The sequence below is a fragment of the Oncorhynchus gorbuscha genome, linkage group LG24 (genome assembly GCF_021184085.1).
Source record: "Oncorhynchus gorbuscha isolate QuinsamMale2020 ecotype Even-year linkage group LG24, OgorEven_v1.0, whole genome shotgun sequence".
NCBI classification, from domain to species: Eukaryota; Metazoa; Chordata; class Actinopteri; order Salmoniformes; family Salmonidae; genus Oncorhynchus; species Oncorhynchus gorbuscha.
This window is the reverse complement of record NC_060196.1, coordinates 15971516-16027918: the sequence shown is the minus strand read 5'-3', so window position 1 is coordinate 16027918 and position 56403 is coordinate 15971516. Positions and strand designations below refer to the sequence as shown.

The 56403-nt window shown below is 43.3% G+C and overlaps 3 protein-coding genes across 9 annotated transcripts in view; 2 read left to right on the top strand and 1 right to left on the bottom strand.

Moving 5' to 3' along the window:
* Positions 1-616, top strand: part of LOC124012851 (CD209 antigen-like protein C) — a 3585-nt gene extending 2969 nt beyond the window's left edge. For both annotated transcript variants that reach the window (XM_046326853.1, XM_046326854.1), the window contains one exon: positions 1-616. This exon is cut by the window's left edge and continues 188 nt beyond it. The gene's annotated coding sequence lies outside the window, so the exon portion shown is untranslated.
* Positions 617-5632: 5016 nt separating this feature from the next.
* Positions 5633-7863, top strand: LOC124012848 (ecto-ADP-ribosyltransferase 4-like). 2 transcript variants are annotated; one of them, XM_046326852.1, is made up of 3 exons: positions 5633-6074; positions 6347-6439; positions 7047-7863. In XM_046326852.1, exons 2-3 carry the CDS (start codon positions 6374-6376, stop codon positions 7803-7805), a joined length of 825 nt encoding a protein of 274 aa, XP_046182808.1. In that variant the 5' UTR covers positions 5633-6074; positions 6347-6373; the 3' UTR covers positions 7806-7863. The 2 variants fall into 2 exon arrangements, with proteins under 2 accessions (XP_046182808.1, XP_046182807.1); XM_046326851.1 differs by having other exon boundaries at positions 5914-6074; positions 7044-7863.
* Positions 7715-39228, bottom strand: LOC124012847 (NLR family CARD domain-containing protein 3-like). 5 transcript variants are annotated; one of them, XM_046326849.1, is made up of 8 exons: positions 38884-39227; positions 18430-18744; positions 18055-18336; positions 17814-17934; positions 17241-17305; positions 13691-13808; positions 10371-10598; positions 7715-9971 (listed from the first exon to the last, which is right to left on the bottom strand). In XM_046326849.1, the coding sequence occupies exons 7-8, from the start codon at positions 10447-10449 to the stop codon at positions 8116-8118; spliced, it is 1935 nt and encodes a 644-aa protein (XP_046182805.1). In that variant the 5' UTR covers positions 10450-10598; positions 13691-13808; positions 17241-17305; positions 17814-17934; positions 18055-18336; positions 18430-18744; positions 38884-39227; the 3' UTR covers positions 7715-8115. The 5 variants fall into 5 exon arrangements, with proteins under 5 accessions (XP_046182805.1, XP_046182806.1, XP_046182802.1 ...); XM_046326850.1 differs by having other exon boundaries at positions 10371-10558; XM_046326846.1 differs by having other exon boundaries at positions 10371-10512.
* Between the last annotated feature and the right edge of the window lie 17175 nt (positions 39229-56403).

Below are 56403 nucleotides of genomic sequence, written 5' to 3'. Positions count from 1 at the left end.
TGCCACACAGGAGAATATCTGAATTCCATTGTAAAAAAAAATGAAGCATCACCTACAAGTTGATGCTGACAAGTCATGGCAGGAAAACAAATGACCCATAACACATGTAAAAAAAAAAAAGTCCCGCTAATTGGCTAACGATTCAAATGAAAGCTAACATTGAATCGACGTCAGACGTTAATTCTTCAAGTCGGCTGTTTTGACATATGTTTCAGATAATCTGAATTCCCTTTTGAATTTGCAAAAGATTGTTTAGATTTTTTTTCCGACACAAAGGTTAATGTCTCCTGCATTTCATTAGTAGCACAAATGGTAGAGAAAATTCAAATGAATCTTGACAAAACATTCCAGTTGACTATGACTAATATGCGCCCTCTACTGACTAGAGAGGCATATAGAAGGTCAAAGTGCAGAACATCACAGTAGCAGGTAGAATTACTTCAGATTGCTTAAAATGATTGTGTTGTAATATGAGAATGCAACTAAATTGGAAGCTGATGCGACTTGTAGGTTCAGTCATAATCTATCCACCCAACAGTGGCTTCCACTGTGAACAAGACAGCTGCTTTACACTGATAATTTCTTTGTCAGATGGAATGATTTTACAAATAAACATTTTTAGAAGCTAAGAGATTAGCCATCTGTTAATTTATTGTATTGTGCAAACTGACAATAGAAGTATTAATCATTTGACCTTTGTTCATATGCTTTTTCCCCCCCAGAAATCTGTGTTGTCATAATAACATGCATTCATAGTCAAGATGTCTAATATAATACGGTCACTTAATCAAATGACATTCTATCAATAACTATTTTTTAAACATTTTATTTCACCTTTATTTAACCAGGTAGGCAAGTTGAGAACAAGTTCTCCTTTACAATTGCGACCTGGTCAAGATGAAGCAAAGCAGTTCGACACATACAACAACAGAGTTACACATGGAGTAAAACAAACATACAGTCAATAATACAGTAGAAAAATAAGTCTATGTACAATGTGAGCAAGTGAGGTGAGATAAGGGAGGTAAAGGCAAAAAAATAAGTTAAAACACTGGAATGGTAGATTTGCAGGGAAGAATGTGCAAAGTAGAGAAATAAATAATGGGGTGCAAAGGAGCAAAATAAATAAATACAGTAGGGAAAGAGGTAGTTGTTTGGGCTAAATTATAGATGGACTATGTACAGGTGCCGTAATCTGTGACCTGCTCTGACAGCTGGTGCTTAAAGCTAGTGAGGGAGACAAGTGTTTCCAGTTTCAGAGATTTTGTAGTTCGTTCCAGTCATTGGCAGCAGAAAACTGGAGAACTAGAGAGATATACCTGCTGGAGCGTGTGCTACAGGTGGGTGCTGCTATGGTGACCAGCAAGCTGAGATAAGGGGGGACTTTACCTAGCAGGGTCTTGTAGATGACCTGGAGCCAGTGGGTTTAGCGACGAGTATGAAGCAAACTATAATGAAGTGAAACAGAGCTTTGTGCTTTAGCAAGGTAAACATGGGACCAATTCAATTCCTCTGGTGACCGTGGGATAGTCTACTCATGCGATTGGAAGAGATTGTGTGCACACTGTACTGTACAGGTGTAGGTGTTGATTCAGGCCAGTGACCTATCCACTGACCATTCTTGACCATTTTCCTTACGGATCCCAGGCTTGAGCCCCTCCATTTGTGTGGCTATTCTGAATAAAATCTACAAATTGTCCAGTATTTTACTCACCTCAATTAAACAAAATACAATTATGTTTATTTACATGGATATTGGGGGAAAGAAACCTCTCTCTCTCATACGTAGAGTGCATGCACACGTTTTTGCACCTCATTTCAATAGGAACTGTGGACTGAATTCATTCTCAGAGCATCAGTGAGACAGGAGATAAAGACCATAGAGCGACACCGTATACATTACACACCAGTTGTCATCATTGAGATACGGAGATCGAAGAGGACGTCTATGCCAATGTGGAGGAGATCCGTGTGAAAGGCCGCGATGATCTGGCTGCTGGTTACAAGACTTTACACCAGAGTCCACAGGCTGGAACAAGTAAGTGTGTTTACAGATTCTTAAACAGACCTTTATTTATTTATTAAGTTTACTTTGCCGGACAAAAACATATGTCTGAGAGGTACTGAGAAATGATGAGTCACATCAGATTAAGCTGAGACCTATTTCCCATCTGTAGTCCCCTGGCAGGTGAACATCTAATCATGGAAATATTCTATGCAAAACAGACAACCAAAATGCATCAGACATTATAAAAAACAGCCATGAGGACACAGGGACATTTTATCAACACAGACGTCAACACATTGCTCTGAGAAAAGGAAACACATTGCTGTTGTATATAAATGGAAATAAATGTGTACTCAAATGAAAGATGTACACACTGCTAATACTAAAGACATGTATACTATTATCACCTGTTAGAAGTATGTATGTGAAACGCTGCAAACGCTGCCATGTTTTATAAATCAATCAGAATCACGTTCAATATCATCATACGTTGTCTTTCTATGTAGTAATGACACATTTCACACAAAACAAATTCATTTTGAATAGTAACCAAATGATTTCCTGGAAATGGTAGAAGAGGACAGAATTGCTGTTTACGGTCTGTCTGTGTCTGTGTGTGGTTGAAGCCCACAGCATCAGTTCCTCTTGGTATCAGACCAGCATTGGTTTATGAGGGAGAAACTGGTCAGCTGGAAAGACTAAGATAGATACGTTGAGACCAAGTCAGGTGTATATTATGTTTGTTTCTCTACACCTGCAGGGCTGAAACCTGGGAATCAGACCTGTCCGCCTTACAGACTGGCATCAGTTTCTCTGGGACTGCTGTGTGTTCTCTTGCTGACCGGTCATAAGACCACATTCTTATCGGAAGACTCAACAGCCTTGGTCTCTCAAATGACTGCTTCGCCTGGTTCACCAACTATTTCTCAGACAGAGTTCAGTGTGTCAAATCAGAGGGCCTGTTGTCCAGACCTCTGGCAGTCTCTATGATGGTGCCACAGGTTTCAATTCTATGGCCGACTCTCTTCTCTGTATATATATCAATGATGTTGCTCTTGCTGCTGGTGATTCTCTGATCCACCTCTATGCAGATGACACCATTCTGTATACTTCTTGCCCTTCTTTGGACACTGTGTTAACTAACCTGCAGACAAGCTTCAATGCCATACAAATCTCCTTCAGTGGCCTCCAACTGCTCTGAAATGCAAGTAAAACTAAATGCATGCTCTTCAACCGATCGCTGCTCACACCTGCCCGCCCGACTAGCATCACTACTCTGGACGGTTCTGACTTAGAATATGTGGACAACTACAAATACCTAGGCAAGCTCTCATTCCAGACTCACATTAAGCATCTCCAATCCAAAATTAAATCTCGAATTGGCTTCCTATTTCGCAACAAAGCATCCTTCACTCATGCTGCCAAACATTCACAGGTGGTAGGGTGTTTGTGTGTGTGTGATCAATTTGTTCTCCGTTCCATCACAGATGACGATGACAAACAATCAACTGTCCAGAAGTCTTTCTCTTCTAACTGCCAACCATACTTCAGAGAAGGAAGAACTAGTTACGAAAACCTGACTAAGGAGAGAGACCAACTGGAGACTTCTGTCAACGTCTTGAATAAAGACAGAGACCAGTTACAGGCCCGTTTTAACACCTTGGCTGAAGGGAAGTACCAGTTGCAAAGGACAAATGGCAGAGCTAGGAAAGAAAGATCTCAGAAGAACTGGGTGAGTATGTACATTGTGCAAATAAGTGTGAATTTGAGTTGATGTGTAAGGGATTTCCTCCTCTTCTTCTTCTGAGGAGAGGCGAAAAGGATCAGAGGACCAATATGCGGCGTGGTAAGTGTCCATGGTTCTTTTAATACGAAAGTGTACACATGAACAACTGAATACAAAAACAATAAACGTGGAATGAACGAAACCCAAAACAGTACCGTGTGGTGAAAAAACACAGACACGGAAACAAACATCCACAAACACACAGTGAAACCCAGGCTACCTAAGTATGATTCTCAATCAGAGACAACTAATGACACCTGCCTCTGATTGAGAACCATACTAGGCCGAAACATAGAAATACCCAAATCATAGAAAAACAAACATAGACTGCCCACCCCAACTCACGCCCTGACCATACTAAATAATGACAAGACAAAGGAAATAAAGGTCAGAACGTGACATGATGTGAAAAAAGTATTATGATATATTGAAGTTATATGACTGTATTGACCAATATTGTAAAGGTTTCCCTCCTCTTCGTCTGAAGAGGAGAGGCGAGAAGGATCGGAGGACCGATATGCGGCGTGGTAAGTGTCCATGGTTCTTTTAATAAGAAATACTCACGTGAACACAACTGAATACAAAAACAATAAACGTGTTCTGGATTGGTCTGACTGAGGCAATGAAGGAAGGCACCTGGAAATGGGTAGACGGAACAACGCCAATTACAACACAGTGAGTAAAATACAAAATGGATCGTTTAGATACTTGGATCTTGTACTAAATGCTGAAGACTTAATATAATCTTCCTCTTAACTTGCTGGTTCGTAGGTTCTGGAGACAAGGACAGCCAGATATTCATCTGGGTAGTGAGGATTGTGTGGTATTTAACAGTTTCAATAATTCAACCTACTTTGGATCTATTCAGTCATGGTGTGACGAGCCCTGCTCACAGACTAATCAATGGGTTTATGTGAGAGCACAGTGAACATGTGATAGAGGAATTTTTAATTCCCTTATGTTTTATTGCCAAAACCAATTAAATTCGCACTCATTTCTAATTCATGATAAGTTGTAAGTTTATCATTTGCATGAATTAGCAAGAGACCAGTCTTAAAAAACAAGTTCAGCATTTATTCTCGATGAGTACTGACCCAAAATACAAAGAACATTACATTTTAAATCTGAAGAAGACATAAAATGACGTCATCAGTTACACCCCCTCTCCCAGTCTTACAATGGCGTAGTATTCGGTCCTAGAGATAGTTTCACTCCCCTCATAAACTACATTCCAACCTGCCTAAAGGATATACTTCTCTCTGCTAATGGAATCCAATCAAAACATTCTTATCTGTTTGAAGTACTATCTTATCTCTGCTTTAAAACTTTCCCAGGAGACACAGACACAATTAATTTCTGCTTACATTTTCAGTAACAGTACAATTAAGAACCCATACTTTTCAAATCATAACATAATAGTATTAGCATGAATGGTTCTAATCATTAAAGTATACATAATTGATCATTCTAAACTATATTTTCCTCTATCAACATGTCATAATGTACGATAACATCCTTTCACGACACAAACATAGAATGTGATGTCCTTTAGAGTTAGCAATAGCTTTAGCCTAGATTCATGATTAAAATCTCATTTGAATAATAACATAATAAATGGACATCAGTACATTTAATTATGGTTTCATAGATTTAAAAGAATGGCAATTAGTAGTGTATTTAAAAAAATATTATAGCTAATGTAGTATCAACGCGTTAAACAGTAATTATGTTAATGTCAGATGTGATAATATTACACACATACACTGAGTGTGCAAAACATTATGAACACCTGCTCTTTCCATGACTTAGTCTGACCTGGTGAATCCACAATCCACATGGATTGTACATGTGTGCAACACTGCCTGGTTTTATTGTACCCAGCATTCTGAAAATGAATGCATTTATTGTTAATTAGCTCCTGCTATTTTTTTTTTGGGGGGGGGGTTGCATATATATATATATACGTATTTGTAAGTCTGTCACCACATAAAACACACCCACGATTTCAAAAGTTATACTAATAAGTTATGGCAAGTACACTATATTTATTTCCGGCCTTTGGGAAACCAACTCACATGGATTGGGAGAGTGTGGGTGATATTGGCCAATTCATGTGTGGGCGTTGAGGGTCAGTGCACGCTGGGTCAAACAGTAGTTGAATCTCAATAGTCTCCTTTCCTTCATCTGAATTCATGTGGGTAAAAAACAGAACTGCTTAACAGGATAGACCTCAAGTGTCAGCTAAAACTATCTGGGACTGGACAAAGAGACAGAGATCCGGTAAGGACACACACTTGCTGGCACACACACACACACACACACACACATAATAATCAGAAAACACAATATTTTTCAATTATCTGTTTTAAAGTTAATTTGAAAGTCAATTGAATTATATACACATTAGTTTGTGTTTCAACTCCACATTAGATGACCAACTTCAGGTTCTAGCAGTTATGACTGACTGACCAAGATTCATCCGTCATGTTGTTTCATTGTAAAGATACCAGTATTCGGAAATTAGTGATTATTTTCCAAACTTCTATCAACAGGTTGTTTTGCTGTCAACCTGCATTATTATGAAATACTTGGCAGGAGTCCTGTTGCTCTTAGCAACAATGTTCACTACAGTCAACAGTGCAAAGGTGGGGGACCCCAGTTTTATTTGATTTATTTAACTAGGCAAGTCAGTTAAGAACAAATTCTTATTGACCTCTTGGCTACCTGTCACCCCAGTTGTACATATTACTTGAATATATTGGTGATACAATTTACAGGAAGCCAGAGCTTTATATTTATATAAGTAGCCATATACAGTATATATGCTAACAGTGAATAGCTGTCCTCAGCAGTGCCAGAATGATTCTAACACTGTATAGCTGTCCTCTGCAGTGAAAGAAGGATTATATCACTGTATAGCTGTCCACAGTAGTGTCAGAATGATTGTAATGCTGTATAGCTGTCCTCTGCAGTGGCAGAAGGATTCTAACACTGTATAGCTGTCCACAGTAGTGTTAGAATGATTGTAATGCTGTATAGCTGTCCTCTGCAGTGGCAGAAGGATTCTAACACTGTATAGCTGTCCACAGTAGTGTCAGAATGATTGTAATGCTGTATAGCTGTCCTCTGCAGTGGCAGAAGGATTCTAACACTGTATAGCTGTCCTCAGTAGTGCCAGAATGCTTCTAACACTGTATAGCTGTCCTCAGTAGTGCCAGAATGATTGTAATGCTGTATAGCTGTCCTCAGCAGTGCCAGTGTCGGTGTGATGAGGAGCGGTTGAACACGGAACTGAGCTCAGTGGACGACCGCTACCCGACGTGCAGGGATGAGATGATGGGGAACATCACCGAAGGTGACCTGCTGACCAGGGAACGCCAGGCCAGCCCTTCTTTTTCCACCGCCTGGTCGCAAGCTGAACGCTGCAATGTGACGGTGGCGAACCTCACCGACCTCCATGTCACGGCGCTGACCCTCTACACAAACACGTACAACCGCACCTTCCCTTTGATCTTTGACGTGGAAGCTAGATCTATGGGCCCCGACGCCAATGTTTACCGCCGGTACTTCCTGTTCAAGTCCCTCCACTTCCTGCTGACCGATGCCCTGCGGCTTCTGATAGGGCGGGAGGAGACGGAGGCAGAGGTGGAGCAGAATGGGAAGGGTTGCCTGCTGGTGTATGCTAACAGCAGGCGCGGGGACAACTTGCGAGGGGAGGTGGGGGATCAGGTGCGCACTGGGCACTTTGTCCTGGCATCCACGCGGCGGTACAGCTCCAGCTTTGACCTGACCATCCGGACGTGCCACGGGCACCTGCTGCCCCGCTCCCACTCACGTCACTGCCGCTCTTCTTCAGGCCTCAATGTGCTGGTTCCACCCTACGAGCTGTTCAGGGTGGTGGCAGTAAAGAAGGTACCTAACAAATGGAGAGAGGATCTGACATGGCACTTCTACCTGGAGTCAATTGGCACTATGACCAACCTCAACTGCGCTATGACTTCTGCCATGTGAACAGCAAGTCAGTTTGTACAAAGCTCTAAGCAAATAAAGTTTGTTTGTTTGAAGAATCGATGAATTGATTGATTTTAAGATTTTTCAGTGGGCACTACTACCCACTACTCAGATCCATAAACATAGATTGCAATCATCACTTTTTCTCTCGACAAAAATCACCTCTCAAACCTACCTTCCTAATGTACCTATACATCTCTCTAACCTTGAAATTCCTCAACATTCTCTGCAGCGGCAATTTAGTAGATGTGGCAGTACAATCTGTGGTGATGTCTCCTTAGTAGACCATTCATACAGCAATGATGTCTTTCTAGTAGACTTGCCAGTGTCTGTCCCCCAGTACGGTCTGCATCCTCCAAAAGCCCCACATGCTCATTCGGCGCATCCAACTCAAACGTTCCATCTCCATAAACACTTCCCTCTCCATCTCCCTGCCTGCCCAAAGCATGTCTGCCAGCTCCCAGCATTGGTCGGGCTCCAGCAGGAACCCCCACCGTGACTCAGAGGTCAAGTAGCGTCGGACCTCCCTGCCCAGCGAGGCGTCCCCTAGCTCCCGCAGACTGCGGAAAAGCGCCAGTGTGGTCTGAGGGTAAGGCTCAGACTTGATCGCCTGCTTAATGTATTCCGCCGTGATCTCTGTGATCACCTTGGAGCCTGTGACCTTTAAACCTTTCCCTAGACATGCTAGATCTAAGAGAGTCTGGTTGGGTGTTGTTGAGAGGCCAAGGAGGAAGCAGAGGAAGAGGTCATAAGATCCGTGCGTGTTCCGTAAAACCCTGTCCACGGAGCATCTGTAGAGGTCTAAAAGGGTTGCTCTCCTGAACGTCCCTTTCAATCGATCAAAGAGTGTAGTAGGTTGGAGTAGTAGGTTTCTCCTTTTATTTGTGTAGGTGAGAAACACGTGCAGGGCAGCTAGGTAGTCTTGAATGCCTGTGTACGCAAAGCGGTACTTTTCCTCCAGGTACATCTCACACCCTGTGTCGAGCGGCCTACACAACCTGTGGAATGTGGAACTTTTAGAGACGTCGATTCCGCATTCCTTCACATCGCTCTCGCTGAATATGAGGCTTCCCCTTTCCTGTTGTACAAAAGCCAGCTTCCCAAGCTTACGAACAACCTCTCTGATTGATTCTGAGTGTTCACCATTTCGATCGTTCTTCAAACCAATCCGAACAAGCAAAAAGTGAGTGTATAGTTGCGTCAGAGTGTCTATCTCGACACACTCTCCCGCCTCAGCGTTTTCTAAAATGGCCGCCAACATCTCACAGCACCACGGTGTTTGGCACAGGACGCAGAGGTTCCGTGATGACTCTAGGGCAATAGCTTTCATGACTAGGGCGATAGCTTTGTGTACAAGACTCTGATCGCCAAACCTCTTTCTAAAGAACTCCCTCTTCTGGGTGTCGTCGAAGCCCCGTATCTCCGTCAAGCACTGTTGTTGGGGGAGGAAGTCGATGGGTATTAAACTGGCAGCCGCAGGCCTGGTGATCACCCAGACGTAGGCGGAGGGAAGAAGCAGCTGACACCAGATGAGGTTCGCTAGGAGGATGGGCAAAGGCATCTCCTTATTGATGTCAGACTCTACTGATATGCTTTCAAAGTCCAGGGGAAGGTTAAATTGGTCCAAACCGTCCAAGATGAAGACCACCTTAGACCGACTCAGATCCAGCCCGGGGTTATCGCTCTCCGATGTCATGGACGAGTGGAAGTGGCTGATGAGGCCACTCAGACTGAAGCTCCGTCCTATCAGCCAATTGAGTTCACTGAAGGGAAAGACAAACAAGAAGTCGACATCCTGATTGGCTCTGTCCTCGGCCCAGTTCAAAACAAACTTCTGGACACTCGCTGTCTTCCCTGAGCCTGCGGGTCCCTTCGTCAGGACAGTTTTTACTTGAGGGCAATCCGGAGATAGCGGTGGTTTGAAGATATCGTCAAGCTTGATGGTTACTTCCTCATTAGCAGTGGGCATGTCTGATGGTGGTCTTACGGGTCGCGTGGCAGCATGCCTGTCGTCGTGCCATTGGACGTTGCCCTCGGTGATGAGGAGTTCAACGTAAGAGTGTGTGAGGGAGTGGCTCCGCACCTCTGGTCCTGCTGGGGTTCCATCACACAATGACGTGTATCTCCCTCTCAGCTCTGATTGGAGCTTCTCTCTGACTCTTCCGACTGCCGGGACACACACACACACACACACACACACACACACACACACACACACACACACACACACACACACACACACACACACACACACACACACACACACACACACACACACACACACACACACACACACACACACACACACACACACACAGTGAGAGATAGAGAGACACAGGGAATTCAGATTAGATTGTTTTGGAATTTTTGCAGGTGTACAATTATATATGCATGCCTACAAGAGAGAAACATTCTGAATGAAACTAAATATATGATTGTATCTAGTGAACTTAGCTCTAAATGTTGTGTGCACAGTGAGATGAGCTACAGAATAAATGTCAATAGGAAGTAGATTCAGTATATAATTCAAGGCATATGAAAATCATGAAGAGATAAATTACTTACACTTGCTCCTCTGAGTAACGGCTGTATGTTCTCCCTCGGTGTGTGGCAAGGTCACCCCCTGTTGGCCAGAATCCTCCATCGCAGTCTGAGCCAGGCTGACGTCACAATCTGTGGGGTTGGACTGGGGTACACTTGTGATTTCCTCCCGGAAGAGATTCACAGCAGGGTTGGGCTCAATTCAGCATGCTCTTGAATACAGGGTGGGAGTCATGTTGTCTGTTAAATGTACTAAAATGAGAACACAATAGTAAGTCGCTCTGGATAAGAGCGTCTGCTAAATGACTTAAATGTAATGTAAATGTAAATGTCAACTTTCAAATGGTACCTCAAAAGATGGTTGGAGGGTCACATCAGAGAATGCTGACCCGAATGGGAACATCAGTTGTTTTAAATGATACTGTCAATCTTCCACAGGAAACAGGGTTGGGCTCAATTCAGAATTGATTTGAGAATGTCTGATAAATTCCAATTAAATTATTGAATTTTAATTGATTTCCAATCCAAGTAGTAAACAGGATATGGAATTGAATTAAAGGAAATAGAATTGAACTCGGTGAAATAAAAATGCCTCTTCTATTCTATATTCTGTCCACAAAAAATAAGCCCACGAAGTGAGAATATTTTGTATTGAGGTCAATGAGGGTGTCGAATTTGGTCAACAAAAATGTAATTGCTAATTTGCTACGTGAGACTTATTTGATTGAACAGAAATGTTGTAATGGTTAGGTTGTTACGAATGCACATAAGTGGACACGTGGCATTTTGGCAACTTTGAAAAAAATGACTTTATCCAAGTTGTGCCTGTTGTCATAGAGATAGATAGAGGACTCATCAATGATATAACCTGTTTCAGCATGGACATTGCCATTGAGGGCTTAAACCACTTTAAAGTAGTCAACTGGGTGAGGATTCCTATGAGATGGAAGCAATCAGCCAATGAAGAAGAAGGAAACAGACTACTTTAAAATAGAGACAGCATTAATGGTGCTGCCCATGCGCTTACAGATGCTATAATGGCACAGATACAAAGATGCTCCCGAGTGGCGCAGCAGTCTAAGGCACTGCATCTCAGTGCAAGAGGAGTTACTACAGGCCCTGGTTTGATTCCAGGCGGTATCACATCTGGCTGTGGTTGGGAGTCCCATAGGGTGGTGCACAATTGGTTCAGCGTCGTCCGGGTTTGGCCGGGATAAGACGTCATTGTTAATAAGAATTTGTTCTTAACTGTCTTTCCTTGTTAAATAAGAGTTAAAATATTTGAATGAGTCCTCTGTCCGTCTCTATGGCCTGTTGTTCACACATGTATCTGCCCTCTCACTGTATAGAATGTTCCCACCTGATGTCACCTCCTTCCACCCGCCTTCCATGTTTGAGGACATCTATTTCCATTGTTGACAAGTGGTCATTTGACAATCTTGTCAATTAATCAAATTCTACACCACTTAGGAATTGATTCAACATATAAATCAATTCCAAAAATCCGAATTGAGCACCAACCCTGATTCGCAGCTAATAGTTCAAACCTGAGATTGAACAGAGGATCAGATAAATGCCATGACCTTGTTTGCACCCTTTTCATTGTTAACCTGACTCTAGGAGGGGGGGGGGGGGGGGTGTCTGGCTAATAAAGACGCTGACAAGTGCCTATCCACCACATATGCGAATTGCCGATAAAGGCAGATTCAGTGGAATGCGACGCAGCCCGTGCAAATAAACTGAAAGTCTCTACCGTAAACACAAGGGGGGGCTTTTCTCAAATGACAGTGGACGAGAATACGCTTGAATGTAATAACAATGAATCTAGCTAGATGTTCAAGATATTTTATACATAAAAGGATACGTAAGCATATCGTGTTTAAATGTTTTCATGGTTTTCTCCTTCAAGAAAACAACAGCTGATTCAAATGAGGTGTGGCAGATGTCAAAACTCTTTAGAGAACTGGTAGGATTCTCTTGTGCATCATCGTCAAAAGGAGGATATCAAGGAGGGGAGGACCATGTTCCGTTTGCCTACTAACGAATTGAGACTCCCTTTGACCACATCGGTTTTCCGGGTCACGGAGGAAAGACTTTTTACCAAATGATAGGTCAAGAGTTTTATTTAATAAAATGTGGTGACGTCACAAACGTCGGGCCTCTGTTAGTTCCTCATGGAATCACGTTTCACAGCAGCCACACCTCTCTACTGCATTGCATACAGTCAAATTAGCCTCAAGGTTGCCTTGTTAAATCTTGTTCATTCTCTAACATTAAATACCATGACTGTTTATGTAACAGTATAATTTTAAACCGTCCCCTATTTAGCGCGCACCGCTAACTAAGCTAGCCGTTTCACATCCGTTACATTTACTCATGACACAACATACTTTGGTGATATCGTTATCAACCTACCGTAGATCCCTTAAAAATAAATGTGAATGCAGGGTGTGCTGTTAGTTTGCTAACACTCTTAAGAGAGACTGGTAGAATAGCTAGCATAGCTAGCCATCGTTAGCATTCACTGGTTGAAATTTAAATAGCTTTTGAGTGTAATGGAGTGGACTATTACATGAATATATGTCATTGGGGTGTCAAATCAAAAACACATATTTTGACCAATGGGTAAAATAGTATGTTAATTGTGTAGATACTCCTCTTAAGAAAACCAATGTTCCAAACCCATGTTTGGAATGAAAATGAATGAAAGCGGTAAAACATCGGGAAAATAGCATTGTCAGCTGAGCTGAATGCTGTGAGAGAATTAGGCTAATTGACAGGCTCACTGTTGACCTCATTATTTTTCTTCTCGAATCTGGAGGACATAAAAATATGCCATGTAGTATTTTCATATTTTATTATACTGTACGTCTTTCATACACAAATTCCTGTTCTTTTTCGAATATTTCTCACAATCAATTTCGCAGAGGACCAACACAAAACCCTGAAAACTTACTGCGAGAAAGCACTACCGCTCTGTCAACAGAGTTCGGTGTTCAAATCCAATTTTTCTTTATATAATGTTAATTATATCTTAGAGAAAGACCCCCACTGAACGACTTAGAACATTAATAATCATATTTGACTTGGTCAAATGTATATTATATCATAAGGAAGTTACATTTCATCACAAAAGCGCGTTTTCATCAATTTAGAGTGGGCGGACGGGAGCTATAATCAGTTATAACTGGAGCTATAATCCAGTGTCGTTATTGCTTGAAATCACACATGGATTGCTTCCGTACCCCACGGGCTTCCGTACCCCACGTCCATGATTTCAGTTCAAAACTTCTTGGAGTTATGCTATAGATCAGGAATTAAATTAAAAGTGTAAAGGTACTCACCACGTTGCCCATGCTGATACAGACTGAAAACGAATGTGTGTTTTTTATAGCTCTAAATCCCGTGGTGTAAACTCGCAATTTGTAAAGGAGGAACCACTGTAGGAAGGTTACTCATTTCCTGTAACGAAACATTGGAGTTGAACAAAGTTCAATATTGCGCAATCTGAATTTCGTGTTATAATACATAACGTTTCTATTTGTATTTATTCCAGGTCCATATTAAATACTCTTCCTGGGATCCAATCACGATTACGCAATTACATACAAAATAAAACAGTACATAGCAACATTATTATACTCTACCACAACATATAAATAATACAAACACAAGAATACAGTAATATTACAATATTAAAATAAACATAAATAACATAAATACACAGAATGATAAATAAGGCTCTCATGTTTTGCTACCAAATAGCATCGACATGGCATATTGACAAATGTTTTAATTTTTACTCACAATAATGTTATAGTAATGGCACATTGGCACAAAAATGCATGACTACAGTCTAAAGCACAGAAAGGTTGTTAGAGAACATATTGGTTGCACATGATTTCAGATACACTTACACAATTTACAGGACACTGTCTCAGAGCGAAACACTGTGCATTATGTACAGTATACAGTATACTGAAGTATAAAAACATTCAACCACCAGATGGGAGAAAAGGATTGGAAGAAAAGGCCAACGTTTTCTCAAAACAAAGCTGGAAATATTATAGGACTTAAATAAAAAGTTAGTAATTCACTGTTTACAGTCATAATTGTTTTTACATTTGAAATGTACAGCTGTCTGGCATGAAAAGTGACAGGACAAAAGGTCACACACTTAAACTCACTAAATAGAGAATCCACCAACCAATTACAGTTGTCTCTCCTATTTGACCCTAGAAGTAGGCTACATTAAAACCAAAATCTGGACTTGTGTTTCTGGAGAAATGTCTCTGGAGAAATCTTTACACTTTCAAACTCATAGAAGCAGCTATGGATTCAAGGAATGACAGTTTACACAGGTATTCTGAAGCAATACATGATTTGTTTCACAGATTTAAATGACAACAAAAACATAAATGGGGAATGGAGTAATCTACCATCATATTTTGAGTTGTGCTAGATTATGTAAAACATTAACATATTTCAAGCATGGGCATTGATGTATTGATGACTGTTAAACATCAGGAAATATACACATTTTATGACTTTAAATTAAATGTATGGGTAAGTCTTTGATTTGACATATTGAAGCTCAGTACAACATGTTGATTTTTGATCTGTTTGAATAAGTCTATAGATGATTTTAAAATAGTGAAAAGTGAATCATATCTTCATATTCAGTCTCAGGAACTACTCTGAAATAGAGAAGTATAACAATGCCTACAGTGTAACAACTCACTATGGTATCAACAGATTTGGTATTTTTGGGTCAGTAACCTGTGCTGGCACAGGTATATACAAAGGCTGCACTAATGTAGGTGGAGCACAACATGCTCTGATAGAAGGAGAGTCTACAGAGTCTGCAGGAGGGAGTGATTGTATTCTTAAGGGAGGATGTGCTTCATAGATAGGGACAACCAATAAATGGTCCATCATAATAAACTAAACAAGCTAATTAAGAGCTACAATTTAGCCCAGACCTACATTTTGTGAATAGCGATAAGAAGAGGAACATGTCACTCAATATCAAATGGAAAATCAAGATCTGCCCCTCAGAAATGTTTCAATACAACATACACGGTGAAAGGAAAACATGTATCTCTGGACCTTTTGTTTCTAAAGAAGCCTAACAGCCATTGCTTCTAAGGAGTAGGTGGTTTTATCTCAAACACCTGCTCTTTTTATATGATGTACACAGCTGCTATCCACTGGCAAGCTAAACAATGACCAGCTATAAAAACGATACAGGGGAGGCACCTACATTTAAACAACAGAACAGACAGTACTGAAAGGAAGCTTTGGCACAGCGGTAGCATAGCAAACACACCAGTGAATTGTACTAAAATATATGTTCCATTTAATTTAACTTATACATTGGGATTTGGGACAAAAGCCATTTAGAAAGACGGATTATCCTGCTATCATTATCCTATTATCATGCGAACAACTCAATGCATAGTTATTGAATTGGTCAGTGTCAGTGGATGTAACAGAGGCCTCTATTTGACAGAAGGTCTGTGAGAATAACCTACAAATGAAGCCTGAAATTATAATATCAGCACAACAGTTCCAGGGGATTTTTCTCCCATAACAACTGTGCCTCTAAAAGGCTGTTAGAATGAAAGTTTTTTAACTTTTATTTTGTTTCAACGTCCTCTTTATGATATACTGTCCTCTACAGAATGTGAGTTATCATTTTGGCCTCCCATTGACTTCCTGTTTTTCTCCTTCATGCTGTATCAACATCCTCGCTGGCAGCCATGCGATGCAACAGGAGTGTATCACAAACTGATGTCAGAGTAGGGTTGTCTCTACGCGACTACAATTCTGGTATATGTGTTCGCTCCTCCTAGGCAGGGAGAAGGAAGTAGGGGAGGGAAGGACATAGAGGGACAGGGAAGAAGGGGTAGAGAGAGGAGAGATAAAAGCTTCTTTATTATAAACTTTGTGCCAGAGGGAGGAAACCGGACACGTCTGATGCTCTCTTGTCTACTCTCATTGTTCTGCAGTAGGGAACTCAACAGTCAACACAACACATCTGGAACCTTTCCTAAAACTAGTGGGAGGAATCACGAAGCCTCGCTTTAAAAGTCCACAGACTTTGCAAATACTGTAAAAGACTATATGAAGATCGAAGGCATTACTAAACAAATCAAATGTCATTTGTCACATCCACCGAATACAACAGGTGTAGTAGACCTTACAGTGAAATGCTTACTTTTATTTTTTATTTCACCTTTATTTAACCAGGTAGGCTAGTTGAGAACAAGTTCTCATTTGCAACTGCGACCTTACTAACAAGCACTTAACCAAAAATGCCGTTTTAAGAAAAACAAGTGTAAAAACATTGATAAGTAAAAAATGTAAGTAACAAATAATTAAAGAGCAGCAGTAAAATAACAATAGCGAGGCTATATACAAGGGGTACCGGTACAGAGTCAACGTGCAGGGGCACTGGTTAGTTGAGGTAATTGAGGTATTATGTACATGTAGGTAGAGTTAAAGAGACTATGCATAGAAAATAAACATAGAGTATCAGCTGTGTAAAAGTGTGTTGGGTTGGTGTGTGGGGGGGGGGTATGCAAATAGTCTGGGTAGCCATTTGATTAGCTGTTCAGAAGTCTCATGGCTTGGGGGTAGAAGCTGTTTAGAAGTCTTTTGGACCTAGAACTGGCACTCCAGTATGTGCTGTGTGGCTTCTCATTGTGCAACCAAACCATATCATATGGGCAAAACTGGTTCCAATGACATCAGGCCTGGTACCAAACTCAGGTGGTCTGTGAAACTCAAGATCACATTAACTCACTGACACAGAGCTAAAGCCTACAGTTGTAGACATGAGGGCTGATAAAGCTGCTGTATTGTCAATCAGCCTGTAGATTTTTTACTAACCTGATTATCTCTGCTAGGATTTATCGATGCATAATTAATGTCAACTTGCACTCTTTCGGATGAATCTGTGAAAACAAATAAAGGAAATATGGGCCGAAGGTGAGATGTGAATAACTGACAGAGGCATACAAACGATCAGCCCCCTGGACAGGTTCTGTAAACACTCAGGACTCATTTGTTACTATGCGTACTGGTCTCTGAGGTGTCAGATAAGCCAAGCTATTCTAGTAATCATTATCTGAGAGAGAGAGAGCGTTGTGTGTGTGTGTGTGTGTGTGTGTGTGTGTGTGTGTGTGTGTGTGTGTGTGTGTGTGTGTGTGTGTGTGTGTGTGTGTGTGTGACTTCTGCTTTTTCAACATTTAGAGAACTTATCTGGGATAATGACACTGTTTGAGAACAGCAGAGGAAGTGTGAAAAATATGACACTTTATTTGACCTGCATCCTGTGTTCAAGTAAACATTTCCCTCCTTTTCCAAAAAACTACCCTTGATTGTTAAAAAAAGAAGAAAAAAAAGAAGGCTAATCATGTTTTGCCTCTGGGGAGTGACCTCACACCTCTAAAAGATAAATACCTGCCTTGTGAGTGTCCATTTCTACTCTTCTTTCGATAGATTGCAATTCCAACCAGCCCTGAGGCAACCAAGACGCATATTACAGCAATAATAAGCACACCCCGAGTCCTCTCGCCACTGTCTGAAATAAAACACAAGGAAATTATTTTTGTAAAATACGTTTTGAATGAGCTCAAGTACACTTCACTTTCACTTGGTAATTGCTATTTTCTGGATGGAATTAATTCAAAATGTCTCTTACCTGCATCATTAGCATGACCATGTTCACTGCAACATTTTGGGACAAGAACGGTCTCATTGCTGACAGGGTTGGAAGCCACACAGCTGTAGGTGGAGTTGTAGTTCTTTCCCTCTACCTCCAAATGGAGAGAGAGATCAGTGATGAGATCAGGACTGCTGGTCTGGTTTAGTATTTCCTCTCCCCTGTACAAGGTCAAGGTCACCTCTTTTTCATTGTCCACAGAACACACCACACTACAGGAGCTGCTGTCACACTCTGTCACCTGAGGTTTGGAAACAACATCTGGAAGAAAAAATACAAATACATTGAAATTGGAACCTATATTAAATGTGTTTGTGATATACAGAACACACACACACACACACACACACTTACTGTATACAGTGAGCTGAATTTTAGTTTTTTTCCCTTCATCTGTATTCTCAACAGTATAAACCCCAGCATCGTCTATCTGAAGGGCTGACAGAGTGAAGTATCTTGTAACATTGTTCAAGTGGAGGCGGTTTTCAAATCTCTTCTCAAGGGTGATTTTGCCTCGTTTACCAGGGTACACATTTGCAATGCTGCCAAGTTCTCCATAAAGTAAATTGCCAGACTTGATCACCCTCTCTTGAAAAGAGAAAGACTGTCCCACGATGCCTTTCACCTGCTGAATCTCAGACTGGACTGATTGCTGGGAAGCACAGAGAACTGTGGAAAGAGAGACTCCATTAACACAAGGACTGCAGTTGCACACTAAATCTCACAATACCTGGATATCATATTGTGATCTGATGTCAGTCTGCACTGAATATGACAATGACACTGAAGATGGCAATGACATTCAATCATTAGTTAATTTTTGCTGCATGTTTGCAATGTAGTCATCTGGAATGACACATCTGACTTGAGTGTCACAGTCCTTTATTTACTTATTTATTTTGTACTTTTCTCCCCAATTTTGTGGTATTCAATTGGTAGTTAGTGTCTTGTCTCATCGCCTCAACTCCCGTACGGACTCAGGAGAGCCGAAGGTCGAGAGCCGTGCGTCCCCTGAAACATGACTCAACCAAGCCACACTGCATCTTGACATAATGCCTGCTTAACCTGGAATCCAGCCACACCAATGTGTCGGAGGAAACACATACACCTGGCGATTGCGGCAGCGTGTATGCACCTGGCCTGCCACAGGAGTCAGTAGAACGCGATGGGACAAGGACAACCCTGTCGGCCAAACCCTAACCTAACCCGGACGACATGGGTCTCCTGGTCCCGGCTGTCTGCGACAGAGCCTGGACTCGAACCAGGATCTTTAGTGGCACAGCTTTGCAACTGCGATGCAGTGCCTTAGACCACTGCACCACTCAGGAGGCCCCCTCCCAGTCCTTCTTAGATATTTACAGGCCTAATGTGATGGTTGGGGTCAGGAAATAATTGTTAGGACTAGTATTTATATATTTTGTCAGAAATGTAGTTCACATGGAAATGCATTCTCTGAGTGAGGGAAGTTCTTCCCCAATTGACTGTTGTTTTTTCGCCAAAACAAAAGTCAAGGACATCACTGAAAAAGCACATGACTTTACAGAGATATTTCATTACCACCTAACATAATTTTCCACTACAGCTTCTTAAACAGCCTAGATTGCATCCTTTGAATTTCAGGGTCAGAGGAACATTGCAGCATGATAGATGACTAATTATAGGCGTTAGCCTACAGTATGTGTTATTTGTTGAAACAAGGTTTTGTGTTGACAATACAGAAACAGGGATCAGGGGCATGATGGTTGTCCTACTAGCAGTAGGAAAGAGGCAGGAATTCTGTACAAATGGACACTGTAGCCTGTAGAAAGTGTCTACAGCTGTAGCCTGTAGAAATGTTTCTGCTAAATTACTCAAATGTAATTATCTAGCTAGAAGTATTGTATATCAATAATCAGCGGTGGAAAAAGTATCCAATTGTCATACTTGAATAAAAGTAAAGTTACTATAATAAAAATGAAAAGTGAAAGTCACCCAGTAAAATACTACTTGAGTAAAAGTGTAAAAGTATTTGGTTTAAAATCTACTTTAGTATCGAAAGTAAATGTAATTGCTAAATTATACTAAGTATCAAACTAAGTATCAAAAGTAAAAGTATAAATCATTTCAAATTCCTTATATTAAACAAACCAGACCACATGATTTTCTTGTTTTTTTTATTTTACGGATAGCCTGTGGCACACTCCAACACTCAGACATCATTTACAAACAAAGCATTTATATTTAGTGAGTTACAGATCAGAGGCAGTACGGATGACCAGTCATGTTCTCTTGATAAGTGTATGATTTTTTTTTTGTCCTGCTAAGCATTCAAAATGTTATGAGTACTTTTGGGTGTCAGGGAAAATGTATGGAGAAAAGAGCATTTTCTTTTCTTTAGGAATGTAGTGGAGTAAAAGTAAAAGCTGTCAAAAATATAATTAGTAAAGTTAAGTACAGATACCCCAAAAACTCCTTAAGTAGTACTTTAAAATATTTTTACTTAAGTACTTCACACCACTGTCAATGATAGCACTTTTTAAATTAGGAAAATAAAAAAATGTGTAACTGCAAAAGATTTGAAGGTTTTAGGTATAGCCACAGGAAGTAGTTTGGGGGTGGGCGGGCTGCGAATCTTTTCGTAGATGGGGGGGTGAGATGTTTTTTTTGCCCGCGCTAGAGATGGCTATATCGGTCCGCTAATACAGGCCCAGTTTTACTCCACTGCTATTGTGAAGGAAAAAAAGCATACTCAGCACCCCTACTTCCCACAGCTATGGTTTTAGGTGTTGAGTAAGGTAGAACAAATGTTTCAGTGTCACATCCTCTGAGGAGACATAGTCTTAATGTAGGTGGCAGGTGGGCTCAATTAGGCCATTAGCTTAATAATCTGGTGCTTGGCTCATAGGCCTAACAGCATGTTATTGGGGTGTAACTACAGACTTTCCACATTGTTTTCACTTTCTCTAAGCAAATGAACACGGTATATGCCTAATATCTTTCTTGTGTTTATGTCTCACCCACACATACCAAAGTCCTGCTCATTTGGAATAAACATACTCCTCAGCGTCGCCATAGTGATTGTAACAGAGGATCGACAACACACAGACAGCGACTTGTGATGAGAAAAACAATTGTAAAAAAAACGTTGGCAACGGTTGAGGGGCAATTTCTGCAGCTGGCTACTGTAACAGTAGAACTCTAATAACAAAGCATTGGCTAACAAGCTAACAGTTGTTTACATGTTTCTATGGAGTTGCTAAGAGTTTCTAGCTACTGGGAAAGGGAGATACCTAGTCAGCTGTACAACTGAATGCATTCAACTGAATTATGTCTTCCACATTTAACCCAACCCCTCTGAATTAGAGAGAGGTGCAACAATGCCTTGCTCAGGGGCAAAATGACAGATTTTTACATTGTCAGCTCAGGGATTCAATCCAGCAACCTTTCGGTTACTGGCCTAACGCTCTAACCACTACGCTACCTGCCTACTGGCTACCTGCCTACTGGCTAACCAAGAGGACAAAGGACAGGATAATAGACAGGAGAACTAGTACCTAAACTTACACAAGCAAGAGAAAACAATTCAGACAGGTAAGTGAGGTAGGCGTCGTTTTCCATAAAAAAACATCTAGCTACATCTAGCCAAGTGCAAACCAGCTGTAACACATACTGCATCCAGCTGTAATAAACTAAGATGTATACATTTACTAACCCCAAACTCAGAAACCTTGCAATCCAATATGCAGAACCTATTGCCAGTGAAGCAGGGAGGAAAACAATCGAAACTAAGAGCACGCAGAGACCCAAAAAGCAGAATTTATACAACAAAAAAAAGAAAAGAAATCAAGGTGGATCTCCTCTTTTTCACTGAACGTCCAAATGCTTGGCATGCAGATATGCGCATGGCTATCAAACATCTTAAAATGCCTGGAAACAAGACCACGAGACAATTGTATGTGGACACAACCGCCGAAATGCAATATTGATGTAGATAATAACAGAACAGTAACGATCCAAGTCTCTGAGGCCAGTCTAGAGCGGTTTGACGAAGAGTTCGACAAAAACCTCTAGTGGACGATGAACTAAACACTGACAAACTGACTCCACTAACAACGCCTACAAATCCCAAAACCTGGGCTTCAAAATAGGAGGCCCACAGTACATCACTCCCTCCCTCACCTGTAGCGGCTGTGTGCACAAAAAAAAAATATATTATTCATAAAACAAATCCAGAACTGCCTCCCCTACTTGAAGTAGAGATGACTTAATTCGGGGAGAGCAAACAAGAATGTGACACTGTTCAGATGCTGATGGAAGAGTTGAGGCATTTCCAGGAGGAGAGCCGTGCTTCAATAGAACAGTTAAGACAGAAGTTAAGACAGAACACTTAACACGACACAGTCCAATGATGCCCTCCAATAGGAGCTGTGTGTGGTAAAGGTGGAGCTGCAGCAGAGAGAGAGAGAGACATCGATTACCTCCGTCAGCAGCAAATGACTACGCCACCAACAGAGCAGCCCCATACGCCTGAGCCCAGTGCATCCTTCAACCCATCTGCATCACGTCCCCACAGTCTCTTAGGGTCCACCCTGACCTGCCACAGCTTACCCTGACCTGCCAACCTCCCAGCCTGCCACATCATACCCTGCCTCGCCAACCTCCCAGCCTGCCACATCATACCCTGCCTCGCCAACCTCCCAGCAGTCTGAACATATTCAGCTGGACACACCTCCAGAGGACAGGATCCAGTTCAACCCAGGATACCTCCCAAAACTGCAGTTCTGATAGACTCTAATGGAAAGTATCTGGAAGATAGGAGACTATTTCCGAGACACCAGACATCTAAATGATGTTGGCCCACTACTGACAGTGCACTTCAACTGCTCTATCAAGTGAAGCAGGAAAAACCTGACATCCTTGTCATACATACTCAGACAAAGGACCTGAGCACAAAAGGACCTGAGCACAAAAGGACCTGAGCACAAAAGGACCTGAGCACAAAAGGAGAAAGAGTGGCTGAGGAAGTGAGAAAGGCGGCACGGACAAACATTATTATATCCATCCTTCTACCAAGGAAAGTTCTCCCATGGCAAATGATCCAAAATGTCAACAAACAAAAAAAAATCACCATGGAGTGCTCCTCACTACCATTTGTCAGCATCTCTCACCATCACACCCTGATATGTGAGCACCTGTACGACCATGTACACCTGGACCATGAGGGAGTCAGAATCTTTGCCCAAGGACCTGAAGGATGCCATGTTAGGCAGAGTTCCACAATTATACCAGCCCAGCAACAGAGTCCCCCCACCCCCACCTCCCCACAATCCAAGTAGAAAGAGAAGGCCAATCGCATCTCAATTGTGCCAGACACAGACATCACCAGCACCTAACAACATGTCCGAGCCAAGCGGCGCTAGACCCAGACCAGCTCTGCCTAGTGGTGCTAGAACCAACACAGCTCAGCCCAGCGGTGCCAGAACCAGCCCAGCTCAACTCAACAGTGACGGACACAGCTCAGCTCAGCCCAACACAACCCATCACAGCGCTGGACTGTACTCTAGGGGTAGGACAAATAGTGACCAACAGGAGGGTACACCAGACCATACATCAGCCTCATTGCCAGTCCACATATGCAGAGGCAGGCTCTGGTAAGAGACTTATAGACCATTCAGCCATCGGAGAGACAACCAGACCCGGGCCCGCCTCAGCACAGCTCAAGCAGACCCGGCCCATCACAGCACAACTCATCCAGACCTGGCCCACCTCAGCACTGCTCTATCAGACCCGGCCAGCCTCAGCACAGCTCAACCAGGCCCATCACAGCAGAGCACAACCAGACCCGGCACACCTCAACTCAGCCCAGCTCTACACATCACCGACCACTACCCTAGGCTCTGTAAAAACTCTGTTGAGGGTTTGTGCACCACAAGATGCAGTCCACACCATGTAGTATTCTCATCATCAGCCCTCAGATGCTGAGTTTGGAGCTTCACCAGCCATGCTGCCCTTCACACCAATTACCCCCCACTACCTCCCTCCAAGGTAAGTTTTGGTTACCCTCCCTATTCCCATCCCAAGCCTAGGAGCAGTCTGCCCCCAATAGCAGCCCCAACTCTGCAACAGGAGCCAAGCCAAGGCCTCTGGTGGTTAGAGCATTGGGCCAGTAACTGAAAGGTTGCTGGATCGAATCCCTGAGCTGACAAGGTAAAAATCTGTTGTTCTGCCCCTGAGCAAGGCAGTTAACCCACTGTTCCCCGGGCGCCGAAGATGTGGATGTCGATTAAGGCAGCCACTCCAGTCCCCTGCAGCAGCTCCACGTCTTCGGCAGGAGCTTTATCCAGGTGGACTGAGCTCTGCCAACACTGCTCTCCCAGTTCCCACCCCAACCCTTGCAGCCAACGACTTGAGAGAGGTCTGTCAATTGCTCAGTCTGCTCTGCTTTCACGTGGTTGGCCAGGGACCTTGGAAAAGTCTCTGGTCACTCAACAAATAGCTGCAGATGACCCTATGCCTGTTAGCTCTGGTGGGAATGAGCTGTATAACCCCTTTGACCCCTATAACCCCTACTATCTCTCATAGGGGGTTTGGGTTAATCCACCTAAATGTGCAAAGTATGATGATAGAATTGACATTTGGGTACAGTACTCATGTCCTGACATTCTGGTTCTCTTGGAAACATGATTAAATGGTTCTGTCTCTGATAAAGACATTGAAGTAAATTATTATCATATATTTAGATGTGACAGATTACAGAAAGAGGAAGGAGAGGGGCCATATATGTACTATCTAATTTCATTGCATCCCAATCTTTAAATATTTCTGTTCCCAAGATATTTGAGTTCCTGGTTGTAGATGTGTCCATAAACAATAGTATATGTATTGATTTTAATCTGACTCAATTGATCTCAAAACTCACATGGCTAAATGTGAAAACCACTTTTAACTCCTCATTGACTTAATTCTTACTAATAACCCCGATGAATATTTGTCTAGTGGAGTATTTGCATATGGTCTCAATGATCATTGTCCCATAGTATGTATTAGAGATACAAAACAGCAAAATACAATTCATCGTTTAATTGAGAAGGAACATTTTAAAAAGTTTTCCCCTCAAGGGTTTCTATTCTGATTTAGCCACAGTCTCCTGCATTCCTGACCCCGAGTTGGCTCTCCAAACTGTATTCTCCAGATGTATTTTTCTGGCAGATAAACACGCCCCTTTTAAACAAAGATAGCTCAGAAGAAAACCAAGCTCATTCCGATGAGAAAGCAGGCCTGGGGCAAAGCAAGGAAAACGGACTCTGTGGTGGACTTAGGGCTGGGCGATTTGGCCAAAATATAATATCACGGTATTTAAAATAAATTGGACGGTACTTTTGGTTTTTGAATAATAAAAGTTATACATTTGCTTTAAGAGTATTGATTGATCCTATGATGGAAACACATATATCCTAAATGATTTCAATGAGGTTTTTCTCCATTCTGATTGCTTTATAATGTTCAATTCAACCAAAACTAATTTCAGTACTTATCATTTCTGCATTTCCTGCACTCAATTGCAGTGGTGGTAAAAGTACCCAATTGTCATACTTTATTTACAGATAGCCAGGGGCACATTCCAACATCTGCACAAACTTCGAATTTGTGTTTCTTGAGTCTGCAAGATCAGAGGCAGTAGGGATGTTCTTTTGATAAGTGCGTGAATTTGACCATTTCCCTGTCCTGCTAAGCATTCAAAATGTAATGAGTACTTTTGAGTGTCATGGAAAATGTATGGAGTAAAAAGCAAAACAAATATATATATTTAGGAATGTAGTGAAGTAAAAGTAGTCAAAAATGGGGGGGCCTCCTGGGTTTTTGACCCAGCAGTGGTCCAAGGCACTGCGTCGCAGTGCTTACCAGAGACCATGGGTTCGAGCCCACAATTGGGCTCCCTGCGGGGTTTGGCCGGCAGGGAGTGCAGCTTGGTTGGGTTGTGTTTCGGAGGACGCATGGCTCTCGACCTTCGCCTCTCCCAAGTCCATACAGGAGTTGTAGAGATGAGAAAAGACAGTAACTACTAACAATTGGATACCACGAAAGTAGTACTTTTTAAAATAATTTTTACTTAATTACTTTAAGCCTCTGTTTACACAGGTGTTCAAAGTGCATATCAGACCGAACACCTAATGCTTCCTACACTCTAAAAAAATTATGCGTTGGATCACTATCACCAGCACTGCTGGGTTAAGTGAAGGACCCAACATGTTGGGTTACTTGATTTACCCCCAAAATGTGGTTTTGACCTAGCAGTGGGTAGCTTTTTACTGTTTTGCTGGATTATTCTTATTCATGTATTTTTGACCCAGCAGTGGGTTATTTCTTACTTTATTGCTAGGTTATTTTGTTTTACCTTCTCTCTATTACATAATCTGTTCATTTGTAAATGTACAAATATTTTTAACAGTAACAATCCATTTTACAACGTTACTACTGTACGCAGTCTGACATTCTTAAAATGACATATGGCCAATCATGACAAATTCTAGATAAAATACTGTAGCGGCTGTCTTGGGTGGAAGAAGGAGAGGACCAAAGCGCAGCGTGGTTAGTGTTCATATTTTTAATAAACAACTGAACACTTCAAAAATACAAAACAACAACTGAAACATGTCTATCTGGTGCAGCCACACAAAGACTGAAAATAACCACCCACAAAACAAAGGAAAACAGGCTACCTAAATATGGTTCTCAATCACAGACAACGATAGACAGCTGCCTCTGATTGAGAACCATATCAGGCCAAACACAGAAATAGAAAATATAGAAAAACTAACAGACTGCCCAACCCAACTCACGCTCTGACCATACTAAATAAAGACAAAACAAAGGAATAAAGGTCAGAACATGACAAATAAAAAATATATTTTTTAAGATATACATTTTAGCTATAAAATGCAGTCATGCAAAAGATAAACAATGATGATGAAAGCCAGGCGATTCTCCCCAGAGTCAGAACAAAGGATTTGGCATCTTGTTTTTTTGGTCACTTGACAGAGATATTCAGCCATATTGGTTCCAGCCTAGAATAGGATAGGATTATAAAACATTGAACTCCTCACACTCTTGCACAAGCCTGTGTGATGGATGCTAATCTGCACTGAGTTGAGTCCATCCACTTTGTGCATGGTTTACAGCAAGGGTGGGAAGAGTACTGAAATATCCTACTCAAGTAGAAGTACTGTTACTTCAATTAAATTTGAGTCACGTAAAAGTAAAACTACTTGTGTAAAAAAAATACTCAAGTAATAGTCAAAAGTAGCTCATTTAAAATGTAGAGTAAAAGTAATTGAGTTACTTTTAAAGCATAAACATTGACCTTGACAATTACCCAATGTTGCTAAGGTTATCTAAATGTTGTTACACATCTTGTTACAGATATTTCCATGCATTAAAATGAAAAAAAGAGGAAATTAATGTACAGTATGAACTAGGTTAATTTATTTAATGATCGGCAAAAAGGAACATCTGTATGTAAAATATATAATTAACATTTGAAAAGAAATTAAACATTTCAAGAAATTAATATCAGTGGTGGAAAGGCTACTGAAATATCTTAAGTAGAAGTACTGTTACTTTAATTACTGACTGAAAAATACTCAAAAGTACAAGTACTTGGAAAAGCTACTCAATTACAGTGACGAGATCATTTATAATTAGTTACTTCCCACCTCTGGTTTACAGTATTACATAGTTTTCAATATTACACATGTAAACTTACGCTACAATATGATTTTTGGGCCTCACAAATGCTTGGACGGGCAGTATTATTTCCAACTCGTTACACTGGTGGTTGGATGAACACTCTTAGGATCATGTCATATTTAGTATCTGGGGGACAAATGCATCACAAGGTTTTCGGGGACAGTCAAAATGGATAAACATTTGAGACACTACTTTCATTTCAATATGTGCACTCAGTACACTGGTGGTTGGAGAAGCACTCTCAGGGCCATGTCGTCTTTAGTATCTGGGAGACAAAGACAATGTTAGCTAACCCATTAAGTGGAGAGTCAAAATGGATACATGTGTGAACAATTGAGACACTCCTTTCATTTTAATATGTAGCTAGCTATAGCTACCTAAAGTAACTGTGTCTGCATCCAGATTGAGACTACCTAGCCAGCTAACTAATATAAACGATTAGGCAAAAAAAATCAGTCACTAAAAGCATGAGTTATATGCTTGCCAACTAGCTACAACCATGTTACATGAACTCCGAGACAGGGAATAGGCCTAGCTTAGTAAAATATATAGCTAGCTAGCTGGTCTAGCTAGTCAAACTGGGTGGGAAACCTGATGTTTGAGCTAACTTAACTAGAGGTCGACCGATTATGATTTTTCAACGTCGATATCGATACCGATTATTGGAGGACCAATAAAAGCAGATACCGATTAAATCTGAAGATTTTATTTATTTATTTATTTATTTGTAATAATGACAATTACAACAATCTGAATGAACACTTATTTTAACTTAATATAATACATCAATAAAATTAATGTAGCCTCAAATAAAAAATGAAATATGTTAAATTTGGTTTAAATAATGCAAAAACAAAGTGTTGGAGAATAAAGTAAAAGTGCAATATGTGCCATGTAAAAAAGCTAACGTTTAAGTTCCTTGCTCAGAACATGAGAACATATGAAAGCTGGTGGTTCCTTTTAACAGGAGTCATCAATATCCTCAGGTAAGAAGTTTTAGGTTGTAGTTATTATAGGAATTATAGGACCATCTCTTTATACCATTTGTATTTCATATATCTTTGACTATTGGATGTTCTTATAGGCACTTTATATTGCCAGTGTAACAGTATAGCTTATTTCCCTCTCCTTGCCCCTATCTGGGATCGAACCAGGAACACATAGACAACAGCCACCCTCGAAGCATTGTTACCCATCGCTCCACAAAAGCTGCGGCCCTTGCAGAGCAAGGGGAACAACTACTTCAAGGTCTCAGAGCGAGTGACGTCACCGATTGAAATGCTGTTAGGGAGCACCCCGCTAACTAGCTAGCCATTTTACATAGTTTGCACCAGCCTAATCTCGGGTGTTGATAGGCTTGAAGTCATAAACAACTCAAGGCTTGGAGCACAGCAAAGAGCTGCTGGCAAACGCACGAATGTTCTGTTTGAATGAATGCTTATGAGCCTGCTGCTGCCTACCACCGCTCAGTCAGCAATATCAAATCCTAGATTTAATTATAACATAATAACACACAGAAATACAAGCCTTCGGTCATTAATATGGTCAAATCCGGAAATTATAATTTAGAAAACAAAACGTTTATTCTTTCAGTGAAATACGGAACTGTTCCGTATTTTATGTAACGGGTGGCATCCCTAAGTCAAAATATTGCTGTTACATTGTATAACCTTCAATGTTATGTCATAATTATGTACAATTCTGGGATATTAATTACGGTCTTTGTTAGGAATAAATGGTCTTCACACAGTTCGCAATGAGCCAGGCGACCCAAACTGATGCATATACCCTGGCTGCTTGCACGGAATGCAAGAGAAGTGACAATTTCCCTAGTTAAAAAAAAAATCTTGTTAGCAGGCAATATTAACTAAATATGCAGGTTTAAAAATACATACTTGTGTATTGATTTTAAAGAAAGGCATTGATGTTTATGGTTAGGTATACATTGGTGCAACGACAGTGCTTTTCACGAATGTGCTTGTTAAATCACCCGTTTGGCAAAGTAGGCTGTGATTAGATGAGAAATTAACAAACAGGACACGCTAGATAAACTAGTAATATCGTCAACCATGTGTGGTTAACTATTGAGTATGTTAAGATTGATTGTTTTTTTATAAGATAAGTTTAATGCTAGCTAGCAACTTACCTTGGCTTCTTGCTGCACTCGCGTAACAGGTAGTCAGCCTGCCACGTAGGCTCCTCATGGAGTGCAATGTAAGGCAGGTGGTTAGAGCGTTGGAGTAGTAACCGGAAGGTTGCAAGATCGAATCCCCGAGCTGACAAGGTAAAAATCTGTCGTTCTGCCCCTGAACAAGGCAGTTAACCCACCGTTCCTAGGCGGTCATTGAAAATAAGAATGTGTTCTTAACCGACTTGCCTAGTTAAATAAAAGGTTTAAAAAAATGTTTAAAAAAGGGCCACAAATCGGTGTCCAAAAATGCAGATGTTATGCAGGTGAAGGAGGACCCAAACGCGACTTAACAGAAACAGAGTTTATTAATGCTCAAAACCGAATAACTGAAATCCTCTAGATAGTAGAGGGGAAAACAACTGGAGAAGCGGCCACAGACTGCAGGTCGCTTCGGGTAGGCGCAGGCCGTAGTCAACTGAGACACCTGCTCACACGCAGCGTCTGAAGAAGGCACAAAACACGACAGGACAGGGTGATACACAATCACGGCAAAAAACACGACAGGACAGGGCGAAACGCAATTACAGCATGGAATACAAAACAAGGAACCGACGGAACAGGAACGGATCACAAAGGAATAAATAGGGAGTCTAATCAGGGGAAAGGATCGGGAACAGGTGTGGAAAGACTAAATGATGATTAGGGGAATAGGAACAGCTGGGAGCAGGAACGGAACGACAGAGAGAAGAGAGAGCGAGAGAGTGAGAGAGGGAGGGGGAGAGAGAAGGATAGAACCAAACAAGACCAGCAGAGGGAAACGAATAGCATGGGGAGCACAGGGACAAGACATGACAATGAATGACAAACATGACAGTACCCCCCCACTCACCGAGCGCCTCCTGGCGCACTCGAGGAGGAATCCTGGCGGCAACGGAGGAAATCATCGATGAGCGAACGGTCCAGCACGTCCCGAGACGGAACCCAACTCCTCTCCTCAGGACCGTAACCCTCCCAATCCACTAGGTATTGGTGACCCCGTCCCCGAAACGCATGTCCATAATTTTATGTACCTTGTAAATAGGTGCGCTCTCGACAAGGACGGGAGGGGGGAGGGAAGACGAACGGGGTGCGAAGAAAGGGCTTAACACAGGAGACATGGAAGACAGGATGGACGCGACGAAGATGTCGCGGAAGAAGCAGTCGCACAGCGACAGGATTGACGACCTGGGAGACACGGAACGGACCAATGAACCGCGGAGTCAACTTACGAGAAGCTGTCGTAAGAGGAAGGTTGCGAGTGGAAAGCCACACTCTCTGGCCGCAACAATACCTTGGACTCTTAATCCTGCGTTTAAAACGGCAAAGTGCAGACCTCACCCTCCTCCAGGTGCGCTCACAACGTTGGACAAACGCTTGAGCGGAGGGAACGCTGGACTCGGCAAGCTGGGATGAGAACAGAGGAGGCTGGTAACCCAGACTACTCTGAAACGGAGATAACCCGGTAGCAGACGAAGGAAGCGAGTGAGCGTATTCTGCCCAGGGGAGCTGTTCTGCCCAAGACGCAGGGTTCCTGAAAGAAAGGCTGCGTAGTATGCGACCAATCGTCTGATTGGCCCTCTCTGCTTGACCGTTAGACTGGGGATGAAACCCGGAAGAGAGACTGACGGACGCACCAATCAAACGACAGAACTCCCTCCAAAACTGTGACGTGAATTGCGGACCTCTGTCTGAAACGGCGTCTAACGGGAGGCCATGAATTCTGAATACATTCTCAATAATGATTTGTGCCGTCTCCTTAGCGGAAGGAAGTTTAGCGAGGGAATGAAATGTGCCGCCTTAGAGAACCTATCGACAACCGTCAGAATCACAGTCTTCCCCGCAGACAAAGGCAGACCGGTAATGAAGTCTAAGGCAATGTGAGACCATGGTCGAGAAGGAATGGGGAGCGGTCTGAGACGACCGGCAGGAGGAGAGTTACCCGACTTAGTCTGCGCGCAGTCCGAACAGGCAGCCACGAAACGGCGCGTGTCACGCTCCTGAGTCGGCCACCAAAAGCGCTGGCGAATAGACGCAAGAGTGCCTCGAACACCGGGATGACCCGCTAACTTGGCAGAGTGAGCCCACTGAAGAACAGCCAGACGAGTGGAAACAGGAACGAAAAGGAGGTTACTAGGACAAGCGCGCGGCGACGCAGTGTGCGTGAGTGCTGCTTAACCTGTCTTTCAATTCCCCAGACTGTTAACCCGACAACACGCCCATAAGGAAGAATCCCCTCGGGATCAGTAGAAGCCACAGAAGAACTAAACAGACGGGATAAGGCATCAGGCTTGGTGTTCTTGCTACCCGGACGGTAAGAAATCACAAACTCGAAACGAGCGAAAAACAACGCCCAACGAGCAGACGGGCATTAAGTCGTTTGGCAGAACGGATGTACTCAAGGTTCTTATGGTCTGTCCAAACGACAAAAGGAACGGTTCCAACCACTGTCGCCATTCGCCTAGGGCTAAGCGGATGGCGAGCAGTTCACGGTTACCCACATCATAGTTGCGCTCAGATGGCGACAGGCGATGAGAAAAATAAGCGCAAGGATGAACCTTATCGTCAGACTGGGAGCGCTGGGATAGAATGGCTCCCACGCCTACCTCTGAAGCGTCAACCTCGACAATGAATTGTCTAGTGACGTCAGGAGTAACGAGGATAGGAGCGGACGTAAAACGTTCTCTTAGAAGATCAAAAGCTCCCTGGGCGGAACCGGACCACTTAAAACACGTCTTGACAGAAGTAAGAGCTGTGAGAGGGGCAGCAACTTGACCGAAATTACGAATGAAACGCCGATAGAAATTAGCGAAACCTAAGAAGCGCTGCAACTCGACACGTGACCTTGGAACGGGCCAATCACTGACAGCTTGGACCTTAGCGGAATCCATCTGAATGCCTTCAGCGGAAATAACGGAACCGAGAAAAGTAACGGAGGAGACATGAAAAGAGCACTTCTCAGCCTTTACGTAGAGACAATTCTCTAAAAGGCGCTGTAGAACACGTCGAACGTGCTGAACATGAATCTCGAGTGACGGAGAAAAAATCAGGATATCGTCAAGATAGACAAAAACAAAAATGTTCAGCATGTCTCTCAGAACATCATTAACTAATGCCTGAAAAACAGCTGGCGCATTGGCGAGACCGAACGGCAGAACCCGGTACTCAAAATGCCCTAACGGAGTATTAAACGCCGTTTTCCACTCGTCTCCCTCTCTGATGCGCACGAGATGGTAAGCGTTACGAAGGTCCAACTTAGTAAAGCACCTGGCTCCCTGCAGAATCTCGAAGGCTGATGACATAAGGGGAAGCGGATAACGATTCTTAACCGTTATGTCATTCAGCCCTCGATAATCCACGCAGGGCGCAGAGTACCGTCCTTCTTCTTAACAAAAAAGAACCCCGCCCCGGCCGGAGAGGAAGAAGGCACTATGGTACCGGCGTCAAGAGACACAGACAAATAATCCTCGAGAGCCTTACGTTCGGGAGCCGACAGAGAGTATAGTCTACCTCGAGGAGGAGTGGTCCCCGGAAGGAGATCAATACTACAATCATACGACCGGTGAGGAGGAAGGGAGTTGGCTCGGGACCGACTGAAGACCGTGCGCAGATCATGATATTCCTCCGGCACTCCTGTCAAATCGCCAGGTTCCTCCTGAGAAGTAGGGACAGAAGAAATGGGAGGGATGGCAGACATTAAACACTTCACATGACAAGAAACGTTCCAGGATAGGATAGAATTTCTAGACCAATTAATAGAAGGATTATGACATACAAGCCAGGGGTGACCCAAAACAACAGGTGTAAACGGTGAACGGAAAATCAAAAAAGACATAGTCTCACTGTGGTTACCAGATACTGTGAGAGTTAAAGGTAGTGTCTCAAATTTGATACTGGGAAGATGACTACCATCTAAGGCAAACATGGGCGTAGGCCTGTCTAACGGTCTGAAAGGAATGTTATGTTTCCGAGCCCATGCTTCGTCCATGAAACAACCCTCAGCCCCAGAGTCAATCAAAGCACTGCATGTAGCACCCGAACCGGTCCAGCGTAGATGGACCGACATAGTAGTACAAGATCTAGATGAAGGGACCTGAGTAGTAGCGCTCACCAGTAGCCCTCCGCTTACTGATGGGCTCTGGCCTCTTACTGGACATGAAATAACAAAATGTCCAGCAACTCCGCAATAGAGGCACAGGCGGTTGGTGATCCTCTGTTCCCTCTCCTTATTCGAGATGCGAATCCCTCCCAGCTGCATGGGCTCAGTCTCAAAGCCAGAGGGAGATGGTTGCGATGCGGAGCAGGGAAACACCGTTGATGCGAGCTCTCTTCCACGAGCCCGGTGACGAAGATCTACCCGTCGTTCTATGCGGATGGCGAGAGCAATCAAGGAGTCCACATCTGAAGGAACCTCCCGGGAGAGAATCTCATCCTTAACCACTGCGTGGAGTCCCTCCAGAAAACGAGCGAGCAGCGCCGGCTCGTTCCACTCACTAGAGGCAGCAAGAGTGCGAAACTCAATGGAATAATCCGTTATGGACCGTTCACCTTGGCATAAGGAAGCCAGGGCCCTAGAAGCCTCCTCACCAAAAACTGAACGGTCAAAAACCCGAATCATCTCCTCTTTAAAGTTCTGGAATCTGTTAGAGCAATCAGCCCTTGCCTCCCAGATAGCTGTGCCCCATTCTCGAGCCCGGCCAGTAAGGAGTGAAATGACAAAGCAACCCGAGCTCTCTCTCTAGAGTATGTGTGGGGTTGGAGAGAGAACACAATCTCACACTGCGTGAGAAAGGAGCGGCACTCAGTGGGCTGCCCGGAGTAGCAAGGTGGGTTATTAACCCTGGGTTCAGGAGGCTCGGCAGGCCAGGGAGTAACAGGTGGCACGAGACGTAGACTCTGGAACTGTCCAGAGAGGTCGGAAACCTGAGCGGCCAGGTTCTCCACGGCATGGCGAGCAGCAGACAATTCCTGCTCGTGTCTGCCGAGCATGGCTCCTTGGATCTCGACGACAGTGTAACGAGCGTCTGAAGTCGCTGGGTCCATTCTTTGGTCGGTTCCTTCTGTTATGCAGGTGAAGGAGGACCCAAACGCGACTTAACAGAAACAGAGTTTATTAATGCTCAAAACCGAATAACTGAAATCCTCTAGATAGTAGAGGGGAAAACAACTGGAGAAGCGGCCACAGACTGCAGGTCGCTTCGGGTAGGCGCAGGCCGTAGTCAACTGAGACACCTGCTCACACGCAGCGTCTGAAGAAGGCACAAAACACGACAGGACAGGGTGATACACAATCACGGCAAAAAACACGACAGGACAGGGCGAAACGCAATTACAGCATGGAATACAAAACAAGGAACCGACGGAACAGGAACGGATCACAAAGGAATAAATAGGGAGTCTAATCAGGGGAAAGGATCGGGAACAGGTGTGGAAAGACTAAATGATGATTAGGGGAATAGGAACAGCTGGGAGCAGGAACGGAACGACAGAGAGAAGAGAGAGCGAGAGAGTGAGAGAGGGAGGGGGAGAGAGAAGGATAGAACCAAACAAGACCAGCAGAGGGAAACGAATAGCATGGGGAGCACAGGGACAAGACATGACAATGAATGACAAACATGACAGCAGATTACTGATTGTTATGAAAACATGAGATCGGCCCTAATTAAATCAGTCGACCTCTAAACTTGACTACCTGACATGAAACAACGCACCACAAAGTAGAGTTAATGTTAGGCTTACAGAAGACAAGCTTTCTACAGGCACTGACATTGCTAGCCAGCCAAATGACAACAAAAAAAATACATTTTTGATACCACACACAGCACATAAAATAAATTGTTAGCTAGCCAGCTAAGTTAGAAAACGTTAACTAAGTAGTTAACTAGCCAGCTAATGTTTGAGCTAGCATGCATGGTATTGTTTGCTAGTTAGCTTGTATTATCTAAAATGTTCAGTGACTGAGATATGTAATTTTAATAGTTAAGTCTATTTAACCTGAATGGATAATTAGCGTTGTTAGCTAACTTTTTCTGACAGTTTTTGGTCAGCCATAACTAATTGCCCATTTATCCGTCAAAGTAATTCCATTATGAGCAGGCGGCACTGTCTGCTAGACTTGCTACAGCTGCATCAATACTCATTCAATAGCTTGCTGGATAACTTTGATATGGCTGGAGAATTAACCCACCCACTGGTCATATATCAATAACCCAGCATCTTTTAGAGTGTAGGTAGTTTATGAATTTTAGTACATTTTCTCAAAAGTGGGGTTACAAGTTTATCAACATTCAAAACAGAATTACTTTCACATTGTTCCTCACCTGCAAGTTGAAAAAAACATATTGACTCACACTACTTGTAGATAACCAATGACATCCTCCACTTTCATGTTGGAAACAGTCATACAGTAGGTCATACAGTAGGTCATACAGTAGGTCATACAGTAGGTCATACAGTAGGTCATACAGTAGGCTACACACTTTCAGGTTGTTGTTCTAGGCTGCCTGGCTAAAATGCTTGCTAGCTGGCCAAACTTCCTTTCATTGGCAATGATGTGTCAGACCAGCTAGTTTATGTTAGCCTATAGTAGGCCTATAGCATGTAAATATTGTCTGTCCTCGGTTGCAACACTCACTTCCGAGTTCCTGCCTCTGGAAGCAACGCCAACACAATAACTGTTCATTGGGAGCTTCATGGAATGGGTTTCCATGGCCGAGCAGCCACACAAAAGCCTAAGATCACCATGTGCAATGCGAAGCGTAGGCTGGATTAATGTACATTTTTCCATCAATGGACTCATTGGAGCAGTGGTAACGCGCTCTCTGGAGTGATGAATCACTCTTCACAATCTGTCAGCTCCACGGATGATTCTGAGTTTGGCAGATGCCAGGAGAATGCTACATTCCCGAATGCATAGTGCCAACTGTAAAGTTTGGTGGAGGAGGAATAATGGTTTGGGAATGTTTTTCATGGTTAGAGCTTGACCCTTTAGTTCCAGTGAAGAGAAATCTTAAACTACAGCATACAATGACTTTCTAGAGGATTCTGTACTCCTAACTTTGTGGCAAGAGTTTGGGGAAGGACTTTCCTGTTTCAGCATGACAATGCCCCCGTGCACAAAGTGAGGCCCATACAGAAATGGTTTGTCGAGATCGGTGTGGAAGCACAGAGCCTGCACAGAGCCCTGACCTCAACCCCATCAAACACCTTTAGGATGAATAGAAGCGCCGACTGCGAGCTAGGCCTAATTGCCCGACATCATTGCCCGACCTCACTAATGCTGGGAGTAAGTCCCAGTAGCAATGTAATGGAAAGCCTTCCCAGAGGAGGGTAGGCTGTTCTAGCAGCAAAGGGAGGATCAACTCCATATTAAATGCCCATGATTTTGGAATGAGATGTTTGACGAGCAGCTAACCACATACTTTTGGTCATGTAGTGTGGCTCTTGAACGTCTTCATTCTCAGTTAAGACATTCATGCGAGACACTTACACCCTAAAAAACACAGCTTTTTTGTCCCACACTATGACCAGAGGAACATCACATTTGTGGTGGGCTGACCAGTGATCAGACCATGACCTTTAAAAAAAAAAAAGTACATCGCCTGTTCCAATGACCTGCCTTTTGCTCTTCCATGTGTCAGACAGCCTCTGACCACATAATCACAGGAAACCACAAACATTTCCTGTTTAATGTCCCACTTGAATGTAGCTTAAATACCACTGAGTCTGAATATTATTTTTACCTAAGGACCTTTAGATAATGATATCCATGAAATAATGTCACGACTTCCACCGAAGTTGGTCCCTCTCCTTGTTTGGGCGGCGTTCGAAGTCACCGACCGTCGAGCCATCACTGATCCTTTTTTCATTTTCCATTGGTTTTGTCTTGTTTTGTATCACACCTGGTTTCAATCCCATCAATTACATGTTGTGCATTTAACCCTCTGTTTCCCCTCATGTCTTTGTCGGTGATTGTCTTTCGGAAGTGTTTGTGCACATTTGTTCAGGCGTTCGTAGGGTTATTTTTTACCCATGTTATTATTGTTATGTTTCCCAGTGGTTTTTGTTTAATAAACTGCGTCGTTGGAAACAGTTTCTCTCTTCTTTGTCTGACTTCTTCATTTTGGGGTTAAAGCCATGCCCATGGCTAAAGCCATGCCCATTGTCCTTCCCAAGTCACAACACCATAAAGTTGCATGATTTACTATCCCATCCATAGTCTTTAGTCTTTTCAGACATCAATCGGCAGGCACTGTGAGCTCTGTCAGTTGGCCAAAATTTGAATAGATTGCAAATTAGTTTCAAATGACAAGCTACAGTCTCAGAGAACTATAAAAGGTTGTCAGCCTGTTGTTTCTAAAAGATGATTAATCTCTCATGTAAATGATTCTATGAATCAAATTATTGGCATACTCTATAGTTGGTGTATAGACCACAAACTTTTATATCCTACAACTCTTTCTTCCCACGAAAGAGCTCTGTTTTTAGAAACTAGTCTCTGTCTGTATCTATCCCGTACTGTAAATATTTGTCTAATGCTCGGACAGGATACAGGAGGATAGAGAGAGGAATTTTTTAGTTATTTTGGAATGAGTCTTAGCGATAGGCTAAATGCCACTGTTTAAATGTGGCACAGTTTAAATGATTTAGCATTTACAAATTTGACCATATTTAATAAGGGGGATTATGGAAATTTCCATTCGGTCTGTGCTTAACGCACGATGGCTACTAGCCTCTTATCAGGATACACAACACACAACAAACATACAAAGATAGACCTAAATGTTTTTTCTTTCCAAAGTTACTAATTAATACATTGAACATTTAAAAAATATCATGTTTAGGCTACTTTTCTATCATCTCCCACTTACACTTTTAGTTCATGCAGCAAATCAGTAACAACAAAAGAAACATACCTTCAATGAGAAAATATAGCAGCATGAACGTCAGTCTGGCAAGCCTTCTCCATCTGAACAAATGGTTCATTGCTATTAATCTCGAGCTGTTCAGTGGTGCGCACTGTGAAGAACCTGAAAGATGTGATCTTGTCGTTGTACAGAGGAGAGGAGAGAATAGACTCAACCGGACCAGCAGTCCTCTGGGGGTTTATTAATTTAGCCAATTCTGTTGCACGTCTCTTAAACAGAAGCAAATGGCAATGGGAGGGACCCACCTGAATTTATCCAATAGAAACTCTCATTTTAGTTGCAGCTGTTTGGACTTGTCATGTTTGTCATTTATTATCATGTCTTGTCCCTGTGCTCCCCATTCTATTCGTTTCCCTCTGCTGGTCTTATTAGGTTCTTTCCCTCTTTCTATCCCTCTCTCTCCCCCTCCCTCTCTCACTCTCTCGCTCTCTCTTCTCTCTATCGTTCCGTTCCTGCTCCCAGCTGTTCCTATTCCCCTAATCATCATTTAGTCTTCCCACACCTGTTCCCGATCCTTTCCCCTGATTAGAGTCCCTATTTCTTCCTTTGTGTTCCGTTCCTGTCCTGTCGGTTCCTTGTTTAGAATTCACCGTGCTGTGATTGTGTATCGCCCTGTCCTGTCGTGTTTTTGCCTTCATCAGATGCTGCGTGTGAGCAGGTGTCTCTGTCAGCTACGGCCTGCGCCTACCCGGCGACCTGCAGTCTGTGGCCGCTTCTCCTGTTATTCCCCTCTACAGACTAGAGGATTTCTGTTATTCCCTGTTTGGACATTTCCTGTTAAGGATTCAGGATTTGTCGTTTTCTGTTTGGACTTGAATAAACTCTGTTTCTGTTAAGTCGCTTTTGGGTCCTCTTTCACCTGCATGACAGAAGGAACCGACTGAGGAATGGACCCAGCGACTTCAGACGCTCGTTACACTGCCGTCGAGATCCAAGGAGCCATGCTCGGCAGACACGAGCAGGAATTGTCTGCTGCTCGCCATGCCGTGGAGAACCTGGCCGCTCAGGTTTCCGACCTCTCTGGACAGTTCCAGAGTCTACGTCTCGTGCCACCTGTTACTTCCTGGCCTGCCGAGCCTCCAGAACCTAGGGTTAATAACCCACCTTGCTACTCCGGGCAGCCCACTGAGTGCCGCTCCTTTCTCACGCAGTGTGAGATTGTGTTCTCTCTCCAACCCAACACATACTCTAGAGAGAGAGCTCGGGTTGCTTACGTCATTTCACTCCTTACTGGCCGGGCTCGAGAATGGGGCACAGCTATCTGGGAGGCAAGGGCTGATTGCTCTAACAAGTTCCAGAACTTTAAAGAGGAGATGATTCGGGTTTTTGACCGTTCAGTTTTTGGTGGGGAGGCTTCTAGGGCCCTGGCTTCCTTATGCCAAGGTGAACGGTCCATAACGGATTATTCTATTGAGTTTCGCACTCTTGCTGCCTCTAGTGAGTGGAACGAGCCGGCGCTGCTCGCTCGTTTTCTGGAGGGACTCCACGCAGTGGTTAAGGATGAGATTCTCTCCCGGGAGGTTCCTTCAGATGTGGACTCTTTGATTGCTCTCGCCATCCGCATAGAACGACGGGTAGATCTTCGTCACCGGGCTCGTGGAAGAGAGCTCGCATCAACGGTGTTTCCCTGCTCCGCATCGCAACCATCTCCCTCCTCTGGCTCAGAGACTGAGCCCATGCAGCTGGGAGGGATTCGCATCTCGACTAAGGAGAGGGAACGGAGGATCACCAACCGCCTGTGCCTCTATTGCGGAGTTGCTGGACATTTTGTTAATTCATGTCCAGTAAAAGCCAGAGCTCATCTGTAAGCGGAGGGCTACAGGTGAGCGCAACTACTCAAGTCTCTCCATCAAAATCCTGTACTACTTTGTCGGTCCATCTACGCTGGACCGGTTCGGGTGCTACATGTAGTGCCTTGATAGACTCTGGGGCTGAGGGTTGTTTCATGGACGAAGCATGGGTTCGGAAACATGACATTCCTTTCAGAGAGTTAGAGAAGCCTACGCCCATGTTCGCCTTAGATGGTAGTCATCTTCCCAGTATCAGATTTGAGACACTACCTTTAACCCTCACAGTATCTGGTAACCACAGTGAGACTATTTCTTTTTTGATTTTTCGTTCACCGTTTACACCTGTTGTTTTGGGTCATCCCTGGCTAGTATGTCATAATCCTTCTATTAATTGGTCTAGTAATTCTATCCTATCCTGGAACGTTTCTTGTCATGTGAAGTGTTTAATGTCTGCCATCCCTCCCGTTTCTTCTGTCCCTACTTCTCAGGAGGAACCTGGCGATTTGACAGGAGTGCCGGAGGAATATCATGATCTGCGCACGGTCTTCAGTCGGTCCCGAGCCAACTCCCTTCCTCCTCACCGGTCGTATGATTGTAGTATTGATCTCCTTCCGGGGACCACTCCTCCTCGAGGTAGACTATACTCTCTGTCGGCTCCCGAACGTAAGGCTCTCGAGGATTATTTGTCTGTGTCTCTTGACGCCGGTACCATAGTGCCTTCTTCCTCTCCGGCCGGGGCGGGGTTCTTTTTGTTAAGAAGAAGGACGGTACTCTGCGCCCCTGCGTGGATTATCGAGGGCTGAATGACATAACGGTTAAGAATCGTTATCCGCTTCCCCTTATGTCATCAGCCTTCGAGATTCTGCAGGGAGCCAGGTGCTTTACTAAGTTGGACCTTCGTAACGCTTACCATCTCGTGCGCATCAGAGAGGGGGACGAGTGGAAAACGGCGTTTAACACTCCGTTAGGGCATTTTGAGTACCGGGTTCTGCCGTTCGGTCTCGCCAATGCGCCAGCTGTTTTTCAGGCATTAGTTAATGATGTTCTGAGAGACATGCTGAACATCTTTGTTTTTGTCTATCTTGACGATATCCTGATTTTTTCTCCGTCACTCGAGATTCATGTTCAGCACGTTCGACGTGTTCTACAGCGCCTTTTAGAGAATTGTCTCTACGTAAAGGCTGAGAAGTGCTCTTTTCATGTCTCCTCCGTTACTTTTCTCGGTTCCGTTATTTCCGCTGAAGGCATTCAGATGGATTCCGCTAAGGTCCAAGCTGTCAGTGATTGGCCCGTTCCAAGGTCACGTGTCGAGTTGCAGCGCTTTTTAGGTTTCGCTAATTTCTATCGGCGTTTCATTCGTAATTTCGGTCAAGTTGCTGCCCCTCTCACAGCTCTTACTTCTGTCAAGACGTGTTTTAAGTGGTCCGGTTCCGCCCAGGGAGCTTTTGATCTTCTAAAAGAACGTTTTACGTCCGCTCCTATCCTCGTTACTCCTGACGTCACTAGACAATTCATTGTCGAGGTTGACGCTTCAGAGGTAGGCGTGGGAGCCATTCTATCCCAGCGCTTCCAGTTTGACGATAAGGTTCATCCTTGCGCTTATTTTTCTCATCGCCTGTCGCCATCTGAGCGCAACTATGATGTGGGTAACCGTGAACTGCTCGCCATCCGCTTAGCCCTAGGCGAATGGCGACAGTGGTTGGAGGGGGCGACCGTTCCTTTTGTCGTTTGGACAGACCATAAGAACCTTGAGTACATCCGTTCTGCCAAACGACTTAATGCCCGTCAAGCTCGTTGGGCGTTGTTTTTCGCTCGTTTCGAGTTTGTGATTTCTTACCGTCCGGGTAGCAAGAACACCAAACCTGATGCCTTATCCCGTCTGTTTAGTTCTTCTGTGGCTTCTACTGATCCCGAGGGGATTCTTCCTTATGGGCGTGTTGTCGGGTTAACAGTCTGGGGAATTGAAAGACAGGTTAAGCAAGCACTCACGCACACTGCGTCGCCGCCGCGCGCTTGTCCTAGTAACCTCCTTTTCGTTCCTGTTTCCACTCGTCTGGCTGTTCTCCAGTGGGCTCACTCTGCCAAGTTAGCTGGTCATCCCGGTGTTCGAGGCACTCTTGCGTCTATTCGCCAGCGCTTTTGGTGGCCGACTCAGGAGCGTGACACGCGCCGTTTCGTGGCTGCTTGTTCGGACTGCGCGCAGACTAAGTCGGGTAACTCTCCTCCTGCCGGTCGTCTCAGACCGCTCCCCATTCCTTCTCGACCATGGTCTCACATCGCCTTAGACTTCATTACCGGTCTGCCTTTGTCTGCGGGGAAGACTGTGATTCTTACGGTTGTCGATAGGTTCTCTAAGGCGGCACATTTCATTCCCCTCGCTAAACTTCCTTCCGCTAAGGAGACGGCACAAATCATTATTGAGAATGTATTCAGAATTCATGGCCTCCTGTTAGACGCCGTTTCAGACAGAGGCCCGCAATTCACGTCACAGTTTTGGAGGGAGTTCTGTCGTTTGATTGGTGCGTCCGTCAGTCTCTCTTCCGGGTTTCATCCCCAGTCTAACGGTCAAGCAGAGAGGGCCAATCAGACGATTGGTCGCATACTACGCAGCCTTTCTTTCAGAAACCCTGCGTCTTGGGCAGAACAGCTCCCCTGGGCAGAATACGCTCACAATTCGCTTCCTTCGTCTGCTACCGGGTTATCTCCGTTTCAGAGTAGTCTGGGTTACCAGCCTCCTCTGTTCTCATCCCAGCTTGCCGAGTCCAGCGTTCCCTCCGCTCAAGCGTTTGTCCAACGTTGTGAGCGCACCTGGAGGAGGGTGAGGTCTGCACTTTGCCGTTACAGGGCACAGACGGTGAGAGCCGCCAATAAACGCAGGATTAAGAGTCCAAGGTATTGTTGCGGCCAGAGAGTGTGGCTTTCCACTCGCAACCTTCCTCTTACGACAGCTTCTCGTAAGTTGACTCCGCGGTTCATTGGTCCGTTCCGTGTCTCCCAGGTCGTCAATCCTGTCGCTGTGCGACTGCTTCTTCCGCGACATCTTCGTCGCGTCCATCCTGTCTTCCATGTCTCCTGTGTTAAGCCCTTTCTTCGCACCCCGTTCGTCTTCCCTCCCCCCTCCCGTCCTTGTCGAGCGCACCTATTTACAAGGTACATAAGATCATGGACATGCGTTCTCGGGGACGGGGTCACCAATACTTAGTGGATTGGGAGGGTTACGGTCCTGAGGAGAGGAGTTGGGTTCCGTCTCGGGACGTGCTGGACCGTTCACTCATCGATGATTTCCTCCGTTGCCGCCAGGATTCCTCCTCGAGTGCGCCAGGAGGCGCTCGGTGAGTGGGGGGTACTGTCATGTTTGTCATTTATTATCATGTCTTGTCCCTGTGCTCCCCATTCTATTCGTTTCCCTCTGCTGGTCTTATTAGGTTCTTTCCCTCTTTCTATCCCTCTCTCTCCCCCTCCCTCTCTCACTCTCTCGCTCTCTCTTCTCTCTATCGTTCCGTTCCTGCTCCCAGCTGTTCCTATTCCCCTAATCATCATTTAGTCTTCCCACACCTGTTCCCGATCCTTTCCCCTGATTAGAGTCCCTATTTCTTCCTTTGTGTTCCGTTCCTGTCCTGTCGGTTCCTTGTTTAGAATTCACCGTGCTGTGATTGTGTATCGCCCTGTCCTGTCGTGTTTTTGCCTTCATCAGATGCTGCGTGTGAGCAGGTGTCTCTGTCAGCTACGGCCTGCGCCTACCCGAAGCGACCTGCAGTCTGTGGCCGCTTCTCCTGTTATTCCCCTCTACAGACTAGAGGATTTCTGTTATTCCCTGTTTGGACATTTCCTGTTAAGGATTCAGGATTTGTCGTTTTCTGTTTGGACTTGAATAAACTCTGTTTCTGTTAAGTCGCTTTTGGGTCCTCTTTCACCTGCATGACAGGACTAATGATTACACCCCTGATCTCATCACCAGCAGTGGTGTAGCTGCCAACCCTGTCAGTAATCACATCGTCACAGTCAACATCACAACACCCTGTGAAGTTGGAGGACTTGGAGAAGACGTATGTGTGAGAAATCATATAATTCATCATTGTCATCAGCTCATTGGACTATAATACCCATTCCTCTTGAGATGGGGAGCGGTTAGTAAATTTGTTGTGTAGTGATGAACCAGTGTACTATAGGTTGTTAAAGACCACCTTCTAGTGGAGAAAATGTATAATTTCACAGTGAACTGTTTGCACAATCTTGTATGGTATGGTACCTTATATGTTCTATTATGTGAGGTATATACACTGTGTGTACAAAACATTAGGAAAACCTGTTCTTTCCATGACATACACTGAACAGGTAAATCCAGGTGAAAGCTATAATCCCTTATTGATGTCATGGTCACCTGTTAAATCCACTTCAATCAGTGTAGATGAAGGGGAGGAGACAGGTTAAAGAAGGATTTTTAAGCCTTGAGACTATTGAGACATGGATTGTGTATGTGTTCCATTCAGAGAGTGAATGGGTAAGACTAAAGATTTTAAGTGCCTTTGAACAGGGTATAGCAGTAGGTGCCAGGTGCACTGCTTTGAGTGTGTCAAGAACTGCAATGTTGCTAGGTTTTTCACACTCATCACTCAAGAATGGTCCACCACGCAAAGGACATACAGCCAACTTGACACAATTGTGGGAAGCATTGGAGTCGACATGGGCCTGTTATGCAGGTGAATGAGGACCCAAAAGCGACTTTACAGAAACAGAGTTTATTCCAAGTCAAAACAGGAATACTGAAACCCTCTAGTCAGTAAAGGGGGACAACTGGAGATGCGACCACAGACTGCAGGTCGCTTCGGGAAGGCGCAGGCCGTAGCTGATCTAGACACCTGCTCACACGCAGCATCTGAAGAAGGCAAAAACATGACAGGACGGAACGAGGACATAGAACAGCAAACAATGATCCGACAAGGACAGAAGCGAAAACAGAGAGAGAAATAGGGACTTAATCAGAGGGCAAAAATAGGGAACAGGTGTGAAAGAGTAAATGAGGTAGTTAGGAGAATGAGGAACAGCTGGGAGCAGGAACGGAACGATAGAGAGAGAAAGAGAGAGAGAGGGAGAGAGGGAGGGGGAGAGAGAGGGATATAAAGAGGGAAAGAACCTAATAAGACCAGCAGGGGGAAACGAATAGAAGGGGAAGCACAGGGACAAGACATGACAATCAATGACAAAACATGACAGGGCCAGCATCCCTGTGGAACGCTTTCGACACCTTGTAGAGTCCATGCCCTGGCGAATTAAGGCTGTTCTGAGGGCGGGTGCAACTCAATATTAGGTAGCTATTCCTAATGTTTCATACACTCAGTACCTTCAGAAACTATTCATATCCATTGACTTATTCTACATTTTGTTGTATTACAGCCTAAATTACAAAAGGATTTAAATATATTTTTTTCTCACCCATCTATCTACACACAATACCCCATAATGACAAAGTGAAAATATGTTTTTAGAAATGTTTACACATTTATTGAAAATTAAATACAGAAATATCTTATTGACATATTCACACCTCTGAGTCAATACTTTGTAGAATCATATTTGGCAGCAATTACAGCTGTGTCTTTCTGGGTAAGTCTCTAAGAGCTTTGCAGACCTGGATTGTACAATATTTGCACATTATTCTTATTCATCAAGCTCTTTCAAGTTAGTTGTTGATCATTGGTAGACAGGCTTTTTCAAGTCCTGCTATATTTCCTATCCAATTTAAGTCAAAACTGTAGCTAGGCCACTCAGGAACATTCAATGTTGTCTTGGTAAGCAACTCCAGTGTATATTTGGCCTTTTGTTTTAGGTTATTTTCCTGTTGAAAGGTGAATTTGTCTCCCATTCTGTTGGAAATCAGACTGAACAAGGTTGTCCTCTAGGATTTTGGTTTTGCTTAGTTCTATTCCGTTTATTCCAAAAACAAACTTCTAAAACCTTGCCGATGACGAGCATACCCATAACATGTTGTAGCCACCACCATGCTTGAAAATATGAAGAGTGGTATTCAGTGATTTATTGTGTTGGATTTGCCCCAAACACAACGCTTTGCATTCAGGTCATAAAGTTAACTTCTTTGCCACATTTTTTGCAATTTTACTTTAGTGCCTTATTGCAAACAGGATTCATGTTTTGGAATATTTTTATTCTGTACTGGCCTTCCTTTGTCATTTAGGTTAGTATTGTGGATTAACTACAATGTTGTTGATCCTTTAAATTATGTAACTGTTTAAAGTCATCTTTCACCCTATGGTGAAATCCCTGAGGGGTTTCCTTCCTCTCTGGCAACTGAGTCAGGATGGACGTCTGTATCTTTGTAGTGACTGGGTGTATTGATACACCATCCAAAGTGTAATGAATAACTTCACCATGCTCAAAGGGATACATTCAATGTTGTTTTTACCCATCTACCAATATGTGGCCTTTGTGAGTTGTTAGAAAACCTCCCTGCACTTTGTGGTGTTTGAAATTCACTGCTCGACTGAGGGACCTTACAGATAGCTGTATGTGTGGGGTACAGAGATTGAGGTAGTGATTCCAAAATCATGTTAAACATCATTAATGCACATACTGTAGAGTCTGATGGATACTGGGTTCTAACTTCTAAACTTGGAATAGGGTTAATTATCAGGTATCCTATAGAAATATTGAGTGCTATTGTCTAGAGGGTCTACACCAGAAGTTAATGCTTATCTGTAGGAGGAATGTATATGGTGGGTGCAATTGAGCTTGGAATGTGCTGATTGCAGGGGAAATGATCACATGTGGCAGCACTGATAAGGGGAGAGAGCCGTGGATTAGTGATGAAGGGGGTCGAGGACAGTTCACGTTAAGGGAGAAGGACCAGTTTATTGCCTGCACCACTTAATTTCCTGCCTGGCAACAGATTGCAGTGTTTGGAGATTCCACCCCAAATTGGGGTACATTTACCATCGCGATTGGAAATGTGTTTTGGTCGGTTCAGCTGTTCGTTCCTTTGGGATGAATAAACTTGGTTTAAGCTTTCCTAGTCTCAGTCGAGTTCTTGCTCTAATATTTAGAACCTAACAGTTGGGGCTGAGAGCAGGGTTCACCACGATTTGCAGTTGAACTAGAGATTTTGGATCCGTGAAACAGGAGCTGGCACCAGAGACAAGGTAGGCACAGTTCTGACACCTGTTTTCACTAATTCTGACATCTTGGGGAGATCTGAACCAATTATAGAGTCTGAACCAATTATAGGATATGGACCTATAAAGCCTGAGCTTATTCAGCGGTGAGGTATATGGTCCCGGAAGGTAATCCCAAACAGGTTGGTACCTGTATAGGGTAAGTCCTAGGGGGTACATCCAGAGTGGGTTAGTTAATGTGACTACTATAAAGTATAGGGTAAGTCCCGGAAGGTAAGCCCGAGCAGGCTGGTACCTGCAGAGGTTAAGTCCTAGGGGGTAACTTTCGAATTGGTTGGTTCCTGTGAGTACTATAAGAATAGGGTGAGTCCCGGAAGATAAACCCGAACAGTCTATACCTGCAAAGTCCTTCCGGGAGTTGGTTCCCTGCTAAACCTGTAATGAGAGGGTGAAAGTCTCAGCTGCAGTGGCTGTGAGGCAGCATAGTGCCAGTGGATGGATAAAGTGTCTGGAGGAGAGCCTCATCCATGGTTAGAAACGGAAAAAGATAACATGATTAGAGTATATGAGCAGTAGCAATAAGGAGATGGTTCTGCCCTATTGGTGCGGTGAACCGTGACAGATTATGTGGAAATAGGAAGACAAGTGGGAATTATTTTGGTAATGTGTGTTATCAACAACAGTGATAGTGAACTTTGGACTATGGCGCCAACAGAGATGGTCGCCTCGCGTTCTTAGGAAACTATGCAGTATTTTGTTTTTTTTAATGTATTATTTCTTACACCGTTACCCCAGGAAATCTGAAGTCTTATTACATACAGCTGGGAAGAACTATTGGATATACAGTGGGGCAAAAAAAGTATTTAGTCAGCCACCAATTGTCAGCCACCAATCATAAGTACACTTTAACTATGACAGACAAAATGAGGAAAAGAATTCAGAAAATCACATTGTAGGATTTTTAATGAATTAATTTGCAAATTATGGTGGAAATTAAGTATTTGGTCACCAACAAACAAGCAAGATTTCTGGCTCTCACAGACCCGTAACTTCTACTTTAAGAGGCTCCTCTGTCCTCCACTCGTTACCTGTATTAATGGCACCTGTTTGAACTTGTTTTCAGTATAAAAGACACGTGTCCACAACCTCAAACAGTCACACTCCAAACTCCACTATGGCCAAGACCAAAGAGCTGTCAAAGGACACCAGAAACAAAATTGTAGAGCTGCACCAGGCTGGGAAGACTGAATCTGCAATAGGTAAGCAACTTGGTTTGAAGAAATCAACTGTGGGAGCAATTATTAGGAAATGGAAGACATACAAGACCACTGATAATCTCCCTCAATCTGGGGCTCCACGCAAGATCTCACCCCGTGGGGTCAAAATGATCACAAGAACGGTGAGCAAAAATCCCAGAACCACACAGGGGGACCTAGTGAATGACCTGCAGAGAGCTGGGACCAAAGTAACAAAGCCTACCATCAGTAACACACTACACAGCCAGGGACTCAAATCCTGCAGTGTCAGATGTGTCCCCCAGCTTAAGCCAGTACATGTCCAGGCCCGTCTGAAGTTTGCTAGAGAGCATTTGGATGATTCAGAAGAAGATTGGGAGAATGTCATATGGTCAGATGAAACCAAAATATAACTTTTTGGTAAAACTCGTCGTGTTGGGAGGACAAAGAATGCTGAGTTGCATCCAAAGAACACCATACCTACTGTGAAGCATGGGGGTGGAAACCTAATGCTTTGGGGCTGATTTTCTGCAAAGGGACCAGGACGACTGATCCGTGTAATGGAAAGAATGAATGGGGCCATGTATCATGAGATTTTGAGTGAAAACCTCCTTCCATCAGCAAGGGCATTGAAGATGAAACGTGGCTGGGTCTTTCAGCATGACAATGATCCCAAACACACCGCCCGGGCAACGAAGGAGTGGCTTCGTAAGAAGCATTTCAAGGTCCTGGAGTGGCCTAGCCAGTCTCCAGATCTCAACCCCATAGAAAATCTTTGGAGGGAGTTGAAAGTCCGTGTTGCCCAGCAACAGCCCCAAAACATTACTGCTCTAGACGAGACCTGCATGGAGGAATGGACCAAAATACCAGCAACAGTGTGTGAAAACCTTGTGAAGACTTACAGAAAACTTTTTAAGTGGGAGAACTTGCACAATTGGTGGCTGACTTAATACGTTTTTGCCCCACTGTAAGAGCAACGTCAACTTACCAACATTACAACCAGGAATACTACTAATACTAAATTTTAGCAAGGGTTGCCTTCCAGAGAGACATCAGAGATTGTAACATTCTCTGTTTCACGGAAACATGGCTCACTCGGGATACCTTATCAGAGTCGGTACAGCCACCTGGTTTCTTCACGCATCACGCGGACAGAAACAAACATCTCTGGTAAGAAGAAGGGCGAGGGTGTATGCCTTATGATTAACGAGTCGTGGTGTGATCATAACAACATACAGGAACTTAAGTCCTTTCGTTCATCTGACCTAGAATTCCTTACAATCAAATGCCAACCTCATTATCTACCAAAATAATTATCTTCGATTATAATCACAGCCTTGTATACCCCTCCCCCAAGCAGACACCCCGACGGCTCTGAAAGAACTTCATTGGACTCTATGTAAACTGGAAAACACATATCCTGAGGCTGCATTTATTGTAGCTGGGGATTTTAACAAGGCTAATCTGAAAACAAGGCTCCCTAAATTTTATCAGCATATCGAATGCAAGACCCGGGCTGGCAAAACTCTAGATCTTTGCTACTCTAATTTCTGCGACGCATACAAAGCCCTCCCACCCTCCTTTCAGCAAATCTGACCACGACTCCATTTTGTTGCTTCCATCCTATAGAAATAAACTAAACAGGAAACGCCAGTTTTCAGGTCTGTTCAACGCTGGTCCGACCAATCTGATTCCACGCTTCAAGATTGCTTCGATCACGTGGACTGGGATAGTACATTTACATTTAAGTCATTTAGCACACGCTCTTATCCAGAGCGACTTACAAATTGGTGCATTCACCTTATGACATCCAGTAGAACAGTCACTTTACAATAGTGCATCTAAATCTTAAAGGGGGGGGGGTGAGAAGGATTACTTATCCTATCCTAGGTATTCCTTAAAGAGGTGGGGTTTCAGGTGTCTCCGGAAGGTGGTGATTGACTCCGCTATCCTGGCGGATATGTTAAGGATAGCCTCAGACAACAACATTGATGTATCCGCTCATTCGGTGAGCGAGTTTATTAGCAAGTGTATTGGTAAGGTAACCACAGTGACTATTACAATCTTCCCCAACCAGAAACTGTAGATTGATGGTAGCATTCGTGCAAAACTGAAAGCCTATAACCACTGCTTTTAATCATGGCAAGGCGACCGGAAACATGACAGTATACAAACAGTATAGCTATTCCCTCCACAAGGCAATCAAACAAGCTAAGTGTCAGTATAGAGACAAAGTAGAGTCACAATTCAACGGCTCAGACACGAGACGTATGTGGCAGGGTCTACAGTCAATCAAGGATTACAAAAAGAAAACTATCTCTGTCGCGGACACCGACGTCTTGCTCCCAGAAAAAATAAACAACTTCTTTGCTCGCTTTGAGGACAATACAGTGCCACTGACATGGCCCGCTACCAAAACCTACGGGATATCCTTGTCCAAGGCCAATGTGAGTAAAACATTTAAAAGTGTTAACACTCGCGAGGCTGCCGGCCCAGACGACATCCCTAGCCACATCCTCAGAGCATGTGCAGACCAGCTGGCTGGTGTGTTTACGGACAGATTCAATCAACTTTCTGTAAAGTTCTTTGAATAAAGCTCTGATTTATCAAAAGAAGAGTAGAAATGGACACTCACAATGCAGGTATTTATGTTTTATGTCCCCAAAGGCAAAACATGATTAGATTTTACAACCAATGTAGTGTTTTGGAAAAGGTAGGAAATGTTTGCTTGAACACAGGATGCAGGTCAAATAAAGTGGCTTATCTTCCAGGCATTACCCACTCTCTCTCTCTCTCTCTCTCTCTCTCTCTCTCTCTCTCTCTCTCTCTCTCTCTCTCTCTCTCTCTCTCTCTCTCTCTCTCTCTCTCTCTCTCACACTCACACTCACACACACACATGAATAGCTTGGCTTATCTGATGCCAAGTACAGACACTAGTGGCAAAAAGTCTGCAAGCACAGAGACCAGTACTCATAGTAACAAATGAGTCCTGAGTGTTTACAGAACCTGTCCAGGGGGGTGAGGGTTTGTATGCTTCTGTCAGTTAGTCGCACCTCACCTTAGGCCCATATTTACTTTCCGTTATGTGTCTTCATAGATTCATTTGAAAGAGTGCAAGTTGACATTGATTATGCATCGATAACTCCTAAAAAACGAACAGATAACCAGTTTAGTAAAAATGTTACAGGGATATTGACAATAGAACAGCTTCAGCAGCCCTCTTGTCTACAACTGTAGGCTTTAGCTCTGTGTCAGTGGGTTAATGTGGTCTTGAGTTGCACAGACCACCTGAGTTTGATACCAGGCCTGATGTCAATGGAACCAGTTTTTCCTATGTGATACGGTTGGGTTGCACAATGATAAATCACACAGCACATATAGTATATAGTAATGCCTTTGTTCACCTGTGTCTTTTACAGTATTTGCAAAGTCTGTGGACTTTTAAAGTTAGGCTTCGTGGTTCCTCCCACTACCTTTAGGAAAGATCCTAGATGTGTTGTGTTGACTGTTGAGTTCCCTACTGCAGAACAATGAGAATAGACAGGAGAGCATCCGCCTTGGTCCTGCTCTCTTCCTCTGGCACAAAGTTTCTAATAAAGAAGCATAAAAAACGTTTTATTTTTGTTGCATTCCTGCCCCTTTAATCTCCCCTCTCTCTGTCCCTTCTTGCTCTGTCCTTTCCTCCCCTACCTCCCTCACATTCCGTGCCGAAGAGGAGCGAACAGGTATACCCGAATTGGAGTCGAGTAGAGACAACCCTAACCTGACATCAGTTAATAATTCACTCCAGTTACAGAAACACAACTCCATGTTGTGGTTTTAATGTAGCCTACTTCTAGGGTCAAATAGGAGAGACAACTGTAATTGCTATACATTTCAAATTTGAAAACAATTATGACTTTAAACAGTGAATTACTAACTTTTTATTTAAAAATCCTATTCAATTTCAAGCGTTGTTTAGAAAGAACGTTGGCCTTCTCTTCAAATCCTTTTCCTCCATCTAGTGGTTGAATGTTTTTATACTTCAGTATACTGTATACTGTACATAATGCACAGTGTTTTGCTCTGAGACAGTGTACTGTGAATTGTGTAAAGTGTATCTTAAATCATGTGCAACCAAAATGTTCTCTAACCTTTCTATGCCTTAGACTGTGGTCATTTCATTTATGTTCATGTTAATATTGTTAAATTACTATTGTTTTTTGTATTGTAGAGTAATATGTTATGTACTGTTTAAAAAAAAAATGTAAATGCGTAATCGTGACTGGACCCCAGGAAGAGTAGCAGTAGGTTGATATCGATATCAACAAACTATGTTGTATCGGACATTTCAAACAACAATCATAGCTAATTAGAAAACAGTCATGTATTTAATTTCAGAGAATTAACAAGGCAAACTTGGTGCCAATTGACTGGGTACGACGACATTAGATAGAAATAAAACAACAGTAAAAAGACATTTGAAAATAAGAGTAGCAAGGCTATATACAGACACCGGTTAGTCAGGCTTATTGAGGTATTATGTACATGTGGGTATGGTTTAAGTGACTATGCATATATGATGAACAGAGAGTAGCAGTAGCGTAAAGAGGGGTTGGGGGGCACACAATGCAAATAGTCCGGGTAACCAGTTAGTTACCTGTTCAGGAGTCTTATGGCTTGGGGGTAAAAACTGTTGAGAAGCCTTTTTGTCCTAGACTTGGCACTCCAGTACCGCTTGCCATGCGGTAGTAGAGAGAACAGTCTATGACTGGGGTGGCTGGGGTCTTTGACAACTTTCAGGGCCTTCCTCTGACACCGCCTGGTGGTTTCTCTACACCTGCAGGACTGAAGCATGAGAATCAGAACTGTCAGCCTTACAGACTGGCCTCAGTTTCTCTGGGACTGCTGTGTCTTCTGATGCTGATCAGTCATAAGTCTCTCTGTACACTGTGAGTATTAAAAAATCACAGGTGGTAGGGTGTGAGTGTGTATGTTTGTGTGCGTCAGTGTGTGTTTAAAGAAACATAAAATGATACATTTGTTCTCTGTTCCATCACAGATGACGATCACTACAATCAACTGTCCAGGACTCTCTCTAACGGCCAACCATACTTCAGAAGGAAGAACTAGTTACGAAAACCTGACTAAGGAGAGAGACCAGCTGGAGACTTCTTTCAACCAGTAACAGGCCTTTTTTTAACACAATGACTAGAAACAGAGCCCAGCTACAAACCCGTTACAACACCTTGGCTGTAGAGAAACACCAGTTCCAAAGGAAAATGCCAGAGCTGTAAGCACGACGCTGGAGATGAGAAGCAGGCACAGGGAGTGAACATTTAATGGCAACGGACATGGAACAGGACAGCGTCTGGACAGGAACACAACAACCTTAATGCCGACACCGGGATCTAACCAAAGACTGTGACAGAGGGGCAATCAACAAATTAAAGGAGTCCAGGTGAGTCCAATGATGCGCTGCTGCGCGTGATGGTGACCGGTGATGAAGCACAGGTGCGAGTAACAGTGGTGACAGGTGTACGAGGCGAAGGCAGTCTGGCGTCTTCGAGCACCAGAGAGGAAGAGCATTGCCAACAAAGTATTGAGAAATGTTTGTTATTGACCAAATACTTATTTTCCACCATAATTTGCAAAAAAATTCATTAAAAATCCTACAATGTGATTTTCTGGATTTTTTTACCCTCATTTTGTCTATCATAGTTGAAGTGTACCTATGATGAAAATTACACTATTCATCTTAAGTGGGAGAACTTGCACAATTGGTGGCTGACTAAATACTTTTTTGCCCCACTAAGTACTTAAAAAAAATTAAATTAAATTAAAATTAAATCTAAATTAAAAACTCAACTGCAAAAGATGTAAATGTTTTAGACACAGCCGCAGGAAGTAGTTTGGGTGTGGTGTGATATTTTTTGCTGACGGGGAGGGATGTTTTTTTTCCTTTCCCACACTGCAGATGGCTATATAGGTCCGCTAATGCAGGACTATTAAAGGCCCAGTGCATTACTTTTTTCTTTCTGAATTTGCAGGACCCCTACTGGTTTTAGGTGTTGAGTAAGGTAGAACAAATGTTTCAGTGTCACATCCTCTGAGGAGACAGTCTTAATGTAGGCAGCAGGTGGGCTCAATTAGCCATTAGGTCAGCTGTCACGTCAGTGGCTTGACCACACTGACGAGCAGCCCCGGTCTTCAGGCCTATGTGGTGAAATACATTTCCACTGCAATGAATACTTTTCACTGCAGCGAACAATAGTTCTCAGTAATGCTAAAGGTCTACTCCTGACTCTTATTCTTACAGTTGACAAATCAATGTAGACCTGATAGGGGTCTTTGGATTTCTAAAAATGTGGGAAAAGGAAGGCTTTTTTACATGGGTGGGTAAGGCCTAGGAGTGTAACGAGACTTTCCACTTTCTCTAAGCAAATGAACTATGCAAATTGGTGATGTGACGACGAACATTGTGGCGATAGCCTCCCTAGTGTTGCATGTTCTTCAGCACAAGGACGCTAGCCTCGAGTACATACTTCAGGCACTTGATAATAAAGGACGCATATGGTATAAGCCTAAATATCATTATGCATCTCACCCACACATACCAAAGTCCTGTTAATTTAGAATAAAAACATACTTCTCAGCACAGCCATAGGGATTATAATAGAGGATAGATAACACACAGACAGCGATTTGAGGAGAATAAAAAGTTGCAACATTTGAGGGTGGTTTCTACAGCTGGCAATTGTAACAGTAAAACTGAGAATTGAAACAAAGCATTGGCTATGACATCAACTTGTAATTTAATTACAATTGTAAAACAGCAGTTACAGTATTTGTAATATAATGGTTATTTTGAATACAGCAATTATAGTATAACTGCAAAATCACCAGAGTTGGGACATGATCACTACACCAGGGGTTAGGCAACCATGATCCTGGAGTGCCGCAGGCTATTCACGTTTTTTATTTAACACCTGTCCTTCCAGGTCGATTATCACGGCTTAGGCTAAGACCCAGATGCAGATTAGCATGCATGACTTGTTGCACCACCAAATAACTTTGAAAATGGCCGCATTATCTTTTCTCCTGGCTGAAGCCATTACTTTTTATAGTTTGTTTACATAAGGAAAGGCACATTTACAACTTTGACGTATTGATTTGAAAACGGTCATAATGCATAACCACGAGAAGTCGGGGTGCTAAGAGTGCTGCAGAAACCAGACACATTTAAATAAATCCCCAAATGATATTACTCCTGGGTGAACTAGGGCCTTGTTACTCCTGCATGAGTGGTCAAAAATAGTCATCAGCACCTTCCTCAACATGCTATGCAGCACATCCGCCTCACTTTCAAAGAAATAA

Excerpts from the sequence above, each read along its gene's own strand:
- LOC124012848 (XM_046326851.1), top strand. The coding sequence starts at position 6,374 with ATGAAATACTTGGCAGGAGTCCTGTTGCTCTTAGCAACAATGTTCACT. Across the intron at positions 6,440-7,043 it reads CTACAGTCAACAGTGCAAAG|CAGTGCCAGTGTCGGTGTGA; the intron begins GTGGGGGACCCC and ends AGCTGTCCTCAG.
- LOC124012847 (XM_046326847.1), bottom strand. Across the intron at positions 9,972-10,370 it reads CGTTACTCAGAGGAGCAAGT|TCGGAAGAGTCAGAGAGAAG; the intron begins GTAAGTAATTTA and ends GTGTCCCGGCAG.